The sequence below is a fragment of the Homalodisca vitripennis genome, unplaced genomic scaffold (assembly GCF_021130785.1).
Source record: "Homalodisca vitripennis isolate AUS2020 unplaced genomic scaffold, UT_GWSS_2.1 ScUCBcl_161;HRSCAF=1453, whole genome shotgun sequence".
In the NCBI taxonomy this organism is placed as follows: Eukaryota; Metazoa; Arthropoda; class Insecta; order Hemiptera; family Cicadellidae; genus Homalodisca; species Homalodisca vitripennis.
The window spans coordinates 8,402-80,490 of record NW_025776282.1 but is presented as its reverse complement, the minus strand read 5'-3'; the positions used below and the strand labels follow the sequence as shown (position 1 = coordinate 80,490).

The window sequence follows — 72,089 nt, the reverse complement described above, 5'->3', positions numbered from 1 at the left end:
ATAACCCTGTATTTGAATGCCTAGAACCTAGTTGTTTACTTAAGTATATTTCATGCATAGTATTTTTACAATTGGTAATGAAGTGTTTCTTTTTGAAAATATTAAGTAAACGACAGCAATGCAGTACATGTACTCATTGCATTATATTTAAATTATTATATATATATAATATTATATATATATAATATTATATATATATATAATATTATATATATATATAATATTATATATATATGTATATATATATATATTATTTTATTTTATTTAAAAATAAATCGCAATATGGTTTAAACGATTATATATTCTATTCCGTTGGGGTAATTATTCATCTCATCAATACGGCCCAGATTCAAGGGGGTGCTAAATCAGCACATGAGCACGGTCGAGGCGCTGAATTAGGACCCCGCTATTCGAAGAGGGTGCTTATTCAGGGCCTGGACACGGCATCTGTGCTGATTTAGCACCCCCTTTGGTGACGTCAAAATGACGTCAGTAGCGAGGGGGTGCTATGTCCAGGGGGTGCTAATTCAAGGCGCGCACCATGCCAATCACCTCCAATTTAAATAAGAAAAATAAATATACTTTCGTAAGGCTTAAAAAGTGGTATAATACTTATTTAAAAAACTATTATTATTTATATAATAATAATTTACTATTTTATCAAAGAACTTTTTAGTAAAGGAATCACTTGTTATTCTAATTGTTCTATTATAAATTTTATGCCACGTGGAAACATTGCAGTTTCAAATCTTATCCTCTTGTATATGAACCCTTTGAACACGAAGAATAATCTCTGAAGAACTCATGACTGCAACTGCTCCTGAAGTCTCACATCTATCAAAATAACCCACATAGCACCCAATAGTATCAAAAATATTTCATTTAAATATTGGTAATGTTTCAGATACATTTCAAAATGTATCTGCTTAGTTTCAGACACGTATCTAACTGACAAGAATGTCCTCTCATGTTTCGTCACAAATATATGTATATGTTTCAATGTAACATATCAGATACGTTGCAAAGTAACATATCTGATACATTTCAAAGTAACTTATACAATATGTTTCAAAGTAACATCTGATATGTTTCAAAGTAACATATCGGTTACAATAATGAACAAACACGTAACTAGCATGTTTCAGGTGCATTTATTTACTATTAGTCTTTGAAATGTACATGGTATTAGAAGTTTATGTGAATAGCAAGAATGAACAAGAAAAATTCAAATGCATTATTTTAAGTTTAGTTACTTGTATAATACAGTTTTTGGAAATTCTAAATCTGGTCTTAACTGTGTTTATTACAAAATATCCATTATTTTCATAGCTACGAATATGATTACACAATATTTTTATTATAGGAAAAGTTTTAAATAATTGAATCAGTTGAAAAACTGTTGAATATAAATAATACAGTTGACACACACACATATAACGAGACATAACATTGGTATTAAAGAACAACAAAACACATGTTATTAAAGTTTATTTCGGACAAAAATCACAGTTGAACATAAACATATTTGAACTAAAGAAAACTGAATTAAACTAAGACTGCAGGACATTTCTCTACAAGTGTGGAAACACCGGAAAGTTGGTCTTATGTCAAACTAATAATTTTTTTTAATAATACAAATTTAAACTAACAATTTAAAAACAAACACAACTGAAATTAACTTTTAAAAATACAACAAATACAAAATATTTTATATAGTCATGAAAAATAACATTTAAAACAACAAACAAGACATTTCAAAATTTACTATGAAACATTTTAATTTTATATATTAAAATATGTATGATTACAGTAGAACCTCGGTTAACCGAGGTAATTGGGACCGAGGGTACCTCGGATACGGCGAACCTCGGATAACACGGAACGTAACCTAAAAATCGTTACCGGGGCTAAAAATAGCTCAAGATATACTAAAACATGAACAAAAGTTATTAACTGAACTGTTGTTTAGTTTATTAGTACAAGAAATGTTATTAGTACGCAATAAAACGTGAGAGGAAACGGTAACACTCACAATACTAAACACTGTTTTAATATAACACTCAATTTATTGCACAACTGAATACGTATGATATAGGCTACACAATGTACAGAAGTTTAGTTACAGTACAGTATTCCTGTTTACAAAATTAAATCAAAGAAATGAAAATTAATTTACTGTACATTGTACAAAAATAAACAAAGTAAGCTAATCTTTTTTCCCAAAGAAATCAGTTATTGTTTTTTGACTTAGATTAGAGGATCTTAGGCTAGCCGCCCTGTTGCGCCAGCGTCGCAGCCAAACTAAATCGTTTGTTGTTGCGGTTTCTTGTTGTTCAATGTATGCCAGTGCTCCCTCGATCGTTCTTAGACCTTCTGTATGTGATATTTTCTCAGTCGCCCCATCAGGTTCATCGCTGTAAAAAAAACTTTTGTTTTACGTAACCGTAACGCAATCAAAAGGCAGCAGTTGGAATTGGTATGAAATTAGTTTTGGATTGATGAATGGGCAACATTTAACTAAAGTGTAACAAATATACTGTAGTTGTGTTAAAAAATTGATGTTGGATTATGTTTTTATGTTAAAATTTTGCATAAATAAAAAATCAAAAACTTACTTGTCATCATCTTCTGGTTGGTTGAGCATCTGGATAATCACGTCATCAGTTAGGGCCTGATCCTCATCTCCATTGATCCATTCACTGATGTCCTCTGCACTGATGGGCTCAGCCACTGGAAGGTGGTTACAAAGATTCACAAGCTCTTCATTTTCAGGAGGACATGCTCTTGGCTGGTTTTCAGGAGCAGCTGTCTCTTGGCGGCTTGCCTTTTCAATTCCGAAAAGTTTGCGCCATGACCTTCTTATAGTGTCCTCCCTAACGTTATCCCAAGCTTCTGACACCCAGTAGACAACATCTTTCATTGTGATTAACTTGAGAGCATCAGTGACACCCAGCCCGTCCTCTAGCTTCTCCAGTAGATTTCTAAGCAGCCTCTTTTTGTAGTTTCGCTTAAAAGTTTCTAGAACTCCCTGGTCTAGAGGCTGGATGAGGGCCAGTAACGTTTGGAGGCAAAAATAAGGCTCTAATGCCATCGCTGACTAGCTCATCAGCATCTGGATGGGACGAAGCGTTGTCAAGAATAAGAAGGGCCTTGCGAGGGAGTTTTTTGTTCTCCAAGAAAGCTTCAACGACTGGAACGAATTCCTCAAAAAACCATTGTTTGAAAATCCGCGAGTCCATCCATGCGTTTTTCTGGTTTGTGTATGTGCTGGGAAATGTGTCCACATTAGTATTTTTAAAAGCACGTGGCTTTTTATACTTGCCTATTACAACTGGTTTGAGTTTCAAACTTCCTGCAGCATTGGCACATCCTAAAACTGTAACTCGATCTTTAGATTTCTTATACCCAGGAGCTGATGTTTCCTGCTGACTGGCTAAAGTTTTTGAGGGCAACATTCTGAAGTTAAGGCCTGTCTCATCACAGTTGAATATTTGATCGGATGTAAGACCCTCACTCAAAATCAATTTTCTTATTTTTTCTTCAAAAACTGTCACATCAGTTTCATTACCTGAAAGTTTTTCCCAGATATATTAAGTTGCCGCACTCCATAACGGTTCTTCCATCGCATTAACCACCCGGAACTAGCGGTAAAAGGTTCATCGCCATCGCCAAAAGATTTATGGAAATCTAGCGCTTTTGCCTGCAAAATAGGCCCACTTATTGGACTTCCCCTTGCTCTCATTTCCGAAAACCATAAGAATAAAGCCTCGGAAGTTTTTTCATACTCACACTTTTTAAACGTTTTTCTCTCTGAATTGCAATTGGAATTTAAGCTCTGAGCACCCCATTTTTCTAACTCAGCCCTCTTCCTCCTCCAATCTCCGACGGTAACCTCACCAACACCCAAGTCTTTAGCGACTGTTCTTATTGACTCACCATTGTCCAGACGACGAATCGCATTTAGTTTAGTCTCTAAGGACACAACGACACGTTTGCGTTTAGCACTCATTTACACCTACTGTAACTGCACTTAAACACACAATAAAAAAACAGTGATAGACACTTGACTTGTAAAAGTAAACAAAGGACTGCCACTGAGACGAAATGGCGTCTTCGGGCAGACCGATGATGCACGAACACATCCGAGCTGAAGCTGTACACCAGGACAGCCCACTAGATGCGCAATAAGCTACGGAGTCGAATCGGGGTGGTGGGGAGAGCGAGTGGCTCAGTCGCGTCTCGGCATTGAAACAGTTCGCATTGGTCCGGCGGCGAGCGGTGTCGGGTTACAACACCTGCAGCTGCTCTGGCGAGCGGTGTCGGGTGACAGTGCCGTATGCATTCGGCAAAGATAAGCGCTAAGCTACGCAAATATTTGGCCGAGGAAACACAACAGTTGCCAACAATTTACTGTACAGTAGTTTTAACGCATTGCAGGCTAGCGTGCGTATTGCGATAAAAGGAGCACCCAAACGCTCATTACTGTACGTAGTTTGTGCGTGTTTCTTTTGCTTTTTAAATAAAAAAAATCGTCCGAGGACGGCCTCGGTTAACCCGGAGTCTCGGTTAAGCGAGGCTCGGTTAACCGAGGTTCTACTGTAACAAGAAAAAATTAAATGCATTCAAAAAAATAAACTATGAATATAATAAAACAATTTTTAAATTAATTTAACTTTTAGTTATACAATAAATAACTAAATTAATGCATGTACTCCAATTTCCCAACATTTGAATTACTGCTTTCTTTGGAGATGCTGCTACTGGTCCTCTCCTTTCTGTAATCAAACGTTCAAGTATATTAAGAGGCCATCATGTAAGTTCATTCAATAAATAGTTGTTCTTACTATCTCAGACACATATAGTTTAATAAAATAAAATTAGTTTAGTTCATTAAATTAGCATCTGCCTACTTTTATTCTTATAAGCTAATCGAGAGTATTTGGTCAAGATAACATCAAATGTAATCGATATTGTCAAGTCCTCTGGAGAATCACAGAAGAACAACAGCCAGAGAAATCTATAGCTCATTTCATTCTCGAGATGTTCTGCGGACACCTAAACTGAAATTCAATCATACAAAATATACAAGGTACATTACGTATTGTAACAAACTGGGGTTGCATGTAGTTTCAAATCTATAGTTCATTTCATTCTCGAGATGTTCTGTGGACACCTAAAACTGAAATTCAAATCATACATAATATACAAGGTACACTACGTATTGTAACAATCTGGGGTTGTATGTAGTTTCAAATCTATAGCTCATTTCATTCTCGAGATGTTCTGCGGACACCTAAACTGAAATTCAATCATACAAAATATACAAGGTACATTACGTATTGTAACAAACTGGGGTTGTATGTAGTTTCAAATCTATAGCTCATTTCATTCTCGAGATGTTCTGCGGACAGCTAAACTGAAATTCAATCATACAAAATATACAAGGTACAATACGTATTGTAACAAACCGGGGTTGCATGCACAGTTTCAAATCTATAGCTCATTTCATTCTCGAGATGTTCTGCGGAAAGCTAAACTGAAATTCAATCATACAAAATATACAAGGTACATTACGTAATGTAACAATCTGCCTGCGTAATGAAAATGCCTGCTCTGTTATTACATCAATACTGAATAAGCCTAAGGATCAGTTTGACATATATGGAGAACACGTAGCATCAGTGATACGACAGTTACAAACTAAAAGAGAACAGGCCATAGTAAAACATGATATAAATAATATTTTGTTTAAAGCTGAAATGTAAGAGTACGCTTATGGAGGTGCGTTTGATTTCCATTACCCACCGCCACGGTCGACTTCAGCAATTTCTAACCAAAGTGGTTGCACTACAAAATCTGTCTCAAACGAGGATAATTCCAACTCTCTTGATGTAATGCCACCTCAAAATGAAAATCATGAAGAAGAACCTGTTTTTATAACTTTCCTTAGCTTATCAATTAACCTGTTCTAATGGATCATTAATAAAAATTATACTAAATTCAAATTGATTTGTCCAGCTTAATTTATCCAGCACTTACCTTAATGTTTTCTTTCAAGCACTCTATTAAAGCGTCACACACTTCAGGAACTATTATAGAAATTGTACTTTTAGAAACTTTAAACAAGTACTGCAAACTAGCATAGGAATCGCCTGTAGCCAAAAACCTCAAGGTAATAGCAAGTCTTTCTTGGACGGGTATTGGTTTCCTAAAATTACTGTTTTTCCTTCCTTTTTTGTGGCCAACACTAGTTATGAGAAACTCAAAATCTTCACTTGTCATTCGACAAAAATTTTTAAAGCTTCCATCACATCTTATTTCCCCACCCAGATCCACGTCGTCTTTTTTAAGGTCTTTCAATAGATCACTTCCACTATAAACACCTTGTGACGCAAGTGAAGGCCTTACCCAGACCTCCTGGGTTCTCTGTCACATAACAAAACACATGTAGCGACAGCTAGGAGAAGAACATCCTCCTCGTCAGACGACATCTTCAAGAGTGGCTGTCCTAAAATGTGTATGAACATTGCGTGCAAAATATTTCATGATAGTAGCAAAATATAAACAAAGTTTATAAACAATGTTTGTAAACATGTTTTGTTTCCAGTGTAAACGTGGCTTTAAAATGATAATACATTATGCAAAGATTTCCATTCACCAGATCATGGGACATAGTGTCATAGTAGTTAGTGGAATTCAACGACCTAGGTAAATACTCCAAAGTGAACGCAGTCGCAATGATGATAGCCTTTACCATGTAGCCTCTACTGCCAGTGCATAAATAGTATTCATCTGTATTATTTATAAATGGCGGAAAGGAAAAATTAAAATTTTTAAATAGAAATTTTAACAATGCCACTTTATTGTTTCCATGGTGAAGTAAATTAAAAGTTTATTCAAAATTCGAAATTGAAGTGTAAACATGCTACAATGTTTAGGTCTGATTTTCTTATTCATTTTCAGAACTCCAGCTGTGCCCAAATTGTTTTAAATTGCCCTCCACAATGATTGATAGTCGGTTAAAGAGTTGCACAGAAGAAATTTCTTGTATGGATATCATTTTTCGACGTAGCGCTCTGCTGGTCCCAGGCTCAATGGCTGACAGCACAGAAGAAATTCCTAGTATGGATATCATTCTTCGACGTAGCGCTCTGCTGGTCCCAGGCTCAATGGCTGACAGCACAGAAGAAATTTCTTGTATGGATATCATTCTTCGACGTAGCGCTCTGCTGGTCCCAGGCTCAATGGCTGACAGCACAGAAGAAATTCCTTGTATGGATATCATTCTTCGACGTAGCGCTCTGCTGGTCCCAGGCTCAATGGCTGACAGCACAGAAGAAATTTCTTGTATGGATATCATTTTTCGACGTAGCGCTCTGCTGGTCCCAGGCTCAATGGCTGACAGCACAGAAGAAATTCCTTGTATGGATATCATTCTTCGACGTAGCGCTCTGCTGGTCCCAGGCTCAATGGCTGACAGCACAGAAGAAATTTCTTGTATGGATATCATTTTTCGACGTAGCGCTCTGCTGGTCCCAGGCTCAATGGCTGACAGCACAGAAGAAATTTCTTGTATGGAGATATCATTTTTCGACGTAGCGCTCTGCTGGTCCCAGGCTCAATGGCTGACAGCACAGAAGAAATTCCTTGTATGGATATCATTCTTCGACGTAGCGCTCTGCTGGTCCCAGGCTCAATGGCTGACAGCACAGAAGAAATTTCTTGTATGGATATCATTTTTCGACGTAGCGCTCTGCTGGTCCCAGGCTCAATGGCTGACAGCACAGAAGAAATTTCTTGTATGGATATCATTTTTCGACGTAGCGCTCTGCTGGTCCCAGGCTCAATGGCTGACAGCACAGAAGAAATTTCTTGTATGGATATCACTTTTTGGCGTAGCGTTCTGCTGGTCCCAGCCTCAATGGCTGACAGCACAGAAGAAATTCCTTGTATGGGTATCATTCTTCGACGTAGCGCTCTGCTGGTCCCAGGCTCAATGGCTGACAGCACAGAAGAAATTCCTTGTATGGATATCATTCTTCGACGTAGCGCTCTGCTGGTCCCAGGCTCAATGGCTGACAGCACAGAAGAAATTCCTTGTATGGGTATCATTCTTCGACGTAGCGCTCTGCTGGTCCCAGGCTCAATGGCTGACAGCACAGAAGAAATTCCTTGTATGGATATCATTCTTCGACGTAGCGCTCTGCTGGTCCCAGGCTCAATGGCTGACAGCACAGAAGAAATTCCTTGTGTGGATATCATTCTTTGACGTAGCGCTCTGCTGGTCCCAGGCTCAATGGCTGACAGCACAGAAGAAATTCCTTGTGTGGATATCATTCTTCGACGTAGCGCTCTGCTGGTCCCAGGCTCAATGGCTGACAGCAATGAAGAAATTTTCTTGTGAGGACATCGTTCTTCCCAAGGTGCCTGATATCTTCCCCGAAAAAACTGGATTTTGCAGTATACTTCACATATGTGCAGCTGGATCTTTCAAAATTTTGTCAAGGAGTGGTCTCAGTTTTGAAACAAGACTGGGGGGTGGTGGAGGGTTGATGTTCATGTAACTGTTACATTTATGTTGTAATTAAAATTTTTAAAACTAATTCTTGTGTACAGATTAATTAAAAATAGGTTAAAACATAACTAGCATTGTTATTTAGTTTTAAGAGAGCTATCGGTTTATATAATGAAAATCGTACCTTGCTATTTGAATTTGTTAGGTTTTACCAGTTTGAAATAATCTATTTGAACTAATTAAAAAAACTGGAAATGTGCTGAAAAGTTACAACTATAAATAGCTTAAGAAAAAACACTTCTTTGGTAACCTTGGATAAAAATTTGGAATTCTGAACAGCAAAACAAATTGTGTAATGTACAACATTGACATTTTGGACCAACTTGTATACAAAAAACAAAATAAATTTAAAACTTTTTTCCAAAATAATCAGTGACATTTAAAATGAGCTCTGGCTCGACTTACCTTTACATTTGAAAATCTTTGGCCCCTACTCCTCCAAAAGTGCCATTTTGGGGTATTTTTTAGTGACAACAATTAATTCTCTGATTCTTTGGGGTTGAAATAAGGGCGTTTTTATTAAAACGAAGAAAGTAGGTTTCTCTGTTCAGCCGCTTTACATTGCGGACGGGTGGTCTGCCTTAGCCTGTATGTCAATAAAGCTTTATGCAAAATTTTCAAGCCTATAGATCAGATCGTTTTCAAGATATTATGTGGACAGACAGAGAGGTAGACAGAAATATCACAGACATTTTTCCAGCTGCTCAAGTGATAGGCTTCTCTGATGATCAGTCAATAACTACTGATCCTAGTTGAAATATCCATTTTGAGGTACTCTAAATGAGTGAGAAGTTCTCCCTGTATTAACTGTTAAGAGGTCACAAGATAATTAAATTATAATTTGTACTAAAAAAAAAGATTTTCATAATTTAAGTTTATGTTGAGATTTGCATCTCTTTATTTTGTGAATGCTTAAATAATTTGGCACAAATAATATATTATATAAAATTATATTATTAATTAATTATATATAAAGCTAGTAGTTCAATATTTAGAAAAGAATTAATTTTAATTTGGGTTAAAAAAAGTTATAATGTGAATTTAATATTAACAGTGATCAAACAAATTATTATAACCAAAATTAGGAAAACTGAAGAAGACCATATTTGCTCCTCTCACAGTTAATCTCAAATACGCTTAACTTTAGGTGTATCCTAGGCCTACTTTTCAATTTCACAACGAATTATGAGGCTCACATATGTATTTTGGAACAATAAATGAAGCTAGGTTTCCTTACCTAGACAATAGTGGTTTATAAGTTTATAGGCCTAATAGTTTTGGGGTGTCTGAAAGATAGGAATGCCACAGCCAAAACTGGTGTCGGAAGGTAGTGCCAGCCTATTTTAAGTATTTATTTGTAAATCTAGAACAAGTAATGTGCAATAAGTGAAGAATATATATTTAAACATATATATATATATATATATATATATATATATATATATATACAGTATATAGAGGCTATATTAAATTGACTTACTTTTTAAATTTACTTTGTCGAAATATGTTGCTTCCAATCAACTCGTGTAATCTGTTGGAACTATATCTGTAAATGAGATAATAAATAAAATGTGAAATTTTACATTTACAACTCTGTAATGATCAAATCTGGGAACGGCCAATGAGACCAATACATTTCACATATCAACATAACCTAGATGCTGTTTACAAGTGAAACGAAGGAATGGGTCTCAATGTCACAACATAATTCTTCGTTTAGCCACTCACACAAACACTTTTTTTAGCAATATTTCCCCTACATCAAGTGTCCCCATCCAAGGTTATTATTTAATAAATTTGAACCAATAGGAGGTTGTGGCGCTATGCAACACCAGAAAGTAGAGACTGGCTCATAGCGCCACAGAATTGGCCCGAGTGCTCACAGCGCCAACACAACCGAATAAATAATCGTATCCAGGCTCACAGCGCCACAGATTTGGTCGAGTGCTCACATCGCCAACACAACCGAATAAATAATCGGATCCATGCTCACAGCTCATAGCGCCACAGGTCATAGCGCCACACATTTGGCCGGAGTGCTCACAGCGCCACAGCTCATAGCGCCACACATTTGTTGTGGCGCTGTGAGCTGTGGCGCTATGAGGCCGCACCCTACAGCACAGTTCTGTTGGCACTGAATGTTACTACACAAACAATTGACACATCGATACAAAATTGAATTACTAAAAATTTGCTGATCTGTTTTTAAACTAAAATTGATGTACTTAGTTTTCTCTGGGCTTAATAACATGTTATTTTTTGAAAACCACCACTGCAGTGCTTTAAGGTCTGAATTCATCTCTTGCTCTATATCATCCCAATTATTTTTCACATACGATAAAGCTGTATCGTCTGCAAAAGATGTAATATTTCCATTTAAATTTGAATCACAAAGATCATTTATGTAGATTATAAAAAGTACTGGGCCTAAAACTGACATTTGAGGTACGCCACATTGTATAAACCCGAAGTCAGTAAAAGAATTATTAATTTTTGACACATTGTTTTCTCTTTGTTAAATAGCTAACAAACCAATAATAAATATTCCCCCGAATACCACATCCGTATAACTTTTGTAAAAGAATTGTGTGATCTACAGTATCAAACGCTTTTTTAATACCTAAAAAATAAACCACTAACTTTCTGGTGATTCTTGTCGTTGGAAGTGGTAGTCGTCTTGCTCCAAAGGTCTGTAGTTCATTTTCGAGGTATATGTTGTCTGCATTTTCAGTCAGCCTATCTACATTAATGTCACCCATTAAAACAAGGACTTTGCCTTCTGCTTGAAAAGAGGCAAGTATTTCAGATAAAACATCAACAGCCAGTTTGGGCTGTCCTCCTGGAGAGCGGTAAATACCCAGTAAGTAAAGTGTTTTATTTTTTATTTTTACTAATGCCGTTTCCATGATCAACTCTATGCTTTGGTTTGAGATATTTACTTCTTCTACCTCTGTATTAGCAAATTATTGGATGTATATTGCAACTCCCCCCGATCTGTGTTCTTTTCGACTGAAGTGTGTTATTAGATTATACCCACTGATTTTGTAAGTAATAACTCCTCTGTACTCAGTCCATGCTCAGTAAGTACCAGAAAAGTAGGTTCGAGGTCACTCATTAAGTGATTTATTCTTTCTATCTTTTTTCTTAAGCCTTGAACATTCTGGTGGAAGATGGTGATGGGAGTTGTTCTGGTTTTTGAAGTAGTGGCCTGGGACCTAGCTACTTTAATTTGCTGTTTATTAAGTCGTGGTCTAAAAAATGTTTTGGGTGTTGTAGCAGGTCATTTGTGGTAGAGTACGTTGTTGGAGGTGTCAGTTCGACTGAGGTGAGGGATGGTTGATCTGGATCTTTAAGGTGTGGTAATGAAGCAGGTGAACTCAAGTAGCCACAGTGCTTGACCATGTGGTTCTTGAAAAACACAATGTGTTTAGAGAAGAGCTCACAGGTCTCATCCTTGGCCCTTTGCTTTGAGTTCAAAGGTGGGTTTTTAGACATTTTCCGGACATTTTCTGCAGAAGACACTGGTGTAGTCTCGGTTGGCTCTATATGGTGGGGACTAACTGCTGGTATGTGAGCAGCTTTTTTGTTTTGCTTACACACTCTATTTTTAGCAACTTGTAGGGAAACACTGAAGTGGTTGTTTGGAGTTGTGATTTAATTTTGTTAGAGGGTATGTGCTTGGTGGCCTGGGCTGGAGTCCATCTGCATGATTCTGCAACTGGTTCTGTAGTATTTTAATAGAGTTCTCAACTTGATCTTGTCGGGCTTTTAGATAGGTCATATCCTGTATTAGGGAATGGTTGCTTGGTTGATCGTCAGTCGGTTTACAAGTGATTGTCAGTGGCAAGGAAACGTCTCTAGTGGGTGGACTTGTTTGTGTATCGACATCTCTGTGTGGGACTTGGTGGATTTCTGTGTTGTTTGTCATTGATTCTAGCTTGGTACTGAGTAATTTTATGGTGTTAGCTAGGATGGCAATCTTGATCTCATAGCTATCAATGATTTTACGTTGATTAATGTCGTGTTATTCAAAGAACTGATGTAGTTGAGTTTGATTTTGTTTTTCTCTGTCTAGTTGGTTTTGCAAGTTTGCCAGTTCTTGGTGCAGATTCTCAACTTTACTTTGACATTTTTCCTTAATTTGGTCCACTTCCTCTAATACTTCTGTAGTATCTGCCAACTTTGCCTCGAGTCTTGTGCACTTTTCAAGGAGTTGGGCCTTTTCTGCTTTTAATTGTAGATTCTCTTGCAGAAGGGCATTTCCTGCTTCAGCCGCAAGAGTCAGAGACAGATTAAGGTCAACCTCATCGGAATTCTCTAAATTTTGAATTTTTTTCCCACTTTTGTAATGGTATATGATGTATCATATACTTGATCCTGTAGAATGTCTTCTTTGTTAAGATGATGCTCATTTTGATTTGTGATAGGGAGCACGCTACACCGTTTGCATTTCCAGGTGGTGTAACCAGCCTTTGAAATTTTTTTAAGGTCAGCACTTATTATTCCCACACATTTTCCATGAAACCAGTTTTTGCAAGGCCCTGTGCAAGCAATTGAGGAGTACTTGACTCCTATACCACAGGAGCCACAAGGGTAGTTTGACATTGTGTAGAAAGTGTGTTATTGAATGTAGAATGTAGAAACAGTTTTTTCAGCCAGGTTTGTCTTATTCCTGTTGTAGAGAAATTTGTTAAAAAAGTATAATATTTATAATATTTTGAGGAGTCAAAATTGTCAAAAAATGGAACTGTCAATATTGTATAAATGTAGTTGATTATTGAAATTCAAAAGTTAAAGAAATAACTGTTTTTGAGTCGAGGTTTGTCAGTCTCCTCCTGTTGTTGAAATTCAGAAGTCAGAAAAAAAAACTGTTTTTGAATCGAGGTTTGTCAGACTCCTCCTGTTGTTGAAATTCAGAGGTCAGAGAAAAAACTGTCAATAGCTTAAAATTGTCTGAATGGTGAAAAATAAAGATTCAGTTTTTTATATCCTGGTTTGGCTGGTTCCAGTAGTCGATAAGTTAAGGTTGTAATACATTATCAATGGTAAACTGATATTTCTTGGTACAAAATTAATATTGTTGTCTATTGCATGGTAAAAACAGCTGGTGTAGAGCTGTTAGTCAGTAGACAGTTGTTTATGCAGAGACAGTTGAGGTAGGCTTTGTAGGTATGTGGGCCACTATTGCAGCGTCAGCACAGGTGTCCTGTCTGTCTGCCAGCTACTTTGTGATGGTGTAGCTCAGTCGAGTGTTACAACAGTATGATACAGTTGGCAGATGTGACGTCACTGCTGGTTACAATATGTCTTAATTGCGTCATTCACTTGATAATTGAGTTCAGTCTAATTTAGAAGTAATAAATAACTCATTGAGTATTAATTTTACTTGGACGTGTTTCAAAAGATTATTATTAAGGAATTTATTCCTCAAAAGTTAGCATGATTATCTTAAAAGTTTATATTGGTTCTAATGTGCAATTCTTTGTCACGATTCTTGGATTTCTTTTCTTGTCTTCCAGGTATGTAAGAAGTTATTATGTATGATTATAATAGACTTACAGTTGATATGTTGTAGTTCTTGTACAGTTAAGTAAGTATTTTGTTGAGTTTACCACTTAAACTTCACTATAATATGGAGCAACTTTCACACTAGATGATGGGTGTCCGCCATTTTGAATTGGTTTATATTAATAGAGGTTATCCAGATATAAAATTGGAAAAAATAGTAAAACAGCCATTCTTTTTTTAAGAGGAAAAAAGGATAAAAAGTATAAACAAAAAATTTGAAATATTCATTATATCGCACATCGGCCTTCAATAGTGTCACAACTAAGAAAAGGTAGTTTTTCAGGAAACGCAAAAAACAAATTTAATTAATCTTCTGAAATCACACAATTAATATTATCACTTGGTAAATTAATATTAATAACTCATAACCAATTGTTTTTGATATATGAAAGGTATTTTGTCATTATACAACTTCTTACCCTATTTATAATTTTTTTACAATTACATTTTGAGTTGTGACATTGTTTTCGAAGTAAACTTGTATAATTTTTTTAGTTAATTTCTTTTTGGGGAAAAGATAAATAAAGATGTTTACATTTTTGAACGTTGTTTTTATTTATAAATAGTACAGAGTATAACATAAAAATTATGTAAAATATATAAGTACCAAAATTTTTTGGTTTTATCAAATTTTTTTGTATGGTACTTTGTCTCCATAAAAAATAATCTTAAATACAATAAGTACTTGGGTAAAATTGTTAACTCTAGAATATAAGTAGTAATAATAATATTAATTGTAATAATTAATGGAAAATGCCATTGTAGTAATTTCTGTAGAACTCTGGGATGAGTTTAGCGTTAAGCAGATCTTGAATGTCTTTAACCTTTCGTTCCCCGATAGCAATTTTCTTTTCATAGGCTGGGCGACAGGTAATCTTCCGAAATGTAATGGGTTTTTTATTTTTTATCTTCTTATTGTAATTGACATCTATCTTTAAAAAGTTTTCCTCTTCATAAGACGTTTTTAAACAAATAAAACCCTAGGATCACTCTTTTGTACTTTAACAATCTTGATGTCTGCAATTTTAATGTCGTTACTATGTAGATTTCCTTGTTTTTGTTTCCCACTTTCTTCTTGACCGTAATTTTCATTAACTGAATTATCTTTTCCTGAAACGTCTGTGGGAGTGTAGCTTAGTTTTTCAAAGTTATCTTCACCTTCTTTGTGTACTGCGGTAAAGTTGTGACCAATCTGCTTTGATACATCCTTCCAATCAATAAAATCCGAATGACACATTACATTTACTTTGTACGGAGTTCCTGTAACCTTTGAATTTTTTATGATTGTTACATACTCTTGAGGAGTGTAAATAGGCCCAGATTTTAATGTCCTTTTAACCTTTTTCTCTATTACCGAATGGACATTGTCTCCCTCGTTCTGGGTGTGTCCTTTTTACAAGAAACTTGTGTGTCAGAGATTTTATATTTAATATCTGAACAGCATAAAGATACATACTAAATACTATAGTGTTTTTCTGCTGTCCGCAGCAGTTATCTGAGTAAAGAATTATTTCAAGCTCGTCATTATTTCTGTCCTGTGTAATGTTTTTTAAATATTCAAACACACATAAAGCTATTTCTACAGCGCCTCTTTTACCTTCCCCCCTCGTGCCAGAAATAGCATTGTACATTTTTGGCTTTGAGGTCACTTATAGTTAAATTATAACTATTAATTTTCGATTTGTAGTAGAACTGTGACACCTCACCCCTTGCAGATGGTAAAACAGCTTGTAAATCGAATACAGATACAACAACGTTATTATTTTCTGCTTCTAAAGTCTTGTCCTTTCTGTTTTTCTTGCCTAGCTAGGTCTTTATTTTTTACATGAGCTGAATAACTTTCCTTCAACCTCTCCTTCTCTTCTGGGTCAGCAATCAGGTAGGCAACACACACGTCGCACTGGTCCTTCTTTGGAACATAAAATGATATATTGTAGGAGTTAAATATCCTAATAAACATGGTTTCATTAGCATGAGGTACATTATTTGCTACACACAGAGCCTTTTGTAATCTCTAAACAAACTTGCGATAGATTTTCCTCCATCTATGAATTCCTTCGATGTTTTGAGCTCTCAAATAATGGCTCTCAACTCTTGGTATACTCTTGATGAAATCATGAACACCGTTTTTTATTTTTGGATTAACTTGCTTTTGGTTCCCATGTTTCCCCTCTTTTGTCAGATTCAACAAAACCATCTTTATTTTTTTTCAATAACAGTACGTATTGCACGATCATTGATATCAAGTGTGGCCTTAAAAAACTTTTTACAAACTCTAATCTTCTTCTCATCGACAGAAAAATAAAAAGCATGGTTACATTTTCTCTTACTGTTCTCTTTTGAGTACCTATATGCAGGCCTGACTTCACTCATCATTTTCGATATAAACTCTCTCTGCAATTGAACTTCTCCTAGTTTCCCAAAACTTTTTAAAAAATTATTTCACGTGTTGGATTGTTAATTTTTGTCGTACATTTGAGTTTGCATGTCATATCACATGGCAATTGTAGAGATTTTTCTTTTATTTCCTTGGGGTTTTTTTCGTGTTCGACAAGTATTTCAACCCACTTATTTGGTTCTGCTTTAGGTTTTCTTCCCTTTTTCTCCTCTAATGATTCAGGTTCTTCGTTTTCTACAATTAAAGCTGGAGCTTCATTATCCAATGTATCCAAAACTTCTTCAACTTGGTCCGAGTTATTTTTTTCTCTCCTTAAAGCAACTGTCTTTTTCTTATTCCTCTGGTATCTTTCTGCGAAGCTTTCATCCTCTGATGAAGAAGACGAATATACAAAATCAGAATCTGCATCCGTATCATCAATAACTTCGTCGCCGTCAGAGCATTCCTTTAAAGTATCTATCTTTTCTGTGTTGTTTTTTATTTTACACAAACGTACTTTCATATCACTAGGGTCATCACTGATTTTAACACTTTCCCACAAACTACTATCTAAATTTTCAATTGTTTTATCCGAATTTTTTTTTTGTACATAATATCCGTATTTTTAACGCATTCACTTGTCCAAAATGAACACCCAGGAGAACTATTGGCATTGGTGTCCATGTTTTTTATTTTTGAAAGATGATCATCTTTTCTATTAACACAAGACTTGTCCCTTATTAACTACCTCTAAAGTACGAGTAATATCAACAATATTAGGACAAGAACTTTCAGTAGATGTTGGTTCATCAACTTTACTTTTTTTTTTTTTGTCTCAAGCTTTATATCTTCTTCAGCGTCAACGTTTTTTACTGCCTTCTGCGAGCTCTGTTATCGCCTTTTTCACTAGATGCCAACCTCGTGACTCCATTTTTAATCTGCAATACACAGATTGAAATAGTTAGTCGCACAAAACAAAATACTGTTTTGTTTGTTTTCTTCGAAACCAATGTCACAAGTCAAAAATATACCCCGAATTTTGTCACGGTTAGTAATAGTTTAGGCTTCAATAGCGGCACAACTCATACTTAATACTCATATACTCATAAAACAGGAAATACACCCAATTACATTATAGCAGTACAAACAAATCATAAGTGGTTTGAGTCCAAGTCCCATATCCATTGTATCACTGGAATATTTATAAGCAAAATAACTATAAATACATATTATTCTAAATGTTACATAGGCACTATTATAAATAAATAAACAATAAATAATACACATTCAGATAAATAACAAATACAGTATATGGTAATGACAATATCAGGAAAATTAGTTTAATAAATTAATGGAATTTTAATTAATAAATTAATAATAAATCAACATTTAATAAATTAATGAAATTTTAATTAATAAATTAATAATAAATCAACATTTAATAAATATAGCTTGAATTTAAGAAATTGTAAAAGGAAAAATATACTATGAAGGACTGGGTATACAAAATTAATGAAATGCATTTCTCTTTAAAGATATTTAAACTGTCCAAAGTGAACATCAATGTCGGATCCACCCAAAAGCATTGCATTATAACCCCTCATCATCCGCAACAGAGGAAAAGACGATCGCATCACTGTGCGTGAGTGAGGTAAATTAAACAAAAACTTGTTTCTGCTGTTAAAGTTCGGTACGCGATAGCTGAGGGTCCCCAAACAGTACGCGTCATCCACCCGACCCCTGGACCAGGCCCCACAGATGTACTTGCTCCCAAGATCCGCCTCCTCAGGCTCAGGCTCGTCCAACCCAAACATCTCCAACAGCTCATTGTATGGAACTAAATACGTGTAAACATTAAAACACTTGAAATATAAATATCTCAAAAACTTCTTTTGCACTCTTTCAAGCATATCATTATAAATTAAATGCGTAGGATTCCATACAATGGCGGCGCTTTCAAGTCTCGATCTGATCAAGGATGTGTACAACACCATAAAATAAAAGACCCGATGTTTCTAAAATTCGCACCTTGTCTCATAATAAAGCCCATCATTCTACTCGCAGCATTCACGCAAGTTTCTATATGAGTACTGAACGATAATTCGTTATCAATTGTAACGCCCAAGTCTTTAACTAAATTGACTCTTGTAATTGATTGTCCATTTAAATTGTAGTTGTGTATTATAGAACTATTTGATTTGGTAAAAGACATTACATGGCACTTTGCGATATTAAAAAATTCATTTTATTTTGGCTAGCCCATTTATACAAATTATCCAGATCAGCTTGTAGTATTTCAGCGTCCCTTATTGAAGAAATGTAATAAAAAAGTTTTAAATCGTCAGCAAATAACAAAGACTTTACTGTTTTAACGTGGTCACACAAATCATAATTAATCATAATTAAGAATAAACAAGGACCTAAATTTGACCCTTGAGGTACCCCAGATTGCACCAAGAAATTAGATGACAAATAACCCCTATAACATACAAACTGTTTTTCGGTTTTATTAAATAAGAATGAAAAAAAAAATGTATTAAGTTACTTGACAATCCATAATGGTGCAGTTTTTTCAATAAAATCAAGTGGTCCACTGTGTCGAATGCCTTGGACAGATCAAGATATATTGCATCAGTCTGGGTCAACGAGTCCAACCCCAAGGAGACGTAATCCGTAAAATTTAATAGGTTTGTGTTAACTGAGCGTCCAGGCAAGAAACCATGTTTGATTAGGAGATACGTATTTACTAAAAAAGTTAAATAAATATTTGTAAATAATGCTTTCAAATATTTTAGCAGGTGTTGACAAAACGGCTACAGGTCTATGATTTTGTATTTGGTATTCCTTCCCGCTTTTAAAAATAGGTGTTACTTTAGTCAATTTCCATTTTTCAGGAAATGTGCTTGATTTTAAACTTAAATTGTATTAAAATTTTTAACGGTTTGATTAAAATATCTTCACAGCCTTTGAATATGTACTGAGGTAACAAATCAGGTCCTGAAGTAGTTTTTGGATTTCAACTTTTTAATAGCCAATTTAACATCCTGGTCCAGAATCAGACAATCGCCACCCGTCATGGGGGTTTCTTTCATTGCCATCTCCACAGTTGGTTCCACTTGGTAATCATTATATACCGAGCTAAAATAGTCTTTAAAACCATCAACAATCAAACTACCATTATTTAATTGAATACCATTATTTTCCATCACAAATAAAGTTTTATTGGCTGACTTTTTACTCTTTATAAATTTCCAAAACTGTTTACTATCTCCAACAATATTATTTTCCGCTTCATGAATAAAGTTATCATAAGCGTCTTTCTTAATTATTGACCTTAAATTTTTAAATCTAATATAGTACTCTTGATCATGAAATTTTTTAAATTTTTTGTGAAATTTGTCTTTTAGTTTTTAAATTTGAAATAATATTTTTAGTAAACCAGAAAGGGAACTTCGACAATTTAGACTTTTTACGAGGGCAAGTTTCATTAATAATCCCGTACACTTTATCATACAAATATTCTAACGCATCGTTAACATCATGTATACTATAAAGTTGAGACCAATCAATTTCTGCAAACTACGATATAACTGAAGAAGTCTGTCTTGTGATAACAATAACCTGTTTGGTCAGGAGACCTTGACTTGCACAATTGTTGAGTAGCGATAACAGACCTCACCTCTATCGCTGGATGATAAGGATCTTCAGCTACAAGCGGATCTAAACATCGTGTCACTTTCGGTATTACTTATATTTGAAAAGATTAAATCTAAAGTTTTATTTTGAAAATTTAAAACTCCATTCTTCAAACTTAAACTCTGAGTATTTAAAAACACATTTAATTCTTTGCATAAGATATCTCCTTGTTGTAAATTATAATTCATTCCAAATATTTGCAAATTGAAATCTCCTACGATTAAAACATAAGAACTATTATTAATGAAATTATTAATTTGTAAACGTTCATAAAAAACTTGATACGTTGTTAAAGAAGCTCTAGGCCGAATATAAACAACACATAGATATAACGATTTACCTGTTTTACTAGACAGTTTTAACCATATATTTTCACAGTTCGGTATGTTACACTACAGGTTATGAATTCTGTTGCACACAATATTGGAATTTACAGCTAATAAAACACCTCCTCCACTAGATAACCCAGTTGCACCCAAATCTCTGTCCTTTCTAAACACATTATATGTATCTGGGAACAATTCACTGGTATGAACATCAGATTGTAAATTAGTTTCTGTTAAAGCTATGATATCGTGGTTACTGGCCATAATATTATTTAAAAATAAATTAATTTTCGATCTGAGGCCTCTTACGTTTTGATAATAAATATTCAAGTCGTTAGAATTACTCAATGCATATCATTGGAGCACTAATAATTCAAACATAATTATATAGCATAACATAAGTTAATAATAACAAGTGTTTTCAACAAATTATAAATAGATAAATATATGAATGCTCTATTGTAATAGATAAATAAACTCAGAATGACTAACAGAATAATAGCTCATAAGTTGGTCTTTTCTATCAATACCACTCATGTAAGTGTTTGTATTCAATTACAGGTAGGGGCTTCACCATTTCAATTCCTCTCTTATTAGTCACTTCCTCCATAACATTTTCATACTGACTACTAATGTTCAAAACATCTCTTTTGTCCTTCCATTTTGCCACCATAACTCCATTGTGATATTTAGCTACTGTTTCACCTCTCTTCAGTTTTTTTTTTACAACTTCTTTGGGATTATCAACTCTGTCTATTCGAAGAGTTCCTGTTATGTAAGTTCTCTTTTCAATAAGTGCTTTTGTCAACTCAATACTATTATAAAAATTATCCGCATATATTGAGTGCCCTTTGTTGAGCCACTCGTCCATCAAATATAGTACTACTTTCTTTGAGTGTCCCTCACCAGAAAGTATGTCCATAGCACCAGCATATATAGCAAACTTCATTACAAGGCCATTAGGTTCGCACAGAACATACAGCTTTATGCCATATTTGTCTTTTGTTTTTTATATATATTGTTTGAATACCAACCGACCCCTCCATAAGACCATGGACTCATCTAGAGATAACTCCTTGCAAGGGGCATAAATACAAGACATTTTGTTATTTAAATATTCCATAGCCGGTTTGATTTTCTGCAATCGGTCAGTTTGGTCTTCAGATGCCAGGTGCATACATCTTAATATAATAAAAAACCTGTCTCTCGACATATATTTACCAAAACATGTATGAAATAATTCATCTTTTATCCAATACTGTTGGAGTTGAGGCAGCTTCATGATGCCAGTGTGGAATAATAGGCTAAGGAAAGTTTTAAATTCAGGCAATGTAATTTCCGGTTTTAGATTTCCATTCAAAAAGTCATCAACGGCATACAGATTAGTCTCCCTGATAATGCTAAGTAAGAAGCAATCGTCAATAACAAGTTGAAAATAATCTATTGGATTGTTGCCAGGCAACGGAACTTTCAATCCTGTAGGTTGGTTGAACAAAAATGTTTTCATCTCAGGTAATTCATCCCACTGTAACTCAACACGGGGAGGTTTTTTTTTTCCCTCGTGTTGTTGCCAGAAGTTGTTGTTGGTGGAGATAAGGGAGGTGTGGGATTGTCCATGTTTTGAAGGCCACTAGGACCGGGCACGTCAATATCGGGAAGACAGGATAAGGCATTACATATACTTACTGAGTTTTCAAGGCCATCACTGTCACTGGTTTCATTTCCACTTGGTTTATAACTGTCCCCACTACTGTACTCATCGGAATCTGATTCTTAGTTTGCATACCTATCTATTTCAGAGTTAGGCAATCGGGATTACGAACATCTAATGGTTCCTTATCACTCATGTTTAAAACTATGAAACAATATACATTAAAAACGAAGGGCAATTTATAATACTATAACCTCTATACACTACTGTCATTAGCCATTAACATCAGCAAACTAAACGTAGGACCGAGGATTGTGGGTTATATGGGGTGCGCGCGCAATGCCGCACTTACGCGTCATCAGCACATGACGAGGCAACTAAATGCCGCACTTACGCGTCATCCGCATTAAACGTGTTAAGCAAAAAACTTTCGAGAGTTGCTTTTCTGTTTTGGAAATTAAGATCTATAATATCTAATGAGTACCTTAGGACTGCGTATTTTGGATTATTCCAATCACATATTGCTTATGGCTTGATATTATGGGGCCATTCTGTAGCTTTGTCAGATCTGTTAATAATCCAAAAAAAGATTATTAGAATCATTTGTCATGCTGCACCATTAAATCATTGCAAATGCCTATTTATACAATTTACCTACCATTATTAATCTCTACATTTATCATATTATATTATACACTAAAGCTAATCTCAGAAACCTTTTCATTAGAAATCAATTTCATACACACAACACCAGAAATAAAAATAAGCTTAACATTCCTCAACATCGACTGACCAAATTTGGAACATCCTATATGGTAAATTGTGTAAGATTTTTTAACAAGCTTCCAGAAAATTGCTCATGTTTACTCCCATAAGTAATTTAAAAAGAAAATTTTATTTGTGGCTTTTAAATAATCCATTTTATTCAATTGACGAGTTTTTAAATATGGATGTCAATATTCAGTTTTAAATCATTGGGTTTTAATTTTAAACTATATATTTATTTTAAAACTGTAAGGTAAATGTTTTTTAGTCTCTTAAATCTGTTTTGTGTGTTTTCAATGATGGTTTGTTTCTATATTAGTATGTTGATAATGGAATCCGTTTGAATAGTTTCAACACCATGTTTTCCGTTATCACAAAAAACATTGCCTACATCGGGCATGTGTTCCTTAATTATGTGAGCACCGTTGAATAGTTTCATATGCTTAGCAAGAGTCCAAGAAATACGTAAAGAAGCCTCTCCACATTCCACCTGCTCAGTCATTGATTTGAGTTGAAGATACGTAGATTGACAGTAAACTCGCAATTTTAGATTTACCAAGATTACTGGCAGGTGTAAATATATCAGCAGATTTTGTGTTTGATCTCATAATGTCGTTTTTATAATCCATCTTTTAAATAACGTAACTGTTTTTTGACACTTCAAACACAATGGTACTGCTCTAACACGATTTGGTATCAATACGCGTGAAACGATACAAATCGGTCCATTCTGGCAAAAACTGTTTCATTTTCGACTTCCACCTTTCTTGGAATACTTGATGATCAAACAGGTAGTATGTAAACTGTTTGAATGGAGGTACGATAAATATAGCCTATATACCAGTATTTACATAAGAAAACAGGTATAATACTTATAAGAAGGTTAGAAAATTAAAGGGAATAATATCGCCTAAGAAATTTCAAATTTTAATTTCTCATGACGTATGGTCTAAAATGAATCCGATATCTAAAGTTTAAAAAACGTAATGAGTGATCATGTACGCGTACAAGAAACCAGGGAGTAGTACTTCCATCTTTTATAGATGTACACAACCTTATTTTACATACAGTTTTTTAAACAAATAGTCTAATATACTATGATGATTTCCATAGGTTTCCCAGAGCAGCTTTAAGGATCGGGTATCCCGGGGTACGCTCAACAATATACAAACACCGTCAACGGGGAATACCTCGATCCTTGGAAGAATTTTCCACCATACTCCTTGGAGACCAGTGGAGACATCTTTCTATGACCATCGAGGGTGGCGACGAACCACTGTTCCGAGGTGTCGTTGGCGGAGAGGCTGAAGGGTGGACAGCAGCCATTTATGATTCACTGCGACTACGGACTGCGCTGGTCAACACGCAACGGCTCCACGTTGATGGAACATTTAAAGTATTGCCCGAACAGCTGGCCCGAACAGCCCGCCATGCTTATCAGCTGGTGACAATCCATGGCGAGTTCTTGAATCATGTATGTATACAGAAATTAAGTTTTTTTTTTTTTTTTTTTTTATATAAGGGGCGAAAAACGCAGCGGTTATCATCGCCCTCAAGAGAAAATTGGCACCTACTCGTATTTGGTGGTGTCAATTAGGCAAACATAGATTACATTCTATAAGAAAAAATATAAATAGGAAATGAAAGCAAGTAGTTGAGTAAATAATTTAAAATAACCTTAGAACTAGATAACAATACATGTAACAAGGGAAAGACTGTAAAGAGGTCTTAACCCATATAGGGGCTAAAAATATAAATAGAACAAAATAAGTACAAGGTACATAACATTAATTAAATAAACTGTAAAAACTTAACAAAATTTTACTGCCACCAAGGTAGCTGTAGAGGGGCTAATTTGGCAGCTGTCATAATAATAATAAATAAAAATTAAATAATAAATTAATAAATATTAACAACAACCGATAATCGGAATAGATAAACTTAACACAATACTATATTTGTTTCATCAGCGACGTTGCTTTCAGAAAACATAAAAGTGTTTGAGTTGCCGTCTCGTCGTCGCAGAGAATATCGTTCAACGAAGCTGGCAGATTCGAGTTGCGCCTATGTACCGAGTAGCGAGGGCAGTCAACAAGCATATGTTTCAACTGTAATAACAGTGTCACATGTGTCGCAGACCGGAGGATCATCTCTACTCATGAGGAAGCCATGTGTGAGAAGCGTATGGCCTAGCCGCAGGCGACACAACACAACCTCCTCACGACGACTCGGGCGGTTCGCTGTCTCCCAGAGTCCAACGCAGTCTTTAATACGACGTAACTTGTTGTTAACGACTGCCTGCCACTCGGTATTCCATTTGGCTTTCAGTTTGCCCTTCACTACCGGAATAATGTCGGAGGAAATTATCCGTGCGGTGTAAGGCTGGAGTTCCAATGCTTCTTTGGCTCCTCTATCTGCCAGCTCGTTTCCGGATATTCCAATGTGGCCAGGTACCCAGACAAGAAAGACAGCAACACCTTTGGACTGAAGGGACGACAAAGAGTGCCATATTTCGCGGATGATGATGTGTTTTGAAAACATGTCGCTGATGGCTTGTATACCACTAAGGGAGTCGCTGCAGATAACCAATTTTTTAGTCATAGGAAACGTTATATTTAGGGCCTTTTGGATGGCTGTTAATTCGGCCGTGAAAATGGAAGAGTCGTTGGGGAGACGAAACCCGTATCGTCTAACCCCAGTGACGAAAGCACATCCAGTTCTGCAACGTTCCTGTGACCCGTCAGTATAGACAACATCGCAAGGTGCGAGGCTGCCTAGTATTTGACGGAATTCTTGTTAGTAGACTGTTTCTGGAGTGGAAACTTTTTTAAACTTAGAGAGATTTAAAATAATTTTTGGCATTGAGACGCTCCAGGGTGGGATATCACATTGATGAACGAATTTAAACTGGTAATCATTTAGGCCTATTTCATAAGCGTAGGATTTGGCCCTAACGCCTAAGGGTGAAGGAAGATTTGGTCTCGCTAGGAAAGAATTATAGAGTGGATTTCGCAGGACCGGTTCAAACGCAGGGTTTTCTGGCTTCCCTGAAAGAGCGTGAACATAGTTTAGGGACAGTTGTTGTCGTCTATGCGAAAGAGGGGGTTTCTCCCGTTTTCTGCGAGAAGACTATTAATAGGAGAAGATCGAAAAGCTCCAGTGGCCAGTCTTAAAGCAGAATTATGGACTGGGTCAAGCATTTTGAGAGCACTGGGTCTTGCGGACCCATATGCTTGACATCCATAATCTATACAGGAACGGATGGTGGCTTTGTAGAACCTGAGCATGCATGTCCTGTCAGCCCCCCATTTTGTTCCGCTTAAAAGCTCTCAGTATGTTCAAGCGCTTCACGCATCGATCTTTTAGGTCTTTCAGGTGAGGCACCCAAGTTAGCCGGGTATCAAATGTGAGACCCAGGAATTTGATATTGTCACAAGTAGTAATTCTCTGACCCAGCAATGAGAGCGTTGGTTGCTCAACGGTACGCATTCTGGAGAAAACGATGGCTTTTGTTTTAGGTGGCGAAAAGAAAAAACCTGTAACTCCGCACCACTGCTCAAGCCTGTTGATGGTAAGCTGTAAAGCTCTCTCCCCCACCGCTAGCTTCTTTGTAGAGATGTAAATAGAGAAATCATCTACAAACAAAGAACAGCGCACAGGAGGGGTAACGCAGGACGATATGTTATTGATTGCAATGACAAACAGAGTACAACTTAGAACGCTACCTTGTGGAATACCATTTTCCAGCGTGAAGGAATCGGAAATGGTGTTTCCCAAGTTTGACCTGTATGGTTCTTTCCGACAAGAAGCCCTGTATGAAAGAAACCATGTGGCCCCCTACACCCCAAGATATTAAAGCATTTAATATCCCCCTTCTCCAAGCTTTGTCATAAGCCTTGGAAAATGTCGAAGAATACCGCGATCAACTGTTTTCTTTCAATAAAGGAATTCAGGATTGCCGATTCCAAGGCAAGTAGATGGTCACTAGTAGACCGGCCTTGTCGGAATCCGCACTGGGAGGGTGAAAGAAGATTATTTTTCTCCAGAAACCAAACAAGACGTCTGTTGACCATCCTTTCGAATACTTTGCAGAGACTGCTAGTAAGCGAAATTGGTCTATAGGCTCCTGGAGAAGTTCTATCTTGGCCGGGTTTTTTGGAGAGCGATAATGTGTGAGCGACGCCAAGAATTAGGGAATGTGTTTTCTAAATATATTCTATTATATAATTTCAGAAGATCTTGTTTTCCATCCTCCGTCAGGTTCCGCAACATAGCATAATGTATGTTATCGGGACCTGGAGCAGAATTTGATGTCGCCTTTAGTGATGAATCAAGTTCATCAATGGTAAAGGGAAGGTTTAAAGGAGAGTTGTTATTGATATTTAAATTTAGAGGATGTCTTTCTGTATTTGTTTTGAAATTTTGAAACTCCCTATTGTAAGATGACGTTTTTGAAATTTCCGCAAAATGTGAGCCGAGTAAATTGGAAACTGTCAAGGGATCAGTTACCACATCGGTACCATTTTTCAGAGCAATAAGAGAAGGTGGGGGGGTCTTGCAGCAAACAGATCGAAGCTTCCTCCAAACATCAGATGCAGGAGTTGTTCGTTTTATTAGATCTGTGTAGTCCAACCAGGACTGCCGCCGTCTCTGTCTAAAAAAAACCTGTCTTGCTTTTGCCCGTGCTCTTCTGTACCTACTTAAATTTTCTTCATTCGGTGATCTGTTGAACTGTCTTAAACATTTTCGACGTTCCTTTAGAGCCGCCGAACATTCTTCAGACCACCAAGAAACCTGGCGTTTGTTTGGTGAACCTGAGGATTTTGGAATGCTCCGCTCTGCGGATGTTATAATATTACATGTAAATAATTCAGTGGCTGTATTTATGTCGTTTAGTTCGATATTACTAGTTTGAGAAACCATGTTCTTTTTGTACTCGTTCCAGTCAGCCCTCTTAATTTTCCACCTGGGACACCTGCCTGTCGAAGACGGAAAAGGATTGAAAAGCCACGGCAATGGGCGCATGGTCACTCCCTGACAGGTCGGGAAGTACGGACCAATGCACTCGAGTTGCCACGACCGGACTGCAGATTGACAGGTCGATTGCCGACCATATGCCAGTCCTAGGGCACATGTAAGTGGCCGACTCGTCATTGAGAACGACCGCTGTCACTTCATCCCACAATCCCGCAACCATGTTACCCCTAGAAAGAAATTAAGTTGTAAAATAATATGGAACACTATGTATTTATTAATATTTACGTTTAGAACAGTCGTTCCGTACAGTTTTATACACGAGTCAATGGTGGGAACTCAGCTTTTATTTTCTTATGTGTGACGAGAGGCATATTGTTTGTCCGAAGTTTTTCTCCGAGTGTTAATTTGTGTGAAAATAATATACCTTGCTGAAGGCAAAAGATAAATAAAATATATTCTTGTTCCTCAATTTCCCCGTTACCCCATTTTTCTCTGTATACCATCCCTCTTCCAAAACATTTAATCTCTACTAAATGGACAACTATTATTTTTAAGGTAAAGTTAGAATAAATAGTATAACCGTGTAATTAACGTGTGTGTGTGTGTGTGTGTGTGTTATAGGCAGTAACATTTGTTTAAAACTATATAAATTGATCAATCGACGAGGCTATGCATTCGACTCAGAATGTGATATTATTTTACTATTTGGTAAAAAGTAAAACTGTTTAAGATAAGGATAAGATTTTTTACGAGGTACAAGCGAAATCCCTATATTCAGACATGGAATGGACACGTGTGTTTTGTTTTAAAATAACTAATTCCTTAAATAATAACTTTATTAACAAATGACGATTCACCACTATTTCCGCAATATTACTGCATATTATTCAACACTGCACCGTTTAAATTCAATTATTTACCTATACAGACACAATATTACAGTTTTTAAACACATTAATATCAGGTAATAAGTGACAATTTTTTATACTTACACTTTTTGACAACTCCTACGCTTTAATGCTAACAGCCATTCACAATTTAGGAAAAGAGTGATTATCTCTAAGTTTGTATTTGTGTTTTTTTTACAGTTCTAAAAACCAATTGTATCAACATTTCAATATACTTTGCAGTTTTTGTTTACAAATGTATGTTCAACCTGATAAAATTAAAATATAACAAGACAAGTGTATATTTATTAGTACACAAATATTGTTACGAGTTTCTAAGAGAACGAATGCAACGAATTTTAATTATGTACACGTGGATAAGAGGAATTAATCGATCCCGTCCTAAATACAGTAGAGTCCCGTTAATCCGACCTAATTGGGACCGAGCCCTATTCGGATTATGTGATTGTTCGGATTAGCTAGAATTACAGAAAAATACGGTTTTAAAAGTTGAGAATGGGTCTATTTTGTTATAGAATTATCAACATTTTTTTATTAAAATATGTTTTCTGACTGTTGCATTGTATTTCTTGACAAATAAACGTGTTTGCGAATACTAAGCACATTTACCGTATTTAGTGTGAGAGTTCTATTGTTAAGCAATGTGAGCGTACTGGATATTGTACGGGTCCACGCGCTACGGGACGACGAGAACCTGGGTGATAAGGAGAGTTGGTGCCACACGCAGACGGTGCAGCACCGCTTAACCTTGCACTACGATACTTAGAGCAACAGGCTACTGCTACACCTGCCGATATCATGTTTATGACACGATGGTGAAACTACGCGTCATACAATAGACTCTCTTCAATGCGACAGAAGACAATAACTGAATTTATGTCTTTTAACAATTTAGTATTGTACTCAATAATAATATCAGTACTGTACGTCCAATTTTTGTTTGATTTCACTTCTTAATACAGTAATTTAACTCATACTTAACCTATAAGTTTCAATTTGGTACTGTATTTAACTTCATTATTTTTGTACTGTACCGTACACAATTTGTCTTAATAAAATACTGTATGCCTATTTAATTAAAGTTTTCTTTGTTTATGTACAAAATGATGCACCCATTTTCATTTTTTAAGTAATTAGTTCCTATAACTGTTCATTATCGTTATAAATAATTCCTCCTGGACCTGTTCGGATTAACCGACGTTCGGATTACTCGTGTTCGGATTAGCGGGACTCCACTGTAGCATGACTATGAATTTATAATAACCTAATTTGTTTAAAGCAATAATCGCCTTTAAATACATTTTAATTTCAAATTTAATAGTTTGTTATATAGTTTATAGTTGTTGTAATTTATCTGTTGTTTTTCTCAACACTCTTCAGGTATATAAACATGTAAATGTGTTACCTTAATCTTGAGGCGTAATCTTTAGAAAAACTTAAATTATTTCTGAAATAAAAAGATGTAGTGCATTAAATTAGTCTATATTACATGGTTTTTAAACTATTCTATATTATATACGTAATTTGTGGCTAAAAAGTTATTTCGGACAAACGATATGGCACCTACACGAGACACAAACAATGTAAAAATTGGACTTCTTAAGGGCAATCAATGTGATTTCTTTACGCATTTTTGTTCTAAAGCAGCATTAACTAGACATTATCATCGATTAAAGAGATCATGTAGAAAAATTATCAATTGTAATTAAAACTCTTAATGACCCAGGAAGTTACTAAAACTAACAAACTATTCTTCGTGTTTCAGCTGTTTCCGGTAGCTTTTGTGCTAATGACGAGGAAGACACAGGAGTCCTACCAAGGTGTTTTCACATATTTAATACAATTGATTCCTGATTGGAATCCGCAGGTCATATTGACTGATTTTGAATTGGCTATGAGCAATGTTGCTCAGTTAGTATGGCCTAATGCTCGAGTAGCCGGATGCTTCTTTCATTTTGCACAGGTATATATAATAACTTAATATATAAGTTTAACTCTAATTACATTGTTTTATTATAACCATCCCTCGAGATAGTAACCCAAAATTTAAGCTCAGAGCCGAGAGCGCTCTGTGTGTACCTATGTTTTTTCTAAGAACATAGAGACTAAATGACTAAATTCCTTTTGTCCAACAGGACAACTGGACCTTTTCTTCGCAATGCGCGTTTTTTGCTGTGCCTCTTTTATCGTAACACCTTATTTTTACAGTAAATTTTTAATATACTGTATAAAGGGAAAATGTAGACATTTATTATCTGGTGACATATAATTAGTTATATTATACAAGAAAATTTACGTTTTTAGACAATATATCACATGCACAGGCAGCTTCGCCTCCAACACTTAGTCGACACCAACGTAGAGGCTGCTAAGACTCTGCAGATGTTAATGTCATTAGCTTTGCTGCCTGTTGAAAGAATAGCACTTGGCCTCAGGGTCATAGCTCACTACTCAGTGCTACACAGTCTCGCGGCTAGATTTAGAATACTGCTTCGGTAAGTTGGATGTTTGGTATTAAAAGCTAGGCCTTGGTGTTTCTCGTGTGCTCGAAATCAGTTTATTGTTAGATTTCCTATATAATTACTCTGCTTCCAGCAATTTTCAAAATCTTTCCTTAGAAATTATCACAACTTAAGCCTTCTCGAGTAATTTTTATGCAGTTTGGTACAGGTAATTTATGTTTTTGTATTGTACATTTTTATTTCTCCAAGATATAGTCACAACAATATCGGTATGATAAATAATTGTTTTCGATTGTAACAAACTATGTCATGGTAGAATTTCTTTTTTTATAGTTTATAGAGTATTTTATGTATATTGCAGCTATATGGAAAAATTTTCTGGATGCGGATGGTCGGTGCGAATCGATTTAGCGTGTTTGGCGAGCCGCACCGGACCAACAATGCTCTGGAGGCGTTTCCACAGCAGCCTATTAAGGACAATGGGGCCACATCCTGGAGTGTGGAAGTTCCACGGTAAAAAGTCTTTTGCCATTTCTTTAGACGCCCCTGCGGACAGATATAGATATACAGACAGATAGTAAATACTTATATCCTACCGGCAGACAAAAGAGAGAAGCTGTGCTAGCCTAATTGGTGATAGGTTTCAATGACGCTCAGCCAAATTCCATTATACAAATAATATCATAGATCTTATTCTTGTTTATGTAAAAAATAATAAAGTTTCATCCAAAAATTTAAAAGCTTACGCTCAGCAAATGACAATAAAAGTGCGATACTCTTTTAATTTCAATCTTGCAACTAAAATAACTATATGTTAATATTAAACAAACCCGGTTTTTATGCTTTGAATTTTTATTTGCACTTTAAGCATTACTTCGGCATTTGAACATTTATCTTGTCTTTCCAATTTATGTCTAAATAGACAATGTAATATTGTAATTATAACTAATAAAACCAGAAGTCTACTCCTTTTTATTGTTATAGTAGTTATGGTCTTCCGTTGCGGTCTTTATGCCTTCTCTAAGACATATTTTATACAAGTGTCAATAAACTGAGGTTGTTTATCTCGTTTCACAGATAACCTCAGGAAAATGCTCAGTGGCAGGACTACAATCGAAAGGCGAATGGCGTACAGCATGTTCGCCAAAGAAGGCGTGCCTACGTTCGCCAAGACGCTGCAATACACCAGGCGTCAACCATATTGATCAAGGGGAGATACAATGAGGCGCAGTTCCTAAACCGCGTGTCGCACTATACCTTGTCGTTAGCCGACACAATGAGAGCTGAGCGAGTGCGGCTGGCGGCAATCCCTGGCAATGATGGGCGCCGTGTAGCAGCAGCAGAACCAGCCATGCCACCACTACTTCTGCAAGCTGAGCAAAATCGTCGTCCTGCCCCTGAGGTTTATAAACTTACTGTTTTCAATTTGTTGTAATTCATTTTTAACACCTAAGGAGGTCATAATCATTACAGCAATTTCATATTTCAAATTGGCTTTAAAGGTTGTGTATATTATATTTCAAAAAAAAAATGATGAAACTAGAACCCCTTTATATTCTTGGTATAGGCTACTTTTGCATGTTTTAAAACTCATTCATACTCATTCCGTTGTATGTTACAGCCACGAGCTGACCTTCCCGCTGGAGATGGGGAACTTCGTCCTCCTGCAGCAGTAGTGGTGGCCCCACCGCCTCCTCCTCCTGCAGCAGTAGTGGCCCCACCGCCTCCTCCTCCTGCAGCAGTAGTGGCCCCACCGCCTCCGCCCCCTGCAGCAGTAGTGGCCCCCACCGCCTCCGCCTCCTGCAGCAATAGTCGCCCCACCACCTCCGCCTCCTGCAGCAGTAGTGGCCCCACCGCCTCCGCCTCCTGCAGCAATAGTCGCGCCTCCGCCTCCTGCAGCAGTAGTGGCCCCTCCGCCCCTGCTGTTGCGCCACCACCCGCTCAGGCAGCACCTGGAACGTACTGCGTAATTTATCTGATGGAGCGTGCTTCACACGTGGTCATTCCCTTGTGGTCATGTGTGTTTGTGCGCTGAATGCACTGACAGGCTACTTACTTTCCAGGTCATCCCTCATTGCCCTTTATGCAGGCACAACAGCACTGGGATTTATCGAACATTTTGGTAGCCTTATTTATTAATAATTTTTAGTACGGTTTATATTTTTAATTTATAGTTCCGATTTTGTTGTATTATTTAGATTTTATGTTTCATTTTACTCTACATTAAGATATTGTATAATCTTTTTGTTATTTTGGGTACTTGTTTAAAAAACATTGTAAGTCAATAATTGTTAATATTTTATATATTACTTTACTTATGTATAGATTCTTATTTCTTATAGATTCTAATTTTCAAATGTATTTATAGCCTATGTCTTGATTGTTGTGTTCCAATTTTGTTGTATTATTTAGATTTTATGTTTCATTTTACTCTCTACTTTAAGATATATAATTATTTTGTTATTTTGGGTACCTGTTTAAAAACATTTTAAATCAATAATTGTTAATATTTTATATATTACTTTACTTATGTATAGATTCTTATTAGATTCTAATTTCAAATGTATTTACAGCCTATGTCTTGATTGTTGTGTCCTACTCTTATATATAAATAAATATATATATATATATATACATTTTGTATTAAATTCATTTCTTCCTCTATGTATTGACATTTACTGCCTTTTACTCTTTTTTTTCAAAAGTACATTTTTAGTACTGCCACTAAACGAACAGACTTACAGACTTGATAAGTGATTCCAGCTTATCCAGTGATCGGCCGGCTATAATGGTGGCATTTTTAACTTTTTTCCCTATGAGAACAATGTTAAACTTCAAGCAATTTTACGAGCTTATATTTGATTGCAAAATTGTGAGGTAAATCTCATTTTAAAGACAAAAATACTCATCCAAACGCTGTTTTAAAATTTTTAATTATACAGAAGAATGCCGCCTATCCGAGGTAAATGGGACCGAGACTACCTCGGATAACGAAAATCTCGGATGATCCAGAGACAACGTAAAATAGGTTCAGGGCCGGATCCAGGGAGGGGCAGGGGGGCATGTGACCCGGGCGCCGAGTTAGGGGGGGCGCCGCGCCGGGCGCCAAATGATGGGATGAGGCCACCATAAAAAAACATTTACCATTCCTACTGTCAAGTGTCAATAGCACAATATAGTCTACGTACATACAATTTCTTACTTCAGTAAACTATATTTGCACAAACCAAAAGAACATAGGCCTAGTAAGAAATATCTTTAAAGCGGCAGGGTATTTTCATAACTAAGGCTGTGGGTTGGCAACATTGTCTACGGCTTGACTAGGACTAGAAAGCGCAAGTCTCCCGCTCCCACCCCTGACTAGTGACTCGTGAGTGTTCCCGCTTGACGTGAGCGTGAAATTTTGATGAGTTTTAGGTTAGATTTCATGTTGCAGTTGTATGAATAATTCTACCTGTGACTAACATAGATCAACATGTCGAAAAAACCATCAGGGTGTTTCCACAGAAAGAAAGCTAAAGCAAGACAACAAGAAGGCCGCGAAATCGTCAACTTTAATGTCATCATGGTTGCAAAATATCAAGGACCAAGGTAACTAATTTTTGTTGTATTTAAATTTGTTAAGGTTCATTTTGAGTACAAAACAGTTTATAGGCTATAGCGGCATAATAACAACAAACTTCAGTTTTAATGTTAAAAATAGTGGTTATAGATCATTAATTGTAAATATAGTTTTAGTTTATAGATATTTTATAGATTCGTTGCCTGAATGAAAATCCTCTCCCGTTCACATTCGTCGGCCGACGCCCACCACACCTTGCGTAGCATAAACACATTTAAATATTCAGAACTAAATACATTAAAAAAAACATATACATAAAATGCTTCTTTCACTTACTTTCTATGCTATTATTAACGATAGTTTTAATACGGTAACATACGTACTGAAATGTTAACAATTTATTGATTGTAATAATATCCCCTTGGCCCTTACTACTAAAACAATTAATATATCGAATAGGCTGTAGGCTAGTACTGTAATAGTATCCCAATTAAGAAAGCATGTTTTTTAGCATTATTGGCACTATTTAACAACATAATATTTTTGTAACGTTTTTTAGTTAGGCCTACATGATTTATAAAACGTTACACAATGTAATAATTTGTTTATGTTGTACATGTAACCTACTAGCGACGGGGGATTACCACGGACAAATGAATGGTAATAATTTTGAGAGAAATGGGCTGAAGAAAAACTCCTGCCTAACCTTCCAGAAAAAAGTGTTATTGTAATGGACAATGCACCCTATCATTGCCATCAAGAAAATAAGGCGCCAATAAAGTACGCTGTGAAAAAGGAAAATGATAGACTGGCTGCAGAGTAACATCATACAATGCTCAGCAGATATGAAAAAGTTTCAGTTGTACGAGCTGATAGAAAAGCACAAACCTAAAGAAAAGGTGTATCGCATCGACGTGGCGAGGCCATGCGGTTCTCAGATTACCACCCTACATGTGTGAATTAAACCCAATTGAGCTGGCCTGGGCTAAAATCAAGAGAGTGGTGAAAGGAAACAACATAAGAGGAGACCTGTCACTAACGAAACTGGAAGAGGCAACACGAGAAGCGCAAAGTTCTGTTAGCAAGATCGACCGGGAAGGGCTTCACAAACCACACCTTGAAGCTAGAACAACACTACTGGGAACAGGACGGCTTGATGGAAGATGCCATCGACAAATTCGTGATTGAGTTGGGCGGAATGGACAGCAGTGACAGTGAAGTGTCAGATGACAGTGAGGAAGATATATCTGACAGTGAACTGGCTCAACCTCTTCCAAGTACAAGTGATGATTAAATTGTAAGTCGTAAAATAGCACATTATATATATATATATAGTAGCAAAATTTCCTGCTGCTGTTTTCCCTTTTTTATGTTAGAAATCAAATAGAATCAACTTCCTCAAATATCAACTTGTAACTTTTAACTAAACAATGTATTATGTATTCGGCAAATACCGTACTGTAAATTACCACTTCTCACTTCAGTGTTTATAAAATATTTAACAAAAATACTCTGTTTATTATATTTTTTTAATTATATACACCAACTATTATAATATATTATCAACATATTTATTATAATGTATTATCAATATATTTCATGTATTTCACAACTTATTCTGGTTTATGTTTACATAATAATAAAAGTTCAATTTGAAAATTGTGTTTTCTATTGCCAATTACCAAGTATCAAGTGTTTCATCATGAAGTTTACTCCAGAAATAAAACTATTTATAAAAAAAAAAATGTGTTGAATAGGCTACAAATAGTGTAATAGTGATATTATGATATTGATATTATGATATGAAGAGGTATATTCAGAGGGTTGGGCTGTCAATGTTGACAGAACCGATGTTTTCGGTTGGGGTCGTAGACGGTGACGGAGAAGCGCCCCAGCAATGGCTGACGCATTCCTCTTGCGCGCAATCAAGTCAGAGGTCTACAGTAATGATGAGGTGTTAGCAGCAAGTAAAACGTTACTAGACAGCTACAACGAATTTACAGACGATGAATTGGGCAACAAAGTTTTTACAATTCAAGAATTTTCCCAACTAGCTTTAAAAGAATATGAGAAAAATGAAAAGCACATTAGTACAGCAATGTGTACGTACAAAATTATGTCGGAAAACTTAGTAAAACATTGTTTTCTTAATGTAGAAGTGGCGTTAAGAAATTATCTTTCCATGTTGGTGACTAATTGCTCGGCAAAAAGATCATTATCTACGCTGCAGCTGATCAAGAAGGGACTCCGGACCTCTATATCTTAAAACAGGCTAATCGTTTTAACCTTGCTTAGCATAAAACACGACATTCTGAGACTTAATATTGATTTATACTTTGCTTGTTGACTTGTTCATTAAAGTGTTTAAGTTATGTTTAATTTTATGGTTTACATTTAACTACAATAACCTGAGTTATAAATTAACGATATTAAAAGTTGTCTAATGTCTTAAATCTTATCATTCATTTGGATACAAATATTATGTTATAACTGACAAAGCATTAACACATTCACTGCGTCCTCCTCCGATCGAAGGCATTCGGCATCACCATACTAATAATAATAATACTCTTTATTGCATTAACAATATTTACAATTGCATTGCATGCGTCAAGTCAATTACATCAGTCAGTACAAGCTAAGTTGTGCGGTTGAATGTTTACTACAGTGTTTTTTACAACCTTGTAGTGATTTATTTTGTCTGGTTGAGATAACTGATGACATTTTGTGTATATAAACAGTGTATTAGTATCTTACTGTTTATTGTATTTGTAATCATGGAACAAAGTAGTGAAATAGACAGAATTCTCTGAGATAGTGATGACGATATTGCCTATTCGAGTGAGTCAGAAGCTTTGGACATCAACGACTAACCTCGCCACTATGATAGTGACCTTGACGAGGCACAGCAATACGCGGCATCTGACAAGGACGCGGCCTCTGAAATTGATGGCAATCCCAACAATGTTGACGATCCCGATGATGAAATCTACAACCCACAATGGTAAACCCAGAACTGCAGATCTGAGACACATCCGATTTACAAAGGACAATAAAATTCTTGTGCCATTGCCTGAGGATAACACAACACACCTTTAGGTTGGTGTGGAATGATTTGTTAGATGATGACTTTTTACAAGTAATTGTAGACAAAACAAATGCATATGCTTGGGAAGTATTTTTTTTCGCCCAATTTAGGACCTAAATCTAGAATAAACAACTGGGCAGACCTTACTCTTGCAGAACTCAAAAAACATTCATAGGCCTAATTTTCCACATGGGTATTGTCAGAGTGAGTCGAATCAATGACTACTGGAAGACCTATAAAATGTTTAATTTCACTTATGTTAGAGAACTAATGTCTAGAAATAGATTTTTTATTGATTTTTATATGTCTTCACTTTTCAGATAATCAACAACCAACTGATGACTGACTATCAAAAATACAAATCCTAATTGATTACTTCAACAGTAAAATGAAAGACGTTTATTACCCTGGCTGTAAGCTTTCCCTTGACGAAGGTACCGTACTAATGGAGAAGACGTCCTCTTTTCGGGCAGTATATAAGTGGAAAGCACCATAAATATGGTGTCAAAGTGTACTCTTTGTGCGAGCCTGATGGCCTTTGTTTAGCCCTTTACAATCTATTCCGGAAAAGGGGGTGAGCAGTGGCAAAGGCCATGCTAGTAAGGTCGTGATGCAGCTTATGCAGGGCAAATTAGGAGTAGGACATATTTTACATATGGATAATTACTATAATAGCTTTCCTCTGGCATCTAAGATTCTTGCGAAAGAAACCTATTGCACAGGGACCTTGGTATTAAACCGAAAATATCACCCACCAGAAGTAGTAGGGACTAGGCTACAGAAGGGAGAAAAAATAGAGCGTTATGCTGAAGGAGTAATGGTAGGTAAATGGCGTGATAAACGCAATGTACTATACATTTCTACCTAGATTTGAAAATTATTGGGCAGTATCAAACAACAGATTTGGCCAACCACGTCAAAAGCCATTACCCATCGTACACTACATGCTTACATGAAAGGGGTTGACAGAAACAACCAAATGATAAGCTTCTACACTTGTGAGCATAAAACGTTGCGATGGTATAAGAAGATGTTTATTCATTTTTTACAGATGCTAATGATAAACAGCTTCAAATTGTATCTCATAGCAAATCCAAGAAAAAAATCTGACTGATATGCCTTTAGAATTGCAGTCATTGAAAAAATGTTGACAACAAATATTGCCACACCACCACCTCGTCCCCGGCAATCATTAACTGTCAGACACGTTTTGTCTAAGTCAGATAAAAGGGACACGAAAGATGACAGGTTTCTGAAAACGAGGTGCAGGCAATGTGCGAAAGAAAAGAAAAAACTATGACAGTGTTTATCTGTCCGCAGTGTCCCAGGGAGCCAGGACTATGTGCCTTGGCTTGCTTTGATAAGTGGAACTCCCCGTAATGTACTATCCAAGTTTTTTTTTATATATAAATTTTGTCACAGTAATTTTATTGTAATGGAATAAAACAATAGTGACTTCTGGTCCACGATGAGACCGTCCTCGTCAATGCTTACATCGAGGAACTGGCTGCCCGATATAATGCCAGAGTGCTAAACTTGGGGGGGATCGGCCGATAGTTCTTCACGAGGCACGGACAACACCTCACAATGAGGGGCAAGCGGCTGCTGGCTAGGATGATTGTGAGGGTCGCATCGGAGAGACCTCTCAAGACTGCGGGTGCACCGGACCTGGCGATTCCAACAGTCTCCTCCTCTCCCACCATTTGCTAGGTTGCCAGCTGCTGTCAACCCTCAGCACCAACACTCCGGAAGACTGCAGCACATTTCGTACGCTGAAGCCCTGAGGAAATACCCTGTGCTGGACAGTGGCGATAAGTCCGGATCTGCTGCGGCCGTGCCACGGGGAGTCAACGGAGCTCAGGCTGCTTCGATGTCGCCCGGAGGCGGGGTTCTTGCTGGTGCCACAGAGGCCTCCGAGTATATATCGCCAACTATACGACAGACTGACTCACAATCGACTTTTTTAGGGAGCCCACTTTTCGGCAAAGGGCTAAGTTAGCCAACTCAAATCGGTGCAAACAATAATGGTTCATTACGACTGCTTCATCAAAATGCCCAATTAGCAACTAACAAATTGGAAGAACTTCAACTTATGGCTGAAGAACTGAAAACAGATGATATTCTCATTGTAACCGAAAACGGTTTTAACGGTGAAAATATTGGTCTGTGCAAAATTCAAAATTATAAATTGGCAAACTCATACTGCAGACAGGTCTCTAAGGGAGGCGGTGTTGCAATTTTCTTAAAACAAAATTGTATCTTCACAAACTTTACAATCAAAGAAACGTCTGAAAAACATTTTGAAGCAGTCGGGGTCAAACTTGAAACAAACAAATCAAAATTAGTCGTCGTAGGAATATACAGGTCTCCTGGAGGAAACGAAGACGTTTTCTTTTATAGTTTAAGAGCTTTACTTACGGACACTGGGTAAACAAAAAAATTACATTCTGATGGGTGATTTCAATGTTGATGCACTAAACAACAATCACCCATCTACCAAGCGTTTAGTCGATTTGCTAAGATCATTTGATCTTGAACTGTTGGTGAAATCTCCAACGAGAGTAACCACTAATACTCAATCGACTATTGACAACATTATTACTAATATCTCTGATGTCGCAGTGACTGTGGTCAATACAGCAATCTCTGACCACTATGGCCAAGAGGCTATTATCAGAGGTAAACTATTCAAAAAAGAACCGAAAATTCCCAAAACAATAAGAGACACAAGGCCTGGAAATATTGCTCTCCTCAACGCCTCCCTTTCTAAAGAAAATGGGATTTTCTAAATTCGATACAACCGGTAAACAGCAGTTTAAAACTTTTAATGAATATTTAAATTTCCATTTCAACACCTGTTGTCCTACTAAAACAGTTAAAATCGGTACAAAAAAGACGCAAAATACTTGGATTACAAAAAGGCATCCTTGTTTCAAGGGAAAAACTTAAGTTTTTTTTTTCAGAAATCAATAGAACCACGACCAACAACGAACAATTTAAAAGCCTTTTTTCGAGTTTACAAAAGAACTTATAGGAAAGTAATCATTGCTGCGAAAGCATTTGATGTTTCTAAATTAATTCTTTTTTTCGAAAAATATTTCCAAAACTTTCTGGGACATTATAAAACAACAAAAGTCGCGAAAATAATCAAATAAAAGTCCAAATAGGGGATAGACTTGTGAGTGATGCCTCAGAGGTCGCTAGCGAGTTTAATAGATTTTTTGCATCTGTTGCTGGTGGTGGGCGAGATCCTCGTTCATCACTTCCACAAAGAAACCCCAGGCGTAGACAGAGCCCAGCAACCTCATTGGGTGCTGGCTCCTGTTTTTGAGGAAGAGATTAATCAAATAATTCAACAACTTTCAAACAAAAAGTCTAATGACATTAATTTTATGTCAATGTGGTTCATAAAAAAATGCTCAAAGCATATAGTGAAGCCACTGACCAAATTAGTTAATCTATCGTTTCTAACAGGAGTCTTTCCCTCTCTCCTGAAATTGGCAAAAGTGTATCCAATTCATAAGAAAGATAACCCTTGATTGGTTCTAGTTTTCAGGTTTTCTAGATATCTGGAATTAGGTTTCTTGCTCTCTTCTCTTCTGGCTTCCGTAGGGCGAGGACATCTTAGAGTTTCTGTGGTCGGAGTTTTATGATCAAAGCTGGCTGCGCGCTCCCTCGACGAACCGGCACGGTGTTTTGGTGTTAATATCGTGGGCCCTACCTTCCAATCAACGTTTCACGACCTCGTTTAATATTTAGGACCCAGTCGTTCCAAATTCAGTGTACAAATTTCGTCGCATGCCCAAAAAAAGCCACGCCAGATTTGGGATCAAGACGTTCGAGGTTTGTGACATCGAGACCGGATATGTTTTACATACTGCCCTTTATTGTGGAAAAGATTTCCTTAAAGGTGAAGATGGCTCATTCAAACACAAAGGGTAGTATTGGAACTAATGAAAAAAGCAATCTTCTAGACAAATATTACCATTTGTTCACCGATAAATTTTATATACAAAGCAATTTTATACAAAGCTACCACTTGGTGGAGCACTCATTTACCGTGACACTTTCCTTACTGGCACAGTAAATAAAAACACCAAAGAATTGTCCACTCATGTCCTACAGTAGTCTAGGAGTTGCTGAAAGTGTTTACTACAGGAAAAGGACTCACAATAGGGACAGCAAACAATAGGAAATTATTAATTGAAAAGCATGTCCTACAGGCAGATCTAGGAGTTGTTGAAAGTGTGTACTACAGGAAAGGAGCCACAATAGGGACAGCAAACAATAGGAAATTATTAATTGAAAAGCCAGAAATCCAAGAGAAAAGGATAACATACTTGAAAGCATTGAAAGATGACAGGGAGCAAGGACGCCCAAAAAGTTATTTAGATGAATCTTATATACTATCGTCTTACGTCTCTAACCAAACTTGGTCGGATGGCTCAAACGAAGCTTTACACGTTCCGATTTTCAAGGGCAAGAGACTAATAATTATCCATGCGGGTGGAGAGAAAGTGTTCGTGTCTAAATGCTTTTTACCTGTTGGAAAGCAAACAAACCATAGTGGAGACTACCATGACAACGTGAATGGGGACATGTTTATAAAGTGGATAAAACAAAAAGTGTTACTGAATTTGGAACCAATTTCAGTACTGGTAGGCGATAACGCACCCTACCACAAACATACAAATCAAAAAAGCTCCTACTTAAAAAAGGAGGAATCAAGATACGATAGTCTTGCTTTAAAAAAACGGAAAAAACCATTTTGAGACAAATTTATTTTTACCCTGAACTCTACAAACTTGTATAGCTATATAAAATCAAGGTATGTCTGGTGCGCCTTGGACGAAACTGTTCACCTAGAGGGTCATCTCGTACGACTTCCGCCCTACCACCCAGACCTCAACCCCATTGAGTTAATTTGGGCCGAAGTCAAAAGTTATGTGGCTATGAGAAATACATATTTTACCATATCTCAAGGTAAAGATCTATGCGAAGACAAGATATCAAGTACGGGCGCAGACAAGTGGTCAGTAAAGTGCAAGCACGTAGAGAAAATCGAATAGGACTATGCAGCCGCAGAACCCCACATTGACAATATTATAGAATCCCTTATTGTATCAGTTGGTTCGGATACAGGCAGCAGTGACACTGACCCAGAAGAGGAGGACAATTTAAGTGGGATTGAAGACCTCCAATGAAAAACAATCATTGTAAGTAACATTTGTTATTCGAAAATTATATTTATTGTAACATTTGAAGTAACTAGATATTATTGAAGTGATTGTAAATTAAATAATAAGGGATTACCAAATAGTAGTAATACTAGGACTTATCATAGTCTTTCAGTTGTTATAGTGTGTTGTTTAACGTGTTTTTTGAAAATAACGTATTTTTCAATACTAATCGGTAAATCGAAATCGTGAGTTTTTAAAGTCGTTAAAGAGATTGCTGCGCCTTCATCTCAGCGGTTTAGAGGGTAAACGCAACCCACCACCCTTATATGTTGAAAGGGTAGTATTTGGGCTCCACGAAACACAGCTAAATTCCTCCAACTGTACACGCACGCACGCACGCACCCACGCACACGCGCACACACACACACACACATTCCTGACATACACAGTACATGACTTACGACTCGTCAGAGAAAGCTCACATCAGTTCTTACCGGTGCCAGATAGGGCTCTACCACGGGCTTAAACACTCCCAGCGAGTCATGCACTGGGACGATCGTATGGATAGAGGAGGAGAAAGAAAGTGAAAAGACCCAGAAAATTACAGTGTCGGAAGTAACAGAAGAATACGTTAAGGAAAATAAGTTCGATATACTATGAGTTGTTTTTTTCGGGAGATAATTTTAATTAGACTCCATAAACAAAAGAGTCTGTTGTGTTCGTCGAAGGGACGAGTACGATATACTGGATTACTTTTTGTGGTCGTTTTCCCGGACCCATACGAATATATATATATATTATATATATATAATATATATATATATATATATATGTCGGCGGTCTCCGTTCTTGTAGCACTGCTTCTCTGAGAGCTTCATCCCTCTTCTCTGCCGCAGACTTATTTTCCTTGTTAGGCGGTGTTTCGGAACTGTAAAGGTGGACTATTTCCTCCGGCGGTTCTCTGAGAGCTTCATCCCTCTCTGCCGCAGACTTATTTTCCTTGTTAGGCGGTGTTTCGGAACTGTAAAGGTGGACTATTTCCTCCGGCGGTGAAATGGTTTTTCCACAAGAAACCCTCACAATTACGACAGTGCCTACCATTATACAGGAGAACGCCGCCGTCTGGCCTTCTATTTTGGTCGGACGGACGTCATATTAGTATTCATCAATTTGTTTCCACCGACAGCTACGCGATGAAGACGGGCGACGTTTTTCAAGACAACGCCAGGTTCGTGGATCTCTGCTAGTACTGGCCAACTGCGCTTACGAAGCTGTCCAAGTCACGTTCTTGCGACTCGAAACGGAGGGTGATTTTCAGTGGACGTTCTAAAGGACCTATTCTTTATGGAACTTTGGTGTCGGCGCGTTAGTTAGGCTCACGTTCGCCAGTTGGCCAACACCCACTCGAGCTCTCAAGACACTGACGTCAAACGCGCTGAACAACCTAGACGTGTAAACTATCAATTACGGGTGAATGTCAGTGCCGCCACGGTCCATGGTTATCTGGAACCAGTGTTCGCCTACTGTGCAGAGATGGCCAAGAGGATCGGTCACGACGCCCACGGCGGTTTACCCACCGTTTCGCACAGAGGAGACAAAAAAAGCTAAGGCGTCGACAGCGCCCTCCAAAGGAACCACAGAACTGTTTCCGATTAAACTTAACTTAGATTAACTTTTGCATTGTTGACGAAACGTTCGCCACGTAGGCGCAAAAGGTTAATTGCGTCGACTGGTCCTTTCGACCGGCACTAGGACGACAAAACGTTCAGCGTCGAGAGCCTCCGGCAGTACCATCGCCACCGTTAGCCAACCGGTTTGCTACACTTCACGTGCCGGACGGGCCGAAACGTTCAGCTAACGAGGTGTCCGCGGTGTTGGAAAAAAACAAAGGTCAAGTGCGGTTTGCTCGGCGTTCACGACGTTAGCCCCTACTTTTCCATGTTGAGCGCACGACGTCTTTATTGAGATTCTACGTGAATCAACTATAAGAAATACCGGTACTCTCGTGGTCCGTTGTGAAAAACACTCTTGCCGATCACCAGTTGTGTTGTGGACCATGTGTCGTGGACCGCACGCACAGTGTGTCGTGTCTGGAAACGGAAGATAAATTGTTCGGCGAACTCGTCGCACGCCTCCGGGTCAGTAAACGTGTGTTCCGAAATTCTGTATCGTTCAACGGTTTAACGATTGTACAGTGATTTGGACCCTAAAACTTGTTAAGTTCGCGTTGACCTACCGTCAACTACTCGACGATTTGGTACTGGCCGCCAACGGGTCGATTCGTCCTCAACGTCCAAGATCGATTTAAAACGCCAATGCGATTCGACTCTTAGAGCAGAGTCAACACGTGTACGCCGCGTATCCCTGTGCATAAGTGTCCTGTTGAGAACATTACAGAGTGTATATTGTTTTCTTTCTCAGACCCTCTTAACAATCGGACGTGAAAACGATGCCGGTGTCAACACATCGAGTCCACTGTTTGAGCTTCCTTGGACAGGATCGTCTCCGATTTGGGAAACGTCACCACATCTATACGTCTCAACACCCGCGCGTGTGCGATCATCAGTGGGACGTGTTTAGTTTCCAATTCGAATCGGTACTTGTTATTGCACTCCGATGGAACTGGCGGCGAGTAAAGGACAAGGCCGTCCTTCGCACGTCGAGTTGTTTCTCAACTACGACGCGGTACGGACATCGCGGAACTTCCTACGTCTAAACTATCGGTGTACATTCGTAACGACTTTGGACGAGACGGTCGTGTCGCTGTGGTGCAGAACTGACTTGTAGATTTCTGTTTCGACTTTTTGGTCTAATTCAATGTTGGACACGGCGTGGACAAACGTCTTCTACACTGACGACTGTCGACAGGGCGTAGTTGACACGTCGGTTACCAAAATTTTGGCGACCGAAATAGTCCGTTTGGCCCACAGTGGTTCGCCAATTATATTCTTTGAATATTTCTATAATTTAAAGAAATATTTAAACTGAAAGTCAGTTTGAAGGTTACAAATCCCGGGAAAAAAGTTGCACTGTTGCTGTCTGCAACAATAGCCACGCTAAAAACAAAGAAAAAAGGCGTGGTATAATTTTAATTTTTCCTAAAGACCCTGAAATAAGGAGTACATGGGGTGTATTTATGTAAGCGGGCAGGAAAATGGAACCCACACTCTTGTTTTCCGTTTTGTTTCATACCATTTTTTGCTTGAAGACTATGAAAGGGATCTTAAATCAGAGCTGTTGAATTTACCGAGAAAAACAATCAGCTGTTCCTTTCTCAAAAATTGACAAATAGCTCAATTTGTGAAAATGTTAAAACTGAGAATGAGTTACCAGTTACCAATTAACCCTCCGAGTGGAAAGCGCTGCAGCGTCTATTAATCTATCTCCGGGCAGTGGCAGAGACGCACCAGCGTCTATTAACGCAAGCTTCTTTTGTTCCGGGTATTTTCGATGTTATGCCGCGACTAAACGCTATATATTAGGTATTGTTAGAAAGACCAGATTTCAAACTTTAATTTGATATAGTATTTAGATATACTGGCCTTATGGTTTATTTATAACAATTGTATTTTAAACGTCTTTGCCAAGTCACGTAGTCCAGACGACAAAGACAATGCCAGGCAACCGTTGCTGACAAACGTGTCGTGTTTAGTTTCTGTTTTGTGTTTTTATTACTTGACTATATTACCAAAATGGATACTGATTTTGCCATCTAGTGATATCAGAGAACTTTTAGCTGTATGATCAGTTAAGTGATGTGAGTGCCAAGTGACATTGAAGCCGACAATTTCCCCGGATGAATGTGAGCCTAGAAGACTTCTCATCAGGAAGCGGTGAGGTTTATCATCCTAACCTAGGTGACAATTGATTCTTCAGATGAAGAAAATAGTGGGAATGAAGGTAATAATAATTCTAGGCCCTAACACAACACAGCCTACATGGCTACGTGCTTACCCTCCTGAACCACCCATAGATATTGAGCAAGAGTTTGGAGTACAGAAACCCAGGAGTTCGTAATTGCCCCTCCTCGAAATAGCCCTGCTATCCAATATTTCTTTTTGTTCTTTACTACAACTGTGTGGAAAAAATAGTGAAGGAAACTAATGCTTATGCAAGGAAATTAATTCAAAATAAAAGAGACTCTGCTGAACTTAGACAGTTTTTCTCGATTACAGTTTTGGTCTGACGTTACAGTGTCAGAAATCAAAAAGTTTTTTTGCTGCTCATCATAAATATTGGGGATTGGTTTGCTAAGAACAATATAGTAGATTATTGGTCCACAAGGGTCGAATTAAAGAACACCATTCTTCCCAGAAACTATGTCCCTGAAGAGGTATCAGGCTTATAAGTGCAGCTACTACATCTAACTTCCGAACCAAGTGTACGTCGAGGGCAGCCTGGGCATGACCCCTGGATAAAAAAAATAAGATTCTTACTGGACCCATTTCAATCTTGTTTCCAAAAACCCACTTCATCCCAACACAAAATATCAGCAATTGATGAAAGTTTGGGTTGGATGAAAAACAGATGTACTTTTATTCAGTATATGCCCGAATAAGAAAACATAAACAGTTTGGAATTAAAAAGTTTGAAGCGTGTGCAAGTCAGACTAGTTATGTAGTTCATGTAGAGCTCTACACAGGTAAAGACTATCTAGAACACAGGCCTGAACCGTTTGTTCACAAAGTAGTCCCTAGAAATTCTAGAGAAAAGTCAGTTGCTGAACAAAGGATACCACAATTTTTTACAGACAACTTTTATACAAAACCTGATCTAGCAGACACCTTATTGGCAAAAAAAACATTTATGACGGGTACAGTCAACAAAAATTCCAAAAACTTTTCAAAATGTCTTGTAGGACACAAATTAAACAAGGGAGAGAGTGTCTACTTTAGGAAAAATAGAACATTAGCAGTAGGATTCAAACAAAAAGCCAAGGGCAAAAACGTCTACTTGCTCTCAACCGCTTATCACGCAGAAAATGTAAATGTAAGGAGCAGAAAAGGGATCAATTCTGTAAAACCACTAGTAATTAACAAGTACAATCTCTACATGGGAGGAGTAGACACAAGTGACAAATCCATCTACCATGTTTCTTGCTCTAGGCCTACTACAAAATACTGGAAAAGACTCTTTAACAAATATTCTCGACTTATGTCTTCTAAACTCATATATTCTCTACTCTCTAAGAACACTGACAAACCTGTTCCTAGAAGAGAATATATCTCTGAGGTTGTTAATGGCACTAGTCTTCTGTGTGTTTATGTAGTTTTAATTTGATATATGCCTATGTAATACTTTTATAAATTTACAGTATTTTATATAAATTTTCTTTTGAGAACATACAAAGTCAGTAAAAATGTTCCGCCACTTGGAGAAAAAAATACAGCCACTCGGACGGTTAAACAGAAAAAAGAGGTACGCAAATAGGTAATAACAAACAACTTGGTAAATTCATTGGTATGTCCTGAAAAAAAATATGAAATATTTTTCAGACGAACTAGGAGGGGAAAAGTAGCGAGTTTAACTACTAGAAATCATTTGCCAAATTTGGAAGCAGAATCCAGTAGAAATGAAAAATATATATTGCATTATTGAGGAAAAAAATATAATTCTAAAAGGCAAATGTCTTAAAGAAACAGTATATTGTAAAGGAGATAAAATCTTTAAAAATTCGTAGGCTTACTAATTCACTAAAGATATTGAAGAATAAAAAAATTCACGACAGTCGGTAAAATAAAAAATAAAAGATAAGCTGAATACTGTATTTACAAAAAAATCAGTTAGATTTATTAATCAGGCAATAAAAAACAGAGTTAAATGGGACTAACGAAGAGATATCAATAGCAATACTTTGCGCTACTTTGGAAAACGAACATGTATATATCTTGAAAGAAAAAATGTAAATTTTCCCTTGCCCAGTTTGTCAACTTTGAACAGATGGATCACCAATATAATTTATAATGGATACGCAACGGGTTTTTTGTCGAAATTTTCCGTTTAATGGAAGTTGCTGGTGAAAGTAAGGAAACACATGAAAAGGTTGCAGTTATTTGATGTATGGTGAGATTAAAGTGAAGGAAACATACGAATATGACTAGAGAAATGACCAGGTTATAGGAGCTCACAAGCAAATGCAGGGTTATTGGTATTAAGAGGACTGTTCTCTAATTGGAAACAGCAAATTTTTCAATCGATTTTGATACAACCATTTCAAAATAAAATTGTTTTTAAGGGCATAAAAGAAAGCTCCGCTCCTCTAGTTATGATGTAGTAGCATGTGTATCAGATATGGGTGGGGGAAACTATGGTTTTTATGGAACAAACTAAATGTTAGCATTGAAAAAAGCCATGGTTTTTTAAAAAATCCTGCAGACAAAACCAAAAAAAAATTTTTTCTTTGCCGATACCCCCTCATGTACTGAAACTATTGTGGGAAACCTGGTTCCTAGATACGAGATTTATGTTAAATATAATGTCTATGTTGATAAAACACCAATACGTGCCCTTATTGAACTGGATTCCCAACGAGCTTAAAGTTTGCCATAAGCTCGACAAGCATCATTTAGAGTGCGTAGGAAGCTGAAAGGGCAAAATGTAAGGTTTGGCCGCTCAACTTTGTTTCAAACAACGGACGACTGCCAAGGCATTGGAATTAATACAAACCTGTCAATGACGTAAACCTTATACGTAATTTATCAGCCTTCATTGCTTCAGTTAACTATTGGTTTTGGGGCATAATGAATACGTATGTACCACAGCGATCATTGCAGACCCTCAAAATGTGGGTAATGGTCTTTATGAAGTGGAGCAAAATCAATGTCAGGATGACATGTTCACGATTGTAGAGACAATGCGTTGTCCAGGAAAGAACACCATGTTACCTTTTCAGATAGGTATTTTGATCTCAATAAATGCTATTAAAGGCCTCTTAGATTATTTTCGACAGGGAATTCCAGATGGAATTACCTATTAACCTACCCGGCTAAAATCAAGATACCTTGGAAAATTTATTTTCCCCAGATAAGAACAAGAGGAGGCTTAAATGACCACCCAACCCCTCTGAATTTATCGAGTAAGGATGATAATGTTTGAAAAAAACCCCGGAATTGTACAAAGCCATTTGAATACCACAGATTTTATCAGAAAGTGAGTTCAGGAGTTGCGAATGTACTTAAGAAACTGGACATAAATAGGGTTGTGGACAATGATAAAACGCAAAGAAAGAATGGACATAAAGAATAAATGAAGAAGAAAACGAAATCACTGAATGTCCAGATATCGTTGAAGGAGCTTAAAATTATCTCGCTGGATGGTAGCAAAGAAGCATTTGAAGAAATACCCGTTCCTAGGAGATTATACATATAAAAGTGAATCTTCGCCAGCAAACCGAGCGCTACCTGGATTCGACATTTGTCAAAGGTAAGAAGAAAGTTAAGCCATTATTATAAATTATACTCAATATAATTAATTACCATGTTTTTAAATGATACTGGAATATCCATGCAGAGAACAAGATAAGTTGTGAAAAAAGTTAATAAAACATAGGATCACATATTTTTACAGCTTTTAAAATTTGTTTTGGATATAATCTCTAATTATTTGTTAAAAACCCTTTATAGGATATTGGTGAATAATTTCCCACCACGTTTTTACTTTTATTTATGTTACTACGCTTGAGATTCTTTGGGATAAATAATTTTCCCACATGCACAATACATACCATGAAGACTTACTGTAAAACATAAATTTAGTTTTTCAGCAGTTGGCAACACCAGCTGGATTTCTATCCAGCTGATAGTCTAAAAGTGGGAATATATTTATCCCACTGTCACATCAGAGATATCAATGTTTTTTGTTCTTGTCCATACCTCAGACTTAGGATCAAGATAATTTCACTAATATACATCAAGAAATAAGTAATTTTAAAGATAATATGAGTTTATTCCTTAGTTATCTGTAATCATTTTTATTTCAATATTTTACTTGATTGTAATTTTGCAATGTAAAAAATTTCTATTCATGAAAATGTAGCATTGAGAACTACAAGCTGAAAATGTAATGCTTTTTTCAAAAAATATAAATTTTATATTTGCTTGAGAGATTTATATTTGTAAATAACAAAAAAAACTTACTCTTTTTTTATTTAGAAAATAAACTATTTTGTCCATTTTCCTGTCAAAGCAGTTATTTGGATGTTACTCTGGCAGGTCTTACACTGCACCCGTTTAAATTCAATTATTTACCTATGACAGACACAATATTACAGTTTTTTAAACAACATTAATATTAGGTAATAAGTGGACAAATTTTTTATACTTACACTTTTTGACAACTCCTACGCTTTATTAATGCTAACAGCCCATTCACAATTTAGGAAAAAAGAGTGATTATCTCTAAGTTTGTATTTGTATTTGTGGTTTTTTTTACAGTTCTAAAAACCAACTTTGGTATCAACATTTTCAATATACTTTGCAGTTTTGTTTGTTTACAAATGTATGTTTCAACCCCTGATAAAATTAAATTATAACAAGACAAGTGTGTAATATTTATTAGTACACAAATATTGTTACGGCATTTTTTCCTAAGAGAACGAATGCAACGAATTTTAATTATGAGTACACTTGGATAAGAGGAATTAATCGATCCCGTCCTATATACAGTAGCATGACTATGAATTTTATAATTAAAACCTAATTTGTTTAAAGCAATAATTAGGTATTTTCTCTTGTATTTTCTCAATACCTATAACAAATGTGAAATGGTGTTATACCGTAAGTAAATTAATAAATATAAATAAATAATCGCCTTTAAAATACATTTTAATTTAAAAATTTAATAGTATTGTTATAAAAGTTTAATAGTTGTAATTTATTCTTGTTTTTGTTTATCTCAACACTCTTCAGGTATATAAAATGTAAAATGTGTACCTATAATCTTGAGGCGTAATCTTTAGAAAAAACTTAAATTATTTCTGAAATAAAAAGATGTAGTGCATTAAATTAGTCCTATAAATTACATGGTTTTAAACTATTCTATATTATATAACGTAATTTGTGGCTAAAAAGTTATTTCGGGACAAACGATATGGCACCTACACGAGACACAAACAATGTAAAAATTGGACTTCTTAAGGGCAATCAATGTGATTTCTTTACGCATTTTGTTTCTAAAGCAGCATTAACTAGATATTATCATCGATTAAAGAGATCATGTAGAAGAATTATCAATTGTAATATAAAACACTTAATGACCGCAGGAAGTTACTAAACTAACAAACTTTCTTTCGTGTTTTCCGCTGTTTCCGGTAGCTTTTGTGCTAATGACGAGGAAGACACAGGAGTCCTACCAAGGTGTTTTCATATATTTAATACAATTGATTCCAGAATTGGAATCCGCAGGTCATATTGACTGATTTTTAAGTTGGCTATGAGCAATGGTGGACTCAGTTAGTAAACTAAAACTAACAAACTATTCTTCGTGTTTTCAGCTGTTTCCAGGTAGCTTTTGTGCTAATGACGAGGAAGACACAGGATCCTACTACCAAGGGTGTTTTCAATATATTTTAATACAATTGATTCCTGATTGGAATCCCGCAGGTCATATTAGACTGATTTTTAAATTGGCTATGAGCAATGTTGCTCAGTTAGTATGGCCTAATGCTCGAGTAGCCGGATGCTTCTTTAATTTTGCACAGTAACTATATAGAATAACTTAATATATAAGTTTTTAACTCTAAATTACATTGTTTTTATTATAACCATCCCTCGAGATAGTACCCAAATTTAAGCTCAGAGCCGAGAGCGCTCTGTGTGTAACACTATGTTTTTATCTAAGAACATAGAGTACTAAAATGACTAAATTCCCCCTTTTGTCCAACAGGACAACTGGACCTTTTTCTTCGCAATGCGCTTTTTTTGCTGTGCCTCTTTTATCGTAACACCTTATTTTTACAATAAATTTTTAATATACTGTATAAAGGAAAAATGGTGGAACATGTATTATCTGGTGAACAAATAATTAGTTATATTATACAAGAAAATTTAACGTTTTTAGACAATATATCGCATGCACAGGCAGCTTCGCCTCCAACACTTAGTCGACACCAACGTAGAGGCTGCTAAGACTCTGCAGATGTTAATGTCATTAGCTTTTGGCTGCCTGCTGAAAGAATAGCACTTGGAGCCTCAGGTCCATAGCTCACTACTCAGTGCTGCACAGTCTGGCGGCCAGATTTAGAATACTGCTTCGGTATGTTGGATGTTTGGTTTTAAAAGCTAGGCCTTGGTGTTTTCTCGTGTGCTCGAAATCAGTTTATTGTTAGATTTCCTCTATATAATTACTCTGCTTCCAGCCAATTTCAAAAATCTTTCCTTAGAAAATTATCACAAACTTAAGCCTTCTCGAGTAATTTTTATGCATTTTGGTACAGCTATTTTATGTTTTGTATTGTACATTTTTATTTCTCCAAGATATAGTCACAACAATATCGGTATGACAAATAATTGTTTTCGATTGTAACAAACTATGTCATGGTAGAATTTCTTTTTTTATAGTTTATAGAGTATTTTATGTATATTGCAGCTATATGGAAAATTTCTGGATGCGGATGGTCGGTGCGAATCGATTTAGCGTGTTTGGCGACCGCACCGGACCAACAATGCTCTGGAGCGTTTTCCACAACAGACCTATAGGACAATGGGGGCCACATCCTGGGAGTAGTGGAAGTTCCACGGTAAAAAGTCTTTTGCCATTTCTTTAGACGCCCTGCCGGACAGATATAGATATACAGACAGTAAATATTCTAATATCCCTACCGGCAGAACAAAAGAGAAGCTGTGCTAGCCTCCGAATTGGTGTATAGGTTTCAATGACGCTCAGCCAAATTCCATTATACAAAATAATATCATAGATCTTATTCTTGTTTATGTAAAATAAATAATAATAAAGTTTCATCCAAAATTTAAAGCTTACGCTCAGCAAATGACAATAAAAAGTACGATACTCGTTTTAATTTCAATCTTGCAACTAAAATAACTATTTGTTAATATTAAACAAACCGGGTTTTATGCTTTGAATTTTTATTTGCACTTTAAGCATTACTTCGGCATTTGAACATTTATCTTGTCTTTCCAATTGATGTCTAAATAGTCAATGTAATATTGTAATTATAACACTAATAAAACCAGAAGTCTACTCCTTTTTAATTGTTATAAGTAGTTATGGTCTTCCGTTGCGGTCTTTATGCCTTCTCTAAAGACATATTTTATACAAGTGTCCAATAAACTGAGGTTGTTTATCTCGTTTCACAAGATAACCCTCAGGAAAATTTAAAAATGCTCTGTGGCAGGACTACAATCGAATGGCGAATGGCGTACAGCATGTTTCGCCAAGAAAGGCGTGCCACTACGGTGGCGCCCAAGACGCTGCAATATACACCAGGCGTCAAACCATATTGATCCAGGGGAGATACATGAGGCGCAGTTCCTAAACCGCGTGTCGCACTATACCTTGTCGTTAGCCGACACAACATGAGAGCTGAGCGAGTGCGGCTGGCGGCAAGTCCCTGGCAATGATGGGCGCCGTGAGTAGCAGCAGCAGAGCCAGTCATGCCACCACTACTTCTGCAAGCTGAGCAAAATCGTCGTCCTGCCCCTGACGTTTGTAAACTTACTGTTTTCAATTGTATTGATAATTCATTTTTAACACCTAAGGAGTGTCATAATCATTACAACAATTTCATATTTCAAATTGGCTTTAAAAAGTTTGTGTATATTTATATTTCAAAAAAAAAAAATGATGAAACTAGAACCCCTTTATATTCCTTGGCATAGGCCTACTTTTGCATGTTTTAAAAACTCATTTTCCGTTGTATGTTACAGCCACGAGCTGACCTTCACGCTGGAGATGGGGAACTTCGTCCTCCTGCAGGAGTAGTGGTGGCCCCACCGTCCTCCTCCCTCCTGCAGCAAGTAGTGGCCCCACCGCCTCCGCCTCCTGCACCAATAGTCGCCCCACCACCACCTCCGCCTCACTGCAGCAGTAGTGGCCCCACCGCCTCCGCCTCCTGCAGCAATAGTCGCGCCTCCGCCTCCTGCAGTAGTAAGTGGGCCCCACCGCCTCCGCCCCTGCAGCAATAGTCGCCTCCACCGCCTCGGCCTCCTGTAGCAATAGTTCGTCCCCACCGCCTCCGCCTCCTGCAAGCAGTAGTTCGTCCAACCGCCTCTGCCTCCTGAAGAAGCAAGCACTGGCCCTGCTGTTGCGCCACCCGCTCAGGCAGCACCTAGAAGGTACTGCGTTAATTTATCTGATGGAGCGTGCCTTCACACGTGGTCATTCCCTTGTGGTCATGTGTGTTTGTGCGCTGAATGCATTGAGACAGGCTAACCTACTTTCCAGGTCATCCCTCATTGCCCTTTATTGCAGGCATAACAGCACTGGGATTTATCGAACATATTTGGTAGCCTTATTTTATTAATAATTTTTAGTACGGTTTATATTTTTAAAATTTAGAGTTTCCGATTTGTTTGTATATATTTAGATTTTATGTTTCATTTTACTCTACATTAAGATATTGTAATAATCTTTTGTTAATTTTATGGGTACTTGTTTTAAAAAAACATTTGTAATGTCAATAATTTGTTAATAATTTTAATATATTACTTTACTTATAGGTATAGAATTCTTATTACAGAAAATTTTCCCCCTAAATTTCAAATGTATTTACAGCCTATGTCATTGATTGTGTTGTGTCCTATCTTATATATAAATAATATGGTTTATATATCTTATATATAATACATACAAATCATTGAGATCAGGCGGGGCGTAGATGTAATGTTTGCCAAATAAACATCCAAAAACGACTGAACCAATTTCAATCAAATTTCACATGTAATCCGTTAATATTAGTCTAAACTTAGAAGATAGAGATAGTTATTATCTGAATTATTCGCTTTATTGTCGTGAATATTAAACGAATAAAATGTATTAAATCTAAATGTTTATTAAGCAATGTTGTTTTATTTACTAATTTTAATTTTTATGAAGTGCTCATTAGATGGGCCGGTTTTTTAATTCATTTATAATCGGATCAAATTCTTCAATATATGTTTGACATCTAAAGTTGGCAGGAATCAACAGACCCAATAGGATAGCGCTGTGTTTCTGTATTTTATAGAATATAAATTCTACAACTTTTATTCCCAGCGTAATATTTTTAATTATATATTCACGAACATAAATCGATAGTGAGCTTATTTTAATTGTTTTGTGGAACTTGATATTTTTTTATAACTTATTCTGTGTATTATGTTTACAATATTAATTAATCAATTGTTACAGATAAAATTTTGTACTACTTTTTATTAGAGAATATTAAAGTCTTGGCGCCAAATTCGAATCAAAGTCTCAAAATCTGGCGATCAAATTCTATCGAGTCGCCATCCTCTGATTAAAATGGTTCCAAGAGCTTTTTAGTATCTCATTCGCTCCTCGTAGATTCTGCGTCTGAATCTAAATAAAGCTCCATCTCTCGAACCTTCGAGAGATCACTAATTTCGAAATAACAATCGACGATCAATCGAGATTCTTCTCGAAGCATGCGCACCTAGAACGTTTCGGGAAATTCAAGGGCCCCAAGATATAAAATACTGGCGTCGAGGTGTCACTGCAAGTTCAGTTCCTTTTTAAAACGAAGTAAAAATACTAATCTCCCGGAAAGATACACTTAATCTTTGAATTTTTAATATCTGATAAATTGTTAAATTTTAAATTTACATTCATTAATTTCGAATCTAATTTATTAATTTATTTCCAATTAATAAATAATTTTCCAGTTTCAGAATAATGCCGCGGAAGAAATCTAACCTCCAACAAATGCCGTTGTAAGTCAGAGAAGGTTACGACTCCATGCGCGCCTCGGCGAGCTCGAGAATCAGAAGAAGAAACTGCAGCAAGAGATTGCAGCAGAATGCAGCTCAACGAATTAGAACAGCAAAAAATTCGTAGGTCCAAGAATCTCAAGAACAGCGTAATAAACGTCTTGCGACAAAATGTAATTAAGGGCAAGAACTGCGCGACAACAGAATATGAGCCAGATTTATGAGTAACTCGAAAGAACGAGGCAACAAACCAGTCCGTGTAATTAACTCGTGTCATCATTCTTTACGCCTTGTCGTTTTTGAGTATGAAACCCAGACATTAATTACTCCGGCACATTCTAAAATTACAATTGGTGCGGCATGGATAAAATATAGTCAATATTGGCCACGCGTTAAAATTTTCGAAATGAAACAACTGGAATGTGTTGTGTGCATCAGGAAAAATTGTATCTGCCACTTCATCTTCCTACTCCACCCAGAACCGTTCTGACAATCACTTCTCTGCTGAGGCGAATCAGACGCTTCGAAATTATATTTTATATGTAAGGACACTACGTAAATGTATAATTCTTGCTTTCTAAATATGACATCTTTTTGGTGCAACCTAAGATTTGAGCGAGTTAAACATCTGATGGAACGTAATTTTTGAAACGACAATTCAAAATCCAAGGCCCAAGTGGTATCATAAGATTGGGTCACTAATGCCGATCGCCTGCATGAGGAGTTCAAAGTTTCTTCCAAATTTTATTTTATGGGGCAGTTGTTGAGGAGGATCGTGTGGACAACTAGGTGCCGTGCCTGCATAATTTCATAGAAGAAGCACAAGAAAGAGGCAATATGTGGAATCGTTGGAATTTTTTTTTCGAAAATTATAAATCATCTTATTCAGCTATTTAAAAGGGTAATCACCACAAAAAAAAAAATTTATAAGTGACAATTTGTCAAAATTGGTCATCAAAGCCGGATAAAGTAACCATTCCGGGGAACATGGCTGGCAGGTTCAACTAACGCGCCAACTGTAAAGGATGATAGTTGCTATAATTATGGTTGGTGATTCCATCTAACAACAGAGACATTAGAATTACAACTTCGAGATAGAATTTGTTTAGTGTAATTTTCGGATTATACATCTTTCATATGACAGCACTCACCTCAGTAGTATCCTTTGATGATATTCTGGTCAAGGGCAAGATGATATATCACATCAAACATCAAACATCCGCGTGATCCAGTCACTGTGGTAATGAAACAAATAAAAAATTTATAGTTCAATGAACTACTATGGCGCCACCGAATTTTGATGAATTAGATTTAAATCAAGTAACAATTATATCTCTAACGTATATCGTCAGCTGTTACCATCAATACTTTGTAGAATGTACGCTAAGATCAAAAGTGTACGTTTACCGATTCATTAGATTCAATCAAGCTAAATTACGATCAGCAAGAGGAATACATCCATTTACGTAGATGCTATTATCGGAAACGTCCGACGAAAACTTAAGCCATACAATGATATTGTGAACTGTATCTACTTCTTACATTACCTTCAAAGCTACTTAGGCAGTCCACGGAATATGCAAGAATACATGCAAGATGCTATGCCTTATCGAGTACGTTCATCTAAGTGTCTGACCTGATTTGTTCATTACATTTACGTGTAAACCCAATTGGAACATAAAAAAGGGACGAAAATTAAAAACTTTGTTTAGTATCCAGGAGTCAACAAATTTACATACATCGCCATGATAATCGTTGCACGAGTATCTTAAACAAAAATTGAAATCATATGATTGGATTTAAAAATCGTTAATATATTCTAATTTATAGGTAATACGTGTTGCTGGGCACCGTTATATTCTATTGAGTGGGCAAAAAAGAGGTTATTTACCTCAATGCACACATTTTTGATTTGGCTTGAAAAATAAAAATTCGTCCAGAAGAAATAGATCAAATAATTTCTGCTGGCTAAATTCCGGATTCATCAACTGTACCCAGAATTGTTTTGAGGTTAGTTACCAACGTCCCAGATTGATCCATGGACCATGTGGTACTTTTAAAACATGACGTCGCCATGGCATGGAGAATGTGGAAAATGTTAAAAACGGTTTCCCAAAAACGCCATTTACGAATGATAACTATTACGGATAGTCGATGGTTAATCCATTTGTATCGCCGGGTAGAGACACTAACCATGGTTGGCCGTACATTTAATATGCAAATGTCAAATTCTACAAAATCAAGTGGAAATTTGATAATCGGTGGGGTAGTTCCATACTCACCACTGCTTTCGCCAAACGTATAAGGCTCATATTAATGTCGATTTTTGTAGTTCCGGGAAAATCCATTAAGTACATTTTGGGGCAAAATACGTTAAATAAAAGGGGAAGTGATCTGGGCCGTATTCGAAGTACAAAATATTAACCGAAATGACGAAATAACACCGAATACCATTACCAACATGGGGGAGATATATTAGTAGTAACCCGAGGTCTATCTGGCATATTTTTTAGTTTTCTTCCCATACACGAAAAGAGATCCTCCTGTTCAGCAATCTTGCAATACTTTCTTCCGAAAATCATGGTCAGCTGAGTAAATTTTTCTGAAAAAAAAATATTGTCCCAAAAAGCACTTCAGCCACCAAAGACGACTTTAACTAAATTTTTTTACTTTGTGTTTGCAAAAACTCTGATGTGTTTTGGGCCAAATCGCAAAAAACATTAATTGTAATACCGAATGTTCCATGCTATTTTTACGTGGACTATTGTAAATTTGGATGGTTGTTTTGGCAAAAAATAATTGTAACCACGTAAAAAAAGGAACACCACATCCATCAATACCAAGGTTTTATTAAAGCTAAGACATTGGAAGAACGGGCTTTACACTGTACATACCCAAACAACGTGAATGTTTCTTTTTGCGTTTGTTGTTGGTAAATGTTTCCTGGACCAACATCTATTTGAATATTTGCGCACAAAGTTTTAATGGTCGCGTGTTTCCCAAGTACATATCAAGATGCATGTTGGTGCAAATAGGGAAATTTAAATGGAGGCCGACAATCATTTGGGACTTGGACACTTGCTGATAGCAGCGTTTAACATCCACACCCAAATAGTATCGCGTCAACTATTTTGCAATAATCTTGACGAGCATGTTATCCCCAACACATTCATGTGACTTTATGGGAAAATATTTATAAAATTATATGACTTGAAGACATCCTGGTATCGAGCCAAACAAACAAATCAATGTCCGAAAATCTAGATTTCACACCAGATGATTTATAAATGAGAGCATTTAAGTGGTTGGATTGAAGATTGATGTATTTTAATTCGCCAAATTTACCACTTAGTCATTCTGGTATTCCAGCACCTAATCGTCCCAGGCCAACTATGACTTACTTAACACTGATTTGGCAACGAGAAACACATTACAATGAAATTGATTTAGCTTCCAATTATTGCAGAATAATGAGCCATACATTGACAAATGAACAAGAAAATATTTATAATCGAATTATAAGAACTGTCCCACTGATGATGCTAGAACAAGCGTGGATTTTCTTTTCTTAGATGCACCCAGGTGAAACGCGGGAAGACATTTTTTAATATCATTAATCCTTGCAAAGATTACGGTCCGCAACAAAAAATTGCATTGGCAATTGCAATCGGTCAGGCATTGCTGCTCGACAATTAACTAGAAAGGTGGACCGAACAGCACAATACAGCATTGAAGTTGCCATTAAGACAATTCACACAAACCAAATGCAGTGATGTAACATTAAAAAAAAAAAGTGGGAATGGCTTCAGAGTTGCCAAAAGTGTGCAATTTATAATTTGGGATGAAGGTGTAACCATGGCCCTATACAGCATTCACTTTCTGAAGCATTGGATAGAAGAACTAATGAAAGAGTTTGAAAGGCACAACGGATAAACTTTTCGGTGGTAACTGTTTTCACTATTGTTCCTGGTGACTCTCAACCGACCATGACATTACCAGTTATTCCTCATTCTACTGTTTGCCGACGAAATTAAACGCATGTCAAAAACAATCGTTTTTTTTGGGGCGAACGTCGAGACTCATTTCGATTGACCGTGAATATGCTAGTACAAATGCAAAATGGAATCCATTGGGCCACAGAGTATTTTCTAAGGCAATTGCTGGATATTGGGAAACGGTGTTGAAGTTGAACTGTATCAAGATACTCAGTATAATCAAACTACCAGATAGTTTCTGTCTGCACTGTTGGTTGAGAACGAAAAGTTGAACTCAATTGAGAGTGTCTTCCCCGGATATATTAAAATAAATTATTTAGATCATGATTGGTCTCTGTGAATTCAGTGCTATTTTAGCAGCAAGAAAACGTATATGATGTCGACAAAATTAAACTTCCAGATACAACAATTAATTACCCAGTGATTTGATGCCTTTTAAATGAATCGATACAGTTGTTTGACGAAAACGAAGAAAGCCGTAAACTTTAACTTTCCCACACGTCCGATATTTTAAAATTCTCTGGATTTACCAGTGAATGCCACCACCACACAATCCTGCCAATTAATTAAAAATTGGTTTCACCAATTATTCTTCTCCGTAAGCTTAAACCCACTTAAACCCGCCTAAAATTATGCAAACGTGTACAGCGTTTATGTTTAATCAAGAGAGATCACTGGAAATTATTCTTTGAAGCATCAATTATTGACTGGAATATTTTAAAGGCGAAAATCGTCCTGTTTTGCCCGACGAATTCCATTAATAGCGTCAGAATGTTCAATAACCATTCAGAAGGCTTCACAATTCCCATTCGGTTTTAGCATTTGCGATGTAACCATAAACAATCTCGCAAGGTCAAACAATATTGACTTGCGGTTTAGATTTAGAAAATACGTGTTTTTGGTCATGGGACAACTGTATGTGGCCTGTTCACACGTGTGGGAAAGTCATCAAATTTGTTTGTATTAGCAAAAGAGCAGATTAACCAAGAATATTGTGCACAAATTAGTAATTGAGATAATTGTCCAATTTTAATAATTTAAGAAAAAAACTTTAAAAATCAAAACAATTGTTCAAAATCAAGTGTTATCATACCACTCATTTATAGATTTAGATTTTAAATTAATTCTCAGGCTTTATTAGTGAATTAATAATTTAATTGTATTTAGATAATGAGTAAAAATATTAATTTAATCTATAGTTACTGAGCCACAGCAAAAAAAAAATAAACGGGGCGAGGTAGCTGTGATGGGGTGACGGGGGGTGGACGTGGCCTGGGTCAGCTAGTATAGTCATATATACTATATATATATATATATATATATATATATATATATATCTATATATATTTTATATATAACAATTTTTGTATTAAATTCATTTTGGTTCCTCCTACTGTATTGACATTTACTCGCCATTTTTACTCTTTTTTTCAAAAGTACAGCATTTTTAGTACTGCCCACTAAACGAAACAGACTTTACAAGGGACTTGATAAGTGATATCCAGCTTATCCAGTGATCGGCGCGGCTTATAATGGGTGGGCCATTTTTAACTTTTTTCCCTATGAGAACAATGTTAAACTTCAAGCAATTTTACGAGCTTAGTATTTGAATATGCAAAATTGTGAGGTAAATCTCATTTTAAAGACAAAAATACCGCATCCAAACGCGTTGTTTTAAAAAAAGTTTTAATTATAACAATAGAATGGCCGCCTGATCCGAGGTAAATGGGACCGAGACTACCTCGGATAAACGAAAATCTTCGGATGATCCAGAGACAATGTAAAATAGGTTATAACCATAAACAAACATACACATGTTTGGATTTTAAAGACAGTATTTACTTGGAGACAGAGATTCCAGAATTTGGGCGTTAGAGAGCTCAATGGCGCTATTCGTTGTGCATTTTTTTTTTTACAAACAATTGTGGAATGAATCTAAATGAAATAATAGCAAACAAGTAACTGTGGGGTGTTCGTGCACTTTTTCGAAAGATGTAGTATTACAATGATGGTAAAAACTTTTGATGCATAGACTATGTATTGACTTGAGTATATTTGCAACTCATTTGAAAAACTACCATTAAACCAGAATTCCATTGATTTCTGGCCACTTATCGGGTCGTGGATAAAAAAAAATTAGTGGAGCCACATTAATACCTAAGTCTAGTTACAAGATTTGATAAACCGAGATACTCTGTTTAATTCTGAAAAGAAAAGCATTATGTAATTCACCTCCAATGTAGTTTTACAATCTTGTGAATGTCCATTTTGGTAGAAGGGACGCCGTTATTGTGACACGAATGGAATATACAAAATTCATGTTTGTCTACATCATATTAATGCACGGGCTCAGCCTGATGCAGATAGATAGGATATGCGGGCCCGCCAGTCCGGATATCCCCGCCAAGGCCTCGGTCAGACCCGAGCTGAGCGATTGCTGGAAGACCCATTTTGGTGTTGTAAATACGAGGTGCGGGCGGCGCAGGGACCCTGACTGTGAACAAACGACCACAAAAACCTCGAGGTGCAGAGGCTCCTGTTCAATGTGCGATGTTTAGTTACCCACTAATTCATCTCCCTGCCTCGTCCCGCGCAGCTGGCCTGCCATTTGCCCTCTCTGCATGCACCGCAATCGTCCCGCTCGTTGAGCCTGACCGGAGTGAAACACAGATTATATACACTGAAATATTAAAAATAAACTACCTGAGAGTATAAATTATTTCATAACTTATGAGAAGGGATAACAAGATTCCACGTTAAAATGCGTAATGCGAAGTGTACTCATTTAAAATCCCCATAATATTAATTTTTAAACATTAATTATTTTTTTACAGCCAAATAGGTTCTCTACATTTTAATTCCATTTATAACAGAATTTAAACTGACTACTCCGTTAATTTACTTGACTTTAGGGATTTTCTACATATTCAATATTTTGAATATGAGTATTAATTCCCATATTCGACGTCCCCTAAAGCTATACAGTACATACTGTGTGATTAGTCCTCACCAGCTCACAAACTTTTATGCGATTAATCATGGCTTTATCTTTGCAAGGGATATTATACAACTACTATTGAGCTCCAAAACTAAAGGACAAGATTGATCTCTACTACTGTATGGACTTGCTTTATGTAATATGGTGAATATTGGACTAGGATTAGTGGGAGGAAATACGCCAAAAAGATCAAAAAAACTATTTTGTACTTTATTTATTGGGTAAATTCTATGGTAACAAGTAGCTGGAAAAATGCATATAAGCTACAAATAGATGGAAATTTGTATATACACTAACCGTCATATTATAACAATAATACGTTACGTTTATGATCTTATCTAATCCTAAAAAGTAGTCAGTGTATCAACAACTTAATTAACTGGTTTTAATTGTGTCTTGTAACCTTGGTTGGGTTTTCAATTTTTGAAAAATTCTATGATCAAAATTTTTGAGGATATAAAACTTAGTTCATTACTTGTAATAGATAAAAGTTGAAAAAGAGTAACATATTAAAATAAGTGCAATCTATGATTGCAAACATGCGTAAGGCCTAATCTTTTTTCCCATTAAAGATATTTTACTGCTATCACTCTACAATTTTACAATTTGTTACGCAAAATACTACACGGGTAACAGTAAAACCATATTATATTGTAAAATTTTTTATAGTTGAAAGGAAGATTCAAATGTGAAATATTAATTTTAGAAAAACCTATTCAAACTTATGCTTTTGTGTTTGTTCTAAACTCATTGTTTGTTTTGCGCCGGTGATATCGTTTTTATAACTTAAAGATTGGGTGTAAGATTTATTATGTGTTAATAGATGACAAAGGTAAGTTCTTCAACAAACTGAAGATATAAAAACTTTCAATAAAGTAATGGTTTTCGTCAAAAATAATTACACCTAGAAATTCTTTCGTGTAGGTTAGTGGTGTTTGAGGTTAAAATGGATGTTTCATCGTTAGTATTGAAATTTATACGAGTAACTTATAAAATTAATTTACCCTACAATTTGGGTAAATATCAATTTACATTAGTTAACCCCTTTGGATCGCCAAGCGTACCGGTATTATTCGGCCGTCGGCTACACAAACTGAAAATCGGCCCAACGGCCGTTAATATAGGTACGGTCACGTTTTTTCACCTGTAATTTTCTGTATAGTTTTATCTTATTGCCGCGAAATTTTGATAATCGATAGTCGGATTAGGTTGCTTTGCAAACCAAAAGTAGTTAATTCTTTTAAGGACTGTTTGTTTGGTCGTATTTGAGCTTCGCCAGCTGTTGAATTGTATTTGGTCGGAGATTGAGGTTTACGTTCGTGTTGGACTATGCGTTGTTTACGTTTGTAATTCTCTCATTACTTTTGTTGTTAGAGGCATTTTTACTATGCCATTTTTATTAGATTCTTTGGTACTTTGGGATTTTACAGACTACACCCAGGGACATGAAAATTCGTTTATTATGACAATTAGCCTTCAAACTGATTAATAGATATAGGCGGTTAAAAACAATATTTCGTCGATATAAAAACAGGAAAACTGTCTTATCGCAAAACCCCTCCCCATCCTCAGGACAGTTGAACATTTTAGTCTTCTTACTGATTACTAGGATTAGACCCGCATAGAACAAATATTCTCGTCTGGTATAAAACAGGAATTGTTTCTTATCGCAAAACCCCTCCCCATCTTCAGAACAGAGGTTCATCAAAGTTCGAGCGGTTTTATCCTGTAGTAGATTAACGTGATTGCAGAGTCTCGCCGCCCGTTCGTCTTTGTTGTAGACTTTCCCGGTTTATTTTACCCCTACATTTTCTCTCAACACAAAAAAATTCAACAAAACAAAACTTTACCAAATAAAAACTACAACTCTTTATTGAAAAAAAAAAATCGCCACAAAACTTTTCATTATTCTTGATCAAATCTCCGCCACCCAAAATTGCGAGAGTGCCTCCCGCCGAAGGTGCTTCGAAGCTCGCGCTGGATGTCAACGAAAAGGAAAAAAAACATCCCTCGAGATAGTATCTATCAGTAAAATTATATTTCTAGGAGGGGCTGATCAGAAATATAAATTGAATTGTAATGGAAAGGCAATTATGTTACCGTGCAAAAAACTTAAAAATAATTCTGTGGATGCCGCGCGGCGCTGCCGTTATCGGAGATTCTCGAGAAAGATAAGATAACAGCGACCACAATACGAATCACAATACCTGGAAATGCTTTTTGATTGATGGGAATGTTAGGATTCTGTTTTTTTTATAACTCCAAATACCATCGTTTTTAGAATGTTTCTAAGTTCATTGAAAAAAGGTTTAACGCGAATATGTCCTCAGTTAACAATTCGATAATCTTTAGTAAGGTTGTAATTTTGTAATTAAAAAGTTGTTTTTTCGTTCTACAATATTTCTGTTTATAATATATTCTATTAATAAATTTAATGATTTTTGTGTTACTTCATAGTGGATTCTGTTGTCGGTTGGTTTAATCCCAAAAGTACCGATTTTGTATAGTGTCAAATATTGATTTGTGAAATATAGTGTTTAACATTAACATACAAACGTCCATTGCAAATTACAAAAAACTGTGCCCGTGTCACATATTAGTGAAAAAAAATCATAAACTGGGCCTTCTATAAAAGGGTAGGCTTTTAAAAATTTTGAGAATTAGGTTACGGGTTAGATATAGTTTACTAGGATATAACAGGAAATCAGCATTACATTTTCTTTTTAAAACCACTTATTTGTGCTTACTAAAAAAAATGTTTTTTGGAAATTATAACTTTTTTTTTTTTTTTTCTTAATTTTTTTAACTTTTTTATTAAGTTTTTTATAAGTACATGTTATGCAATCTAAAAACTTTACCATACAGGAACAAGGGCATTTCATAAGCAAAATAATGGTAAAAAAAATCATCAATATCTGTTATAAAATAAATAAAGTTATGATACATTTAGTGAAAGCTTGCAAAAACCTGCTTGTAAATGCATATTGGTCATTTCTGGGTAGTTACTTTGGGAAACTGGGCTGAATCCAAAGGGTTTATAAGTACTAATCAAACTTTTTAATTTTAAATAGTAAATTCGATAAAATCTTAAGAAATAATTATAACCAACAATATACGAAAATAATTTTCCTATTTACTGTTAATTTTACTAAATTTTTCTTTTGAAGCTGAATATTTGGAACCTCATAAGTTTTTTGTAAACCTATCTTTAATAGCTATCTTATTTCACTTAACGTAAATTGGTAGCGGAGTAGAGTACTGTTAGAGGAGGGAGGGAGTGTGGAGACAGGCGACTGTAATTTAACCTGTCGGCTAGTAGGGACGAGCCAGCAGCCATCGCAACCTTCTTATACTCCATGGATGCCCCTCCTCACGATTCGGGCTGCGGTTTGACGGATATGGGCTGTTTTCGACGTGGCGGGACTGGAAGCTGATTCGCCCCTGGCGGACTGGTAAGGAATTCGGACGTTCGCGGGCCTGTTTTGAAGATTCTACTTTAAATTTTCAGTATAGCACCGAATAAAATGTCTGACGGATATTATTTCATCCCGTCAACATCGTAGGAGTTTCTACATCAGTCCGTAAGCTCCGAATTTATATTCGGACCTTATAGGAAATCTTTAATTTTCGCTTACTAAAGGACAACTGACCCCGCCAGGACCGAATCAACGAGACTGTCGCGCCAACTCCGAATCCTTCCTAGATTCCGTTAGTGCCTGCAAAATTAGAAATCGTCCGTGAGCCTCGAATATTTTTATGTCTTAGCCCGACGATAGCTCCGAATAATTTGCTCTCCAGTCGTGTGAACGTCGAATCATTTTCGGAGCTGACGGAAAGTATCGTTTTCGGTCTTGGCGGACGATTTCACTATTCGGCCCCTGGCGGATTCGGTCACAGGCTCCACCCACATTACAGTTATTTTTTTTGTTTGTTTTTTTGGCCCTTTTGCTGTTTATGTTTATTGGCCTGTGTAAGTGTAGCCAAGTAGGCGTACATTCAATTTCTATAATGTTTGATAGACCCTAATATTGGGACTTGTGGTCAATGTAACCTGTAATGTTATTTAGAAAATGTTAACGATAAGAAAGATCTTTTCAGTGATTAGTTTTTTAAAGATATGGGATAGAAAACTAAATTACCTTTACGTTGTCTCCCAAACACAATCTGTCAGAGCAGACACACACTTCTGGTACAAATAAATAAATACCAAGTAGTAGATTTTATTACTTAAAATTATAAAATATATTTTGCCATAAAATACCCTAGGCCCTTTTAGGGGTGTGAGTGAGGGGATTCTTAAACAGGTTCTGAGTCGTTAACAACAATAATTTACATTATATTATGGCTGTAAAAATAACAAAGATAGGCTATGTGTAGTCTACTTATAAACGGTTTACCTTTATGGTATCCTTCAGAAGATCTATCAATGCCTCGCACACCTCAGGTACAAACAAAGATATGGTTGATGTTGAAATATTGAACAGGTAACTCAAGCTTGTTTATGAATTTCCGGTAGCTAAAAAGCGCAAAGGGTTACGGCTAGTTTTTTTCCGTTTAAAGAAATAGCCTTTCGGTAATTCGTATCCATTTCGAAATTTTTTGTGAACAAATCATTAAAGTTAGATATTCAAAATCCTCACTGGTCATTCTTACAAAGTTTTTAAAACTTCCGTCCGTTCTCAGTAACCTGATAGAGGGTAACATCTCTCTTTTACTCGTAAATCGTCCAACAGGTCGTTTCCACTGTACGTAGCTCTGGAAAGCAGAGCGGCCTCACCCGTATCGTCTTGGCTACGTTTCTTTTACAACAGACACATCCGCCGCGGCTAAAAGACATCCCCCAACTTGACATCCCGGGAAGGATGATCCCCAAAAACCAGAAGTAGGCGGGGTCTAATCATGGGCGAAAGTGTTTCAAACATTTTCATGAAACATGGAAAAAAAAAAAACCCTGAATTAAAAAAAAATTTCAAACTTTTTTGAAACTAATGAAAATTTGGAAACTGCTATTTGCAACTTTTTGTTTGAAACTTCGGTGTAAACGCGGCTTTAACCCCCCAGTTTTTTTTGGACGCATTTCCCCTTTTTGAAATTTGGGTTTTTAAAAACAGCCATTGTTTTTAAAAATTTCTTAAAATATATGGGGTATAATAATTACAAAAAAAAATCCCGTTAGTATAATAAACTCCCCCACTAATAACGTATAATGTAATCGTACGTATGAAGCGTCAAATATACTAACTTTATCTGCATAAAAAATTTCTACATGGAGGCCCGGGTTTAAGAATAAGCTACGTATACTTCGAAAAATGAACATTTGGGAAAGCGGGACTGTACAGGTATGTTGTCTTTTGGAAAAGATATTTTGGGTCAGATAAAAAAAAACAGTGAATCTTTACAAACTTTTAAAATTCAGTGAAAAAAACTGCATTTTGTTGAAAATTTTTAGAAGCCCATTCAAAGGTAAACGGGAAAGTGTCAAGGGGTATGGAGAAATTATCAGATTAAGATTTTGGGTTCCTTAAAAATTGGACATGCGCTCTACTTAGACCTCTGATTGTTTGCGTGCGGGGGACACGTGGTGAGGGGAAGTTCCGCTCCGCGTTTGGGGCCCCAAATAGGTCGTTCCCCAGAAACCCGCACGTATATTCATGTTTTTTGGGGGACGGCGCCACGGAAGTCATGCGCTAGGCTTTTAACCGTCAGTAGTACTAGTTTTTGTGGAAGGGCGTCGGTGCGTAAAAGAGGACAGACTGTGCATGTGAAGCAAGAGAAGTGAAAAGGGAGTGATAAGGAGAGTATAAGTAAGTGTGACGAAGAAGGGGAAAAACTGTAATTTGCAGCATTTAAATGAAACAGAGCAATTTGCGAGTCAAGAATTACCTGGTGTTTCGGGAGGGACAATTTCTGCATTAGAAAGGAAGGGATGAGCTGGAGAGAACCCCTTTTAAACTACCCCTGGTAAAAAAAGGGCCCGTATCGGAGGAGAAGAAATTTCAATGGATGATTTTGATAGAAGAGTCGCGAGATGTGGTGAGTGACTTTTATTTGTGAGGAAGAAAGTGCCCATTTTCCCAAAACTGTTAATTTTCTTTAAAAAAAATTGATTCCCCTTGGAAAGAAGAAACCTACGAAGACTCTGCCCCAAAATGGGTTTAAGTGGAAAGGGTTTGTAACAAACTAAAAAAATTTTATCGAGCGGCCAGACATATTTAAATTTGGCGTGTCGTTATTTGAGAGTATCCAACGGTTTCGCATAAAAAAAAGACCAATATTTTACATTGATGAGAATGGGGGGACAAAAAAATTTTGACATTCGGGAAGTGTGCAGTAGTGATGAAGTGCCTGGTTTTTACGAAACAAGTTCACCCAAACGATGATTGTTGAAAACGCGGGTTCTACAGATGGATTTTTAAAAGGGGGCTTTAACTTTTAGGGCGGGTAAAGGACGGGGGATTACCAGGAAAAATGAATAGTAAAAATTTTTGAGAAAGGGGGGCTGAAGAAAAACCCCTGCCTCCCTTTCCCAGAAAAAAGTGTTATTGAATGGACAATGCACCCTTTCATTGCCATCAAGAAAATAAGGCGCCAAAAAAGTACGCTTGTGAAAAGGAAATGATAGACTGGCTGCAGGTAACAACATACAATGCTCAGCGATATGAAAAAGTTTTAGTTGTACGAGTGATGAAAAACACAAACCTAAAAAAAAGGTGATCGCATCGACGTGGCGTTGAAGAGGCGAGGCCATGCGGTTCTCAGATTACCCCCCTACAGTGTGAATTAAACCCAATTTGGTGGCCCGGGTTAAAATCAAAAGAGTGGTGAAAGGAAAAAACATAAGAGGAGACCTGTCACTAAGAAAATGGAAGAGGCAACACGAGAAGCGCAAAATTCTGTTAGCAAGATGACCGGGAAGGCTTCACAAACCAACCTTTAAGCTAGAAAACACTACTGGGAACAGGACGGCTTGATGGAAGATGCCCTCGACAAATTCGTGATTGAGTTGGGGGAATGGACGCGTGACAGTGAAGTGTTTAGATGACAGTGAGGAAAAAATTCTGACAGGAACTGGTCAACCTCTTCCAAGTACAATGATGATTAAAATTTTAAGTCGTTTAAAAATGCACATTAATATATATATTGTGTAATGTAAAGTGTAATGGGGCACATTACCGGGGAAGTGAGAGATCGGGTTCGACTCCCGGCGGAGCAAATACTTTTTTCGATTTTAGTGTTTATTGAAATTAAATAAGGCTATTGCCCTTTATACCCAAATTTAAATTAAAAAAAAGTCGTTTGACAGGTATTTGGTTTCCCATCATTGTTTGTTTGTTATTTAACTATTGTGACAGTACGGCCAAAACAAAATAAATTTAATCGGAAAAAGTAAGCGCTCTGTAGTGTAATGGTGCACAAACCCCGGCAAATGAGAGATCCCGGGTTCGACTCCCCGGCGGAGAAGTACTTTTTTCGATTCAGTGTTTTTTGAAATTAAATAAGGTATTGCCATTTATACAATTTAATGTATATAATTATATATATATTATATATATATATATATATATATATATAATATAGTAGCAAAATTTCCCGCGTTTTCCTTTTTTATGTTAGAAAACAAATAGAATCAATTCCCCCAAATATCAATTGTAACTTTTAACTTAAAAATGTTTTGTATTCGGCAAATACCGTACTGTAAATTTCCACTTTCACTTCAGTGTTTATAAAATTTTTAACAAAAATACTCTGTTTATTATATTTTTTTTTTTTATACCCAAATATTATAAAATATTATCAAAATATTTTTTTAATGTATTATCAATTTTTTCATGTTTTCACAACTTATTCTGGTTTAGTTTACATAATAATAAAAGTTCAATTTGAAATTGTGTTTTTCTATTGCCAACTACCAAGTTCAAGTGTTCATCATAAAGTTTACTCCAGAAATAAAACTATTTATTAAAAAAATAAATGTGTTGAATAAGTACAATAGTGTAATAGTGATATTATGATATGAAGAGGTATATTCAGGGGGTTTGGGGCTGTCAATGTTGACAGAACCGATGTTTTCGGTTGGG

At 36.5% G+C, this 72,089-nt stretch overlaps 2 protein-coding genes across 2 annotated transcripts; one reads left to right on the top strand and one right to left on the bottom strand.

Moving 5' to 3' along the window:
* Positions 1–2,121: 2,121 nt before the first annotated feature.
* On the bottom strand, positions 2,122–3,091 carry LOC124370404 (jerky protein homolog-like). Its single transcript, XM_046828689.1, has 2 exons — positions 2,616–3,091; positions 2,122–2,414 (listed from the first exon to the last, which is right to left on the bottom strand). The coding sequence occupies exons 1-2, from the start codon at positions 3,089–3,091 to the stop codon at positions 2,207–2,209; spliced, it is 684 nt and encodes a 227-aa protein (XP_046684645.1). The 3' UTR covers positions 2,122–2,206.
* Positions 3,092–32,581: 29,490 nt separating this feature from the next.
* Positions 32,582–55,275, top strand: LOC124370403 (formin-like protein 5). Its single transcript, XM_046828688.1, has 6 exons — positions 32,582–32,707; positions 32,927–33,146; positions 35,950–36,144; positions 39,581–39,872; positions 53,720–53,870; positions 55,018–55,275. Exons 1-6 carry the CDS (start codon positions 32,582–32,584, stop codon positions 55,273–55,275), a joined length of 1,242 nt encoding a protein of 413 aa, XP_046684644.1.
* Positions 55,276–72,089: the final 16,814 nt, after the last annotated feature.

Coding starts and splice junctions, on each gene's coding strand:
- LOC124370404 (XM_046828689.1), bottom strand. CDS start 3,091: ATGGCATTAGAGCCTTATTTTTGCCTCCAAACGTTACTGGCCCTCATC. Junction 2,415..2,615: donor CAACCAGAAGATGATGACAA/GTAAGTTTTTGA, acceptor TTTTTTTTACAG/CGATGAACCTGATGGGGCGA.
- LOC124370403 (XM_046828688.1), top strand. CDS start 32,582: ATGAGAGCTGAGCGAGTGCGGCTGGCGGCAATCCCTGGCAATGATGGG. Junction 32,708..32,926: donor ATCGTCGTCCTGCCCCTGAG/GTTTATAAACTT, acceptor TGTATGTTACAG/CCACGAGCTGACCTTCCCGC. Junction 53,871..55,017: donor GGAGTAGTGGAAGTTCCACG/GTAAAAAGTCTT, acceptor TGTATGTTACAG/CCACGAGCTGACCTTCACGC.